The 69,910-nt window shown below is 53.1% G+C and overlaps 2 protein-coding genes and 3 long non-coding RNA genes across 5 annotated transcripts in view; 4 read left to right on the plus strand and 1 right to left on the minus strand.

Annotated features, from left to right (window-relative positions):
- Positions 1 to 2,699: 2,699 nt before the first annotated feature.
- On the minus strand, positions 2,700 to 3,770 carry LOC117092985. Its single transcript, XR_004440989.1, has 3 exons — positions 3,615 to 3,770; positions 3,182 to 3,388; positions 2,700 to 2,958 (listed from the first exon to the last, which is right to left on the minus strand). It is a non-coding gene; the product is annotated as an uncharacterized LOC117092985 (long non-coding RNA).
- A 14,533-nt stretch (positions 3,771 to 18,303) lies between these two features.
- LAPTM5 (lysosomal protein transmembrane 5) lies at positions 18,304 to 44,322 on the plus strand. Its single transcript, XM_033227422.1, has 8 exons — positions 18,304 to 18,476; positions 34,210 to 34,303; positions 35,042 to 35,118; positions 36,821 to 36,949; positions 37,685 to 37,807; positions 39,037 to 39,132; positions 41,467 to 41,559; positions 42,858 to 44,322. Exons 1-8 carry the CDS (start codon positions 18,390 to 18,392, stop codon positions 42,945 to 42,947), a joined length of 789 nt encoding a protein of 262 aa, XP_033083313.1. The 5' UTR covers positions 18,304 to 18,389; the 3' UTR covers positions 42,948 to 44,322.
- A 3,834-nt stretch (positions 44,323 to 48,156) lies between these two features.
- On the plus strand, positions 48,157 to 49,904 carry LOC117092987. The gene is made up of 3 exons (XR_004440991.1): positions 48,157 to 48,437; positions 49,041 to 49,215; positions 49,393 to 49,904. It is a non-coding gene; the product is annotated as an uncharacterized LOC117092987 (long non-coding RNA).
- A 22-nt stretch (positions 49,905 to 49,926) lies between these two features.
- Positions 49,927 to 54,198, plus strand: LOC117092988. Its single transcript, XR_004440992.1, has 3 exons — positions 49,927 to 50,118; positions 52,139 to 52,244; positions 53,328 to 54,198. It is a non-coding gene; the product is annotated as an uncharacterized LOC117092988 (long non-coding RNA).
- A 2,073-nt stretch (positions 54,199 to 56,271) lies between these two features.
- MATN1 (matrilin 1) overlaps positions 56,272 to 69,910 on the plus strand; it is a 16,314-nt gene continuing 2,675 nt past the window's right edge. Inside the window, exons 1-10 of the mRNA XM_033228878.1 lie at positions 56,272 to 56,326; positions 56,812 to 56,947; positions 58,521 to 58,989; positions 61,394 to 61,616; positions 63,397 to 63,522; positions 63,995 to 64,411; positions 65,001 to 65,153; positions 65,987 to 66,108; positions 66,205 to 66,254; positions 68,429 to 68,535. Of these exons, the coding sequence (XP_033084769.1) occupies positions 56,272 to 56,326; positions 56,812 to 56,947; positions 58,521 to 58,989; positions 61,394 to 61,616; positions 63,397 to 63,522; positions 63,995 to 64,411; positions 65,001 to 65,153; positions 65,987 to 66,108; positions 66,205 to 66,254; positions 68,429 to 68,535 (1,858 nt within the window). The remainder of the gene's footprint in view (positions 56,327 to 56,811; positions 56,948 to 58,520; positions 58,990 to 61,393; positions 61,617 to 63,396; positions 63,523 to 63,994; positions 64,412 to 65,000; positions 65,154 to 65,986; positions 66,109 to 66,204; positions 66,255 to 68,428; positions 68,536 to 69,910) is intronic.

A 69,910-nucleotide genomic window follows, 5' to 3' on the forward strand; every position in this document is an offset into this window, starting at 1 on the left:
GTAGGGTGTCACCATTTCTGCCTCTTACCTTGGCCTGTGCTGTTTCTAGGCCTTGATCCCCCTTTCCCAGGTCAAGGCCGGGCTCCTCAGTCCAGCCCTGCTGGCTGCCCCTGGGTCCCTGTGACTTTCCTTTCCTTCCCATTCCCTTTTCCCCTTTCCTTTCCTTGGAGTCTCACTCTGTCATGTTGGAGTGTAGGTGGCATGATCTGGGCTCACTACAACCTCTGCCTCCCAGGTTCAAACGATTCTCGTGCCTCAGCCTCCCACGTAGCTGGGACTACATGCACCACCACGCCAGGCTAATTTTTGTATTTTTAATAGAGATGGGGTGTCACCATGTTGGCCAGGCTGGTCTCGAACTCCTGACCTCAGGTGATCCCCCCACCTCGGCCTCCCAAAGTGCTGGGATTACAGGCATGAACCACTGCGCCAGGCCGAGAGTGCATTTCCTTAACCCTTTGCTGCTGGCCTCATGCTCCTTGGGGTCCATTCTCACTCCTTCCCTCAGACTCCCTCCCTCCCTCCCCACTTCAGCTCCCCTCATCCCTCCCCAGTTGCTCTCCTCACCACGCATCTGCAGCCTGACCCAGTCACTGTGGCTCAGGCACTGGCACGGGAGTGGGATGGCCTGGTGGTCAGCACTGGCTGCTACCTGTCTGTTTCCTCACAGGAGGAGCTGACTGAGCCTTGGTGTCCCCAGATAAGGAGGGGAGGATGCTCCCAGAAGCGCTAAGTGAAACCTGGGCAGCCCTTCCTCCAGAGCCCAATATCCACGAGGACCAGGCTGGCAGGCATGGGCCTTTCTGACACCAGCGTCCTGAGGGGCCGAGCAGTTGGTGACTGGATCATCCTTCTCTGAGTGTATCATGACCTCTGGCTGTGTGAAGAAGACCAGAGACCGACTATGGCTTCCTTGGGCTTCCAGAACATTCTTGGGTTTCTGGAACCATCAGAGCCATGATGTCCAGTGATTCTGGGTGGGCTGTCTGGGGCCTGGGCCTTGCAGCTGTGAAGAATTCATTTAAATTTTCCACGGAGAGATTGGCTCCCGGCCGGCCATGTGAGTTATTTTGAGGCACTCTGGTCGGTGCTCTCTGCCCTCGTCCAAATAAACGAGCCTCACTGAGTGGGCCTGGAAACCCCACCCAGCCTTGTTTATGGCCCTGCTGGGCTCTGTGGCTGGTCAGTGGCCGCAATCCGGCATCTGCCCCCATTCCCTCACCCCAGGCTGGGTGGAGTGGGCACAGGGCTGGGTGGAGTGGGCACAGGACGGTAAAATGTCCTGGCCTATTCTTGGCAGTGTGGTTTCTGGGCCAGGCAGGGGCATCCTGAACTGAAGAAAAATAAAAATAAGATAAACATAGCAATCCCAATGTCACTCCTCTGGGAGGCCTCCCTGCGTGTGACAGGGCATGCGGTGCAGCCGGATGCCGGGAGAAGACCATGTCCCTGACGGCCTACCATGGGCACACAGCCCAGCACGGGCAAAGCTGCCCTGTGGTTTTTCCACTGAGAAGTGCTTCAGCGCATTCAAAGTTGGCTCTGGTTGAGTGTCTGGGGGTCCAGGGGTCCCATCCCCTCTTTCCCACTGCGTTGCCCCCCAACCAGAGGCTCATGCCCAACTGTCTGCTCTCTCCAAGGTCCTCCCAAGAGGCCGGGTTCCCAGCTCGCCTGGGAGGTCCGGAGAAGGTCCCGCTGCCCCCCTGGGGCTGGCCTGGGTCTTTTCCAATCCTCTAGTGGGTGAAACATCCTCAAGTCCAGGTCTGCTCAGGGCATGGGGCAGGGGTGTCCGTCACATGGAACACCTTTGGTGACCCACGGAGCTAAAAGATCCTCCCGCTCCCAGCAGTCCGTGGGGAAGGGACAAGGTTCGCAGCGGGACAGACTCCCCTGTCCCCTGTCTTTCAGTCAGGACGACTGCAGGGGCATCTGCGGAAACCAGCTTTGCAAAAAGTTATACCAGTTACATGCGGGGCCAAGCCCCCATACACCCGCAGTTCATGTCATGGCAACCCTAGCGGATGGATTCCATTCAGGGGTGTGCTGATAAAGAGGCTCTCTGAAAAAACAAAGCAACCAACCAACCCCAAGCACAACAACTACTGGTTTGTAGTATTTATCAATTCTCACACTTCCACAGAGGCCCGTGAGGCCACTGAACGCAGAGTTAAGCCATGGGATGCACCGGTCCTGTTCCCACGCCCACCATAAGCTGGGGAGCGGTCTCCACAGATTCAGATGCGTGGGGAAAGCACCCTGCCTCTGCTTCCTGAACTGACCTTTTTTTCTATTTTAGATCCTCATTCCATTAAGTGATGGAAGCCCCACATCTAGACAGCATGGTTCCCACTGGCCCCTGCCGAGGCTTGTCTAGGGTGTGGGGGTTTAGGTGGCGCTGAGACACTGGTGGGCAGGGACACATTAGATTCTTAGCATTGTCCCTTCTCAGCTTCCCCTGTGATGTTTGCATTCCTTTTCCTTCCTTCCTTCCTTCCTTCCTTCCTTCCTTCCTTCCTTTCTTTCTTTCTTTCTTTCTTTCTTTTTCTTTCTTTCTTGTCTCGCTCTGTCTATCACCCAGCCTGGAATGCAGTGGTGCGAACATGGTTCACTGCAGCCTCAACCTCCTGGGCTCAAGCAATCCTCTCACCTCAGCCTCCCAAGTAGCTGGGACTATAGCCATGCACCACCACGCCTGGCTAATTTTTAAATTTTTTTGTAGAGATGGGCTTTTACCATGTTGCCCAGGCTGGTCTCAAGCAATCTGTCCACCTCGGCCTTCCAAAGTGCTGGGATTCCAGGCATGGGCTCCCATGCCTGGCCTTGTGTTCTTGTCTAGACTTTGCAGGGAACTGCAGAGTCCTTCCTTGTTCCTGACCACAGTGTGTCTTCAGAGCCTCCACATCAACGCCATGTTCATGTCACTGTGAGAGCCACCACGTCAATGCCGGGTCTGTGTCACTGTGGGTAGAGGGGCAGCATCCAGTTTCATCTGTCCCTCTGAGAGAGCTCTCTGGCCCTCTTGCCCTCCAGGCAACACCCCGTGCTCTCCATGGGGTGGCTCTGGCCATGCCCTGAGCTCTGCTCTCACCATATGCTGTCTTTCCCTGGGCCTGGGAGAACTGTCACCTCCGGGGGGGGTGCAGGGACCCCCCCAACCCCAGCTTTCTCCTCTGTTCCTCACCTTTTACCCCGGTCTCAAGGGTGGGGAGGATATTTCTGGTTCATCACGTGAGCTTCTAAATTTTCTGTACTATTCAGAGCGTGGGCTCTTGAAACGTGGAAAAGCAGGTACTCTGACTGCTGTGCCTATGTTCTTCTGTGTCCTGCTCAGCTGCCCAGATGTGGGGACTGGGAGCAGAGGGCAGGGAGGGAGGGGCAACAGCAAATTCTGGAGAGAGAGGCATTGGTGAATATTTCAACAGATTATCCTGATAGAGCAAACACAGAGAGCTTCAGTGACCTGCTCCAGGTCACCCAGCAGCAGGTCAGAGGCAGAACCAGTCAAACCAAATCTGAGTCCTTGGCCTCCAGCTCAGTAGAAAGCAGCTAGTGAGAACATCATGATGTCCCTTTGAACAGATCAGGGCGAGGCCCAGAGCAGGGAAGAAACTTACCCAAGTGGATGCAGCAAGTCGAGGCAGAGCGAGGACTAGAGCTCAGCACGCTGCCTTTGCCTGGTGTTGCAGCCCAGAACCCCCTGGAAGCCTCAGAGAGCCTGAGGGAGGAGGAGAGAAACATCAGAGCAGGGAGCTACTAGGCTGGCTGCTCTGTTCCTGTGTGGCTCAGGAAGGGCTTGTCCCCTGTGAACATCTGTTTGTCATCTCCTTTGCTGGGGTGCTTTGAAAGGGGAAGGACGGGCCAGGTACAGTGGCTCATGCCTGTAATCCCAGCACTTTGGGAGGCTGAGGCAGAAGGATCACTGGAGGCTAGGAGTTTGAGACCAGCCTGGGCAACATTGTGAGACTCCATCTCTACAAAAAATAAAATAATTAGCCAGGCACAGTGGCTCATGCCTATAGTCCCAGCTACTCAGGAGGCTGAGGCAGGAAGACTGCTTGAGCCCAGGAAGCCAAGGTTGCAGTGAGCTGTGATCGCACCACTGCACTCCAGCCTGGGTGACAGAGTGAGACCCTGTCTCCAAAGGAAAGAAAAAAAAAAATGAGGGATGTGTTTCAAGGCAGGCTCCTTCTTCCTGCCTCCTGTCTGACCATCTTGGCTCTGACCTAAGATTTCTGAAGCCCCCATCTCCTTTCTGATGTTTTAACAATCTCAAACATATAAGGACGTCCCAAGTACAGTAGGGAAAGCTATTTTTCTCCCTGGCCATCTGAGACTAAGTTGCTGTCATCGTGCTCTATCCCTGCTGAATACTTGTGTCTATTTCCTACTAACAAGGACGTTCTCCTACACAAACACGATGCCATGTGAAAATCCCAAAGCGATCCTCACACTGTATCCTAGGTCCCCCTGTTGTTCCAGGAATGTCCTAGCCATTGAGTCGTCCTGTCTTTTTAGCCTGGAACAACTCCTCATCGAGTCTTGGTTTTGCGCCCTTGACATTGTTGGAGATTCCAGGCTGGTTTTGGAGAACGTTCCTTATGTTGGGTTTGTCTCCTCTTGGTTATATCAGGCCGGGCATCTTCAGAGGGCTGATCTCAGAGAGATGCTGCTTCTCCTCCTGCATCCCTGCAGGTGGCTCACGGTTCTCATTTGCCCTGGTACCGATTAAATCCACTGGGCTCCCTTGGTTGGCTTCTCCGCTGCAGAGTGACTCTTTTCCCTTCATCATGGAAAAGGATTTTGTTGGGTTGGGACTCTGAGATGCCATGAGTAGCCAACTCCACACCAAACTTTTGTCATGCATTCATTAATTCACATCAGCCTGAACTCACAGTTCCCTATTTTTTTCAGTGGATGATGATGTGTTACTGTGGGTGTTTATTTTGATGCTCAGAAGAACCCGGAGGGACCTCCGTCATGTCCTCAGTGATGGCCATGTCATTCCTTGATTTCTTCCTTCCTTTGTGGCACAAAAGGTGTTTCAGGCTCCTCTTGTTCTTTCCCTGGTGTAACCCTGGAATCAGCCATTTCTTCAATGCAGGAGCTAATTTTAAGCTTTCTACCAGACTCCCAGATGAGGCTGAACATTTAGTTAACATATCGTGTGTGTGTGTGTGTGTATGCATGCATATTAGATGTGTGTTTAAAAAGTGTATTTATGAAATATAACATTAAAAAAGATCAGAGATTCTAAAACTGAGGTTGGGCAGTTCTTTTTTTAAAAAAAATATATAATGCACTAGAAGCTTTAAGGGGGGCCTGGGATGGTGTCCTGGGCCTCTTGTGGTTTCTCTTTCACCCATTAGCCTATGAGGCGCAGGCCCCTGACCTGGCCTCTCCCGCCTAGGCCAGCACATCTGAAGCCCAGAGGGGCGCAGGCGAGGCTGGAGTCCTGCCAGAGCAAACACAGCCCCTGTGCAGGGCCAAGGGAAACAGCATTGGGTCAATATTAGCTCGTGTGAAACAGGCCTGAGGAACGTATGGTTTGTCCCGCTCGGCCTCTGGGAGGGAGAAGTGGACTCAGGCGCTCACAGCAGCGCTTACCATTGTTGGGTCAGCCTCCTTCTGTGTGGATGGGGAAACTGAGGCTCAGATGTGGCAGGGCAGGGACTTGCCTTGGGTCACAGTGCTCAGAACAACACTCTTTTGTATTCTACTTTCTATTCTATTTTTTTTTTTTTTTTGGAGATGGCCTTGCTCTGTCGTCCAGGCTGGAGTGCAGTGGTGCAATTATAGCTCACTGAAAGCTTGATCTCCTGGGCTCCAGGGATCCTCCTGCATCAGCCTTTGGAGTAGGTGGGTCTACAGGTGCACACTTCCATACTGGCTGACCTATTTTTTTTTTTTTTTTTGAGATGGAGTATTGCTATGTTGCCCAGGCTGGTTTTGAACTCGTGGTCTCAAGTGATCCTCTCGCCTCAGCCTCCCAAACTGTGTATTCTCCATTCTTTTCCTTCAGGTGTTTCTGGGAAGCAGCAGAAGTCAGGTCAGTGAGCACTGGACTGGGAGTCGGAAGTTCTAGCCCCATTTCTGTCCAGCTCTGCAGTGGGACTCTGGGAATGTTACTGCTTCATTCTGGGTCCTTTTATCTCAAAGGTTCCTTCTCCCTGAAATTACAAACTTTGACCTTCAGTTCATCTGCTCAACTAATTCAGGTCCTCAAAATCGAAATTCTTTAGAGGCCAGGTAGAGGAGGTAAATGTGGGGTGTGACCGGTTTTGGGACAACAGGGAGAGGCAGGGACAGTGGAGAGCTGGAAAGTGTGCGCCTGTCATGAAGACATTCAAAGTAAAAAAACAAGATGGTAGGACCACGTTGATCCCGAGAAGCCCGGAATGTCTGCAGGCCCGGCTGATTACTTTCAGGTGTAGCAGGGCTGAGGCAGAGCAGAAGGACAGAGCTCTGACTCTCACACCATGTCACACTACCCCTCGCACCTGACCCTGGAGAAGAGGGAGGCCTGGCTGGGGCTGCAGTGTCCAGGCCTAGGAAAATACCCTGATGGCTTCTCCGAGGCTCAGGGGTGAGATGTGGCCTTGAGAAGCAGGGAGTGGTCAGACCTGGGAGTGACATGGTCCCTGGTCCAGCCCTTCTTCCGGGCTCTCTGAGATTTCATCTACACTCCAGCTGCCGGGATGTGCACACCCGCCCCTGTCCACCTCCTGCTTTATCTGTAGGCCCTGTTGCCTCAGCCTCCTATCTCCCAACTCCAGCTGCTTCCCCCACCTCTTCTTCCTGCCACAAGGGAAAGTCACTGACCACCAACTGCTGCCCACACCCTGACCCAACCTCCCCAGCCCCCTCCAACCCTTGGAGAAGCTGAGAACCTGCTTCTGCTCATCCAAGGCCAGCATTTGAGTTCCAGTCTGCCACTTAGGACCCTGGGCTCTAGAATCTTGGGCAAATGGCTCAACGTCTCAGAACCTTGGTTTTCTCATCTGTAAAACGGAAGGTCATCTGGCCTTGCTGGATCGCTGGGTTGTGCTGTTGTGAGGATTGAACCAGGTAAGGTAAGAGAGTGAGGTCCAGAGCTGCTGCTCAACACATATTCCTCCTTGCAGCTTTGGCTCCCAGACTGGATCAGAAACTCAGGTCTCAGCATACCAGGGCCTACCTCCTCCTGGAAGCCTTCCCTGTTTGCCAAAGCCCAGGCTGAATGCCCAAAGAATAAAATAGCTCCAAAGTGGGAGAGAGAGAGAGAGGAGCAGGAAGGGGCTTTAGTGTGCAGCTAGTACATAATTCTCATTTTGAAGTTCGTGAGAGGAGGCTCTCTTATTTTACAAAGGGGTAAACTGAGGCACACAGAGTAAGTCTGTACATGAAGCAAGTAAAACAGCTGACTTCTGGCTCAGTGCTCTTCCTGCCACAACACCTGGCCTTGTGATTCACAGCCCTTCCCTTCCAGCAACTCTGGACAGTGGCCTGTGCCACTTGGTGGACAAACCTTATGGATGCTCACTTCTGTGCCCAGGCTCACCCCTGCCTGCTCGAACCTCCGCTCCAGACTAACACAGACAGGATGAGGATACAGCATGTCAGGGCCTGAAACATGGTGCAAGCCAGGACACACAAGTGACTCAGAAGAGGGACTGATGTAAAAGCAGCAGCATGAAAGTGCTAGCAAAAACCATGGAGGAAAGTTTTCATTTTAACAGATACTATAAATTACATTATCAACACATTCAAGTTCCTTTTAAAAACGGTGAAAGGCCGGGCGCGGTGGCTCACGCCTGTAATCCCAGCACTTTGGGAGGCCGAGGCAGGTGGATCACCTGAGGTCAGGAGTTTGAGACCAGCCTGGCCAACATGGTGAAACCTCTCTCTACTAAAAATACAAAAATTAGCCAGGCATGGTGGCGGGTGCCTGTAGTCCCAGCTACTCGGGAGGCTGAGGCAGGAGAATCGCTTGAACCTGGGAGGTGGAGGTTGTAGTGAGCCGAGATCATGTCACTGCACTCCAGCCTGGTGACAGAGCAAGACTCTGTCTCAAAGAAAAAAAAAAAAAAGGTGAAAAATTCCATAAGCAAATCCAGGGATTCTTGCGACTTACATTACAGGTAAAAGAAGAATTTCCTTAACATCAAAAGAATACCTGCAAGTCAATAAGAACTAGACCAACAACCAGAAAAAAAAAGTGGGCAAAGGAACTGGGCAGTTTCTAAAAAAGGAAATACGAATGGTTCCTAAATATGTGAAAATATTCTCAACCTTCTAAAAAGAATTGAACTGCAATGCAAACCGTTTTTCATCAATCATATTAGCGAAGATTAAGAAGTCTGATTCCTCACTGTGTTGGTGAGGCTATGGGAAGTGGCCACTCTTTCACTTTGCTGGTGGGAGTACGAATTGGTACAACCTCTGCGAAGAGCAATTTGCTGATACTGAAAGACACTGGAATGATGGTACCCTTTAACCTTGTAATTCTGTTTTCAGGAACCTAACTTCCACATGTAAGTATTCACACATGTGAAAATGATATGTGTACAATAGTGCTTATTGCTATAGCGTGTGTAATTGCAAAAGGCTGGAAACAATCTTATGTCTGTGGGTTAAAATTTATTTAATGATGAGATAGTCACCCAAAGGAATAGTATGCAGCCAAAATAAAGACTGGGCACACTCTTCATGTAATTAAATGGAAATGGCTGGGCCTGGTGGCTCATGCCTGTAATCCCAGTACTTTGGGAGGCTGAGGCTGGTGGATCACCTGAGGTTAGGAGTTCGAGACCAGCCCGACCAACATGGTCTCTACTAAAAATGCAAAAATTAGCTGGGCGTGGTGGCAGGTGCCTGTAATCTTAGCTACTTGGGAGGCTGAGGCAGGAGAATTGCTTGAACTCGGGAGGCAGAGGTTGCAGTGAGCTGAGATTGTGCCACTGTGCTCCAGCCTGGCAACAAGAGTGAAACTCTCTCCTTCCTCAAAAAAAAAAAATTAAACGGAACAATCTCCGAACACATTAAGTGTTGAACAGCTGGTTCAGAACATGGTAAGTTATACTACTATTTGTGATGTTGGTGTGTATTTGAATGTGTTTGCATATGCATAGAAATCTCTGGAAGGAAACACCACAAAATAGGTAATCATGTTTGTCCTAGTAAGAATAACAGGGTAGATGGGAGGGGCTAGATGAGTACTTATTTTTCACTGTATATCCTTTTGTATATTTTCAACTTTGTACCATGTACATTTGCTATCTACTAAAACATAAATTTTCAAAAGTGGGCAACAGGGATATTATTTTACCCACAAGGAGAAGGGCTAATGCGAACATCTCACACATCACTGAGGGGCTGATGGAGAGGGAGGGAAGATGAAGAAGATCTATACCTTGTACATATCTCAGAATTCTTTTCAGTCCTAAGCAGCATCAGGAGATCATGTAGGGTGGTGGTAAGTATACAGGATTTCATGCCTGAGCCCGAAGTCCAAATGTACTTCCAGTAAACTGCTTCATTCCACAATCCTCAGTTTCTTAAGTCTGTAAAATGGGTGCAACACAGCACCTCATTCACAGGGTTACACTTGTGCTCTGCGATGCTGCCCCTTCGGCGTTCCCAGACATCACCATGACCCTCTGCCACCCCTGGGAACTCCCTCTGGGGCAGGCTCCCTCTCTGCTCCCCTCCCCAGGCAGGAGACAGAGTCACATTGCTTAGCAAAGCAGCTGAGGGTGGAGTGGAAAATGTCAACATCAGATAGCACCATGGGAAATGGCGTGCTTCTCCAACCACAAACGCCCCCACGTTTCCCTCCAGTATTTAGGGGAGTGGGGTGGGGCTGACGCTGGTGAGGCCTTGTACACCTTCAGTCCTTGTACCCCTAAGCTTTCTTGGCCAAGGCATCCTTGGGTGGTGGAGAGTGCACTAGCAGGGGCCTTAGCCCTCTTGGCTGCCCTGCTCTGTGGGACCCAGGAGAGGTGTTGCATGTGGGCTCTGCTTCCAAGAAGGCCTTGGCTTCTCTGGAAAGCTTCAGACAGAGAGGCAGCACCTGATTAGTGGGAACATTCCAAGGCTCAGTTGTCTGGCTGTGACTCTGCAGGCAACAGGGAGCCATTGAAAGTTCTTGAGCCAGGCAGGCTTGTTCTAAATGAGCCTTTAGGAAGTATAGGTGGCAAAGGGGAAGGTGACAGGTTGGGGACCACCTGTCCAGTCCAAATTCCTCAATGTTATCTTATTCTTTGAAGTAATTCTTCAAGAGGGGCCGACATATTGTTACCTCCATTCTACAGTTGAGAAAACCGGAGCAGCCGAGAGGTGGTGAGATTGGCTCTTGGTCACACAGCGTGCCGGGGGGGAAAGCCGGGATGTGGACCAGGTTTGTCCCTTCGGGGTCTGCGGACTTCCCCTACACCCGATACCTCTCTAAAGAGGGGCTTGCTATTTTTAGCCCACGGGTGTCATCTCGATTGTGCCTTTGACTAAGAGATGGTATTGTTACCCGGCTTGTCTCGTGATGCTGTCACTCACGTTGTGACTATTACTGACCTCTGCCTTCCCCACCTGGAGTCCTTGGGGCTGCCATCTGCGGCCCCAGCCTCACCCAGCCCCCAGGCAGCCCGGACTGGGGAGGAAGTGTGGTGGGAGGGCTTCTGTGAGTGGGGCTGGGATCTGGCGGGCACCCTGAGCAGGTGGCAGCCCCTGCAGCCAGGGTTGTCTTGGTCACTGCTCCAGGTCCTAATGCTGGCACACAGCAGGCATTCAAGACATACGCGACGCTGCTTGGAGAAATGAATGATACAGTCGCCTGCCCAGATTAGCGTATTCACACCGTCCCCTGGAGGATGCCAGAACAGACTCAAGTTCTCTTCATGACAAGGCGGGTGTGTGTGTGGGGCCACATGGTCTCCTCACATGCGTCCTAATGGCGGCATCCTCACAAGCACAGGTTATGGGCTCCAGGAGCCATGGCAGAGCTATTCTGTGGGGAGTGCGACCTTCCAGTTGGATGCATGCCCTAGTTGATCTCCTCGTTTGACAAAAGGTTTTAATTGTTCAAGTATACATATAGCCAGGTGTGGTGGCTCACGCCTGTAATCCCAGAACCTCGGGAGGCTGAGGTAGGGGCATCTCTTAGCCCAGGAGTTCGAGACCAGCCTGATCATCAAAGTGAGACCCCATTTCTACAAAAGATAAAAAAGTTAGCTGGGCATGGTGGTGCATGCCTGTGGTTCCAGCTACTTGGTAGGCTGAGGTGGGAGGATTGCTTAAGCCTGGGAGCTCAAGGCTGCAGTGAGCTGTGGGCAGCATTGCACTTCAGCCTGGGTGACACAGCAGGACCTTGAAAGATTTGGGAGGTGGGAGGGAAGCAGTATCCACAGGGCTTGGCGGTTGGGAGAGGGTGGAAGTGAGGGTGAGGAGAGAGAGGAGGCTGTGCTGTAGTCTCTGGCTGGGCAATGGGGAGACTGGAGGGGCCAGCACTCAGACGGGCCAGTTTGAGATGTATGGAGTGCACGATGGGTGTGGGGGGGGTGTGTGTGTGTGTGCGCGCGCCATACAGGGTGCTGAGACTCAGTGACTGATCTGGGCAGGCACTAGCCACAGCTGGAGTCCCCAGAGTAGGGATGGTGGCTCTAGAACAGCAGGGGTGGCCCCCTCATGGCCAGGCCCTTCAGACTGCTCTGTGCCGGGCACTGGCAGGGGGAGCCTGAGTGGCAGTTGGACTCTTCAGCCTGCAGCTGGCTGAAGATTTGTGGATGTCCCTGAGAAGGATGCAGTCAGGAGGCCTGGCTGGCTGACCAGAGCTGCCCAGCTGTTTACTCAGTGCCGAGGAATTTGAGGGCAGCAACAGCCCAGTCACTTTGGAGGGGGTCCAGCCTCTGGGTACAGCTGATCAGAGTAACCTGCCTGGTGCCAGGGCCTGGCTGAGAGGGGCCAGGCCTCAGAGAGCATGGATTTGGACCCCTCCTTGATGTTGTAGACAGGAAAACAGGCTGGAGTGGGGAAGTGGCCATCCCAAAGCCCCACAGCAATTTGGTGCTCCAATCAAGACCAGAAGCCTGTCTAAGAGGGCACAGGAGGAAGTGATGAAGAGCTGTCACTGGCTGAGATGCTCTTGTTCATGTGTGTCCTTGTTCACCGCCTCTCCTACTAGAATGTTTGCTAGACCAGGGACCTTGTCTGCCTTGTTCACTGCTATGTCCTGAGCACACAAAACAAGGCTCTTGTTGAAGGGATGAAGTCAGAAGGCCTGGTGAGGTTTTTTTCTCTTATATTACACGATGTCCAGAGAAAGGAGGTTCAGGGCTGGTACAGAGGCTTCACGATGGCATCAGGGATCCTGGCTCTTCCTCTCTCTCCTCTCCGCATTAGGGTATGGTTTTTGTCCTCATGATCCCCAAATGGCTGCTGTGCCCCCAGGCATTGCACCTGCCTTTCCAGAAGGTAGAAGGGAGTTGGGACAGTGGGTAGAAGTCATGTGCTTATGAAGTCTGTCCCTTTCAAATCAGGAAAGTTGCAGCTTTCTTAGAAGTGACCAAATCACACACCTTGTGTAGTAGTTCTCTACCTCGCTTCTTTTTTTTTTTTTTTTTTAAACTATCTAGAGCCTGGCCCCAGACTTGGTCCTCAGTGGGACCTATCACTTTTGCTGTTTGCAGGTGGTTGTTGTTTTATTTTTTAAAATAAAAATCCCCTAGCTGGGAGAATCCCTTAATGAGGTAACTCCTACTGTGGTGTTAATGGCAGTTGTGCTATTTTAGCCACCAACTTCTTAAGGTGCCTCGATCTCTGAGGTTTTTCCTAAGGATGGGGTCAGCAGCAGGGAGGAGGGGGCTCTGGCAGAAACCGGTGCTTAGGAGGGAATTACCTAGTCCTTGTGGCACCCTGGATGTGCTATGACAATCCTCACTCTACAACTCAGAGTGAGGCCAAGGCTGGGTGGAGACCAGGGCCAGGAGGGAGCCAGGTTTCCCAGCTTCGCACGGACAGCATTGGCTGCACCATGATCTAAAATGCTCCATCTTGGGGTGTACCCAGAGCTGATATTCAGCTGGAGGGTGCTGGCTTGGCTATGCAGACCTCACAGCCAGTGCCCCTTCTGCCTGCTCTTCCCATCTCCCTGGAGCCTCCTGCCTGCAGAGCCTGTGGCAGCAACAGACTAGGATACGGTGTCATTGTGACCCTGGGTGCAGCCAGGGACCCCTGGACTGCCTGGCTGAGGGGAGGCCTCCTTGGAGTGTCTGGCAGACAGTTGGGGTCCCCTGCCTGCCCACTGGACTGAGTGGCTGGTCTTTGGAAGGTCTGATTGTCCCCAGGCCGCAGGCCTATGGGCTGCCCTTGCCAGGCTGACTCTCCAGGCTGACTTCAAGGCCTGGACCCCTTCCACAGGCAGGGGAGTAGGGGAGGGACCCTGTGGGTTGCACATGCAACCACACGTTGACCCCTGGTGACCGTGCTGGATTCGGGGCAGGAGACAGGAGAGAATACTATGCCGTTTCTCACATTTTTCAGGCCTTTGGGTTTGGCCGTACAGGTTCCAAACCTCAAAGGTAGAAGTGAGGTGGGGCTCGCAGCCAGAAGGGAGTCACAGGCCAGTGGTCTGGCAGGAAGCTGACCTTCAGCCTGGGTGAGCTGCAGGGGGCACCCAGGAGCCCCTCAGGAGAAGACAGCCCTGGAGCTCCCTTGGCTGCCACCACTCACATGCCGCCCACGCAGCTGTCCCCAAGGAGGACCTGTGTCCTGGCTCTGCTCCTGACCAGCTGTGTGTCTTGCAGCAGATCACTGGCCCCTTGGGTCTATGGGAGCTGATCTGTGCCTCTCTGCTATCTTCCTCTGCTGGCCAGGGCTGGGGGAGGCTCAGCTGAGAAAGGGTTTAAAGGACAGGAAGAATCACAGTGATAATCGTGATCAAAATGCCTCCCACTGTGCAGTCCTTACCATGACCCAGCCCCTCCTAAGTGCTTCATCTAGGTTAATGGAAAGGACACAAGACTCCCAAAGTCTTTGTTTAAATATGAAAGCTGGCAGAGTCATGGGTTTTATTTTTACCTCCAGGCATGTGGGTGAAGAGGGAAGTTCCAGTGATGTTCTGACTTAACAAAGAAAGCTTACAAGTAATTCTGCCTTTGAGGAAACAGAGTTGTCTGTTTAAATATTAATATACCATGGCAGCAATTTTTTTTTTTTTTTTTTTGAGACACAGTCTCACTCTGTCGCCCAAGCTGGAGTGCAGTGGCCAGATCTCAGCTCACTGCAAGCTCCGCCTCCCGGGTTCACGCCATTCTCCTGCCTTAGCCTCCCGAGTAGCTGGGACTACAGGCACCCGCCACCTCGCCCGGCTAGTTTTTTGTATTTTTTAGTAGAGACGGGGTTTCACCGTGTTAGCCAGGATGGTCTCAATCTCCTGACCTTGTGATCGCCTGCCTCGGCCTCCCAAAGTGCTGGGATTACAGGCTTGAGCCACCACGCCCGGCCATGGCAGCAAATTATTAAGCAGGATAACCAGCCAGAATTACAGACCTTTCAGGATTAAAGACGACTCTCTAGGATCTGGGAACCATCTCTGAAATCAGGGGATCTTAGAAGATTCCTTTGTCAGAAATAACATTGACAAGGGCAGTTCGACAAGCAGATTTGTATTTGCCCTGCTGCGGCCGTGGCAGCATGGAGCATTTCCTTGTCCTTATCTTGATGAATTCAGAGGGCCTGAAGTTTTCAAGGGTTCCACCTGTCTGCAAAGAAGGTATGAAAAGCAACTTGAAGAAACTCAAAACTTATCATTCGTAACGGAAAACAGCAGAATATAAATAGTGAGCTTATGTAGAGTGTTGCCACCTGCACGTACAGACGACGAGATGGGCATTACCATTATCCACACTTGGTGCAGGAGGAAGCGGAGGCTCAGGGAAGTTCACGACTTGGCCAGGGTCACACAGCAAGGAAGTAAGGGCTGTACTCGTGCAGATGGGGACTGTGGTCTTGGTGGAGTGCGTTGGGCTCCAGCGACAGGGGGCCCAGGCTTGGCTGTGGCCTCTACTGAGCAGCTGTATTTGTTCCTGTGGCCGCTGTAATAAAAGACCAGAAACACAGTGACTACAACAACACACATTTATTGTCTTACAGTTCTGGAGGCCAGAAGTCAGGAATGGGCTTCGCTGAGCTAAAATCAAAGTGATTCCCTTTCCAGCCTCTAGAGAAGCAATTCCCTTGCCTTTTCCAGTTTCCAGATGCAGCCTGCACTCCTTGGCTCATGGCCCTTCCTCCTTCTGCAGAGCCAGGCGCAAGGCATCTTCTAGTCTCTCTCTGATCTTCCTTCACTTATGGGGACCCATTTGATGACCTCAGGGCCATCCAGATAATCCGGGATAATCTCCCCACCCACCTCAAGATCCTGAATTTCCTGGCGCCTGTGAAGTTCCTTTGCCATGCCAGGCCATGTATGCACAGGTTCCAGAGATCAGGGTGGATATTTTTTTTGGTGGGGGAGGGACATTATTCTGCCTATCGCAGTGGCTTTGGCCAAAGGGTCTGACCTTTGGGATAATAGCTATCCTCTCCATAGGGAGTTTGGTGGGAATTAAAATAAGGTGATTCAGACTTGTATTCCACAGGGAGTGACGGAAGCACCTGCCAAGGGGCCAGTGTGTGCTGGAGCCTGGTGATCCGGTGATGGACAAATGATTCCATCAGAACTCCTGCTTCTGCGAGGGAGGCAGTGCCTGAGGGGACTCAGAATCAGACAGATCAGGGGTTCAATCCCAGCTCTGCCTCCTCCTAGCAGCCCGAGTATGAGTGAGATCGGGGAGCAGGGAGGGGCTGGAAGGGAGAAAACAAACAGATGCATTCATGTGACCTCATTTCACCTCCACCGCAGCCCTGCCAGGCAAACTTCTGTTCCCTCCCAACACCCCCCGCCCCCCGCCATTTTGCAGAGGTGGAAACAACAGCTCAGAGAGATCAAGTGCCTTGTCTGAGATCACACAGCTACTAAGTGGGGAGCTGGGATTCCCCATGCCCCAGGATTCCCAAACGGATGCCACCCACTCCACCTCCAGGGCTGTCTGCCACATCTGTTTCCTCCTAGGCTGTGGCTTCCTTAATATGTTCTTTAAATCGACTTACTGCCTTTTTTATTTGAGTGCGTTCTTTTAAAATGAGACTTTATATTACTCCTATAAATGGAAAATCACAGGATTCACGGGCTAGTTATGTATATTTTTATAATGCACATTAAAATGAATTTGTCACCATAAAAATGAGAAATGTTCATCCATAGACCATGTACAATTATTCCACATGCCACCAGCGTGTTTCATCCCTCTCTCTGGGAGTCGGCTTCGCACCTGTCCTGGTTTCACCAAATCACAATGTTATGAATGGCTATCATTTCTTATGATATGAAATCGTCAAATGGCTTCTGTGCACAATCAAATGCAGACTCCCCAGCATGGTCTCAGGGCCCTCCTGGCCCCTGGTTTCCTGATCTCCAGTTCCTCTGGCCTTGCTACTCTTAGACAAAGGAGGACTTCTCTTGTTTTACTGCCTACTCAGCCAGAAGATCCCAGGTGGGCCTGTGGAGCCAAAGTTCTTAACCACTGCACTGTGTCACCTTTCTATGATGTCCGGCCTCAGCAAGGCTTATGAAGGAACAGAAACAGACTTGAAAATGAAGTTGGGGGCTGGGCGCGGTGGCTCAGGCCTGTAATCCCAGCACTTTGGGAGGCTGAGGTGGGCGGATCATGAGGTCAGGAGATGGAGACCACCCTGGCTAACACAGTGAAACCCCATCTCTACTAAAAATACAAAAAATTAGCCAGGTGTGTTGGTGGGCGCCTGTAGCCCCAGCTACTTGGGAGGCTGAACCTGGAAGGCAGAGCTTGCAGTGAACTGAGATCATGCCACTGCACTGCAGCCTGGGTGACAGAGTGAGACTCTGTCTCAAAAAAAAAAAAAAAAAGAAAAGAAAGAAAATGAAGTTGGGAAGGGATAGGCAAGGCCTCACAGGAGCCCCAAGCTTGCAGAGTCCCCTTGGTCTCATTGGCACAAGGAGAATGGTTTGATCAAGTCCACCAACCAAGTTTTGTGGGTCTAACAGTGCAACTTCTGCCAAGTGGGAGGAGCTTAGGGACTTTTTATAACCTCTCCTGGGCCAGACATGATGGGCTGCAGCAGTGTCCAATCCTAACTCCACGATCTCCTGGGAGAGCAGGGCTTCATGGCAGTTCCTGTCTGCTCTCCACTAGAAGCTTGGCATTACAAAGGGGCTCAGTTGTGGGACAAAGCAGGGCTTCTTCTAGAAATGTTGCATCTACTTCCTATTCCCTTTCTTTATTGCAATATGGATAACTTATCATCTGAGGAGGGAGTAGAGATCCCAGAGTAGCTTGCTGAATAGTTGTGCTTATTCATTCCAACTTTTCCCAATATCAAGGGGAAAAGCAATCCCTGATTTTGTGTGTGTATGGGGAGGGAGTCTCAAGGTCCTGAAAATGAGGTTTGGGTCTCGCAGATTGCTATAAAGAGTTATTGACCCAGCTAGAAGAGAAGCCTAGCTCAGGACCTGGCGCACAGTTGATGGGTTTGCTTAGTGGTTATTCTTCCGTCCTTGTCTGGAGCCCTGCATGCCTCTTCATAGCCTAGGAAGAACATGCTTCTCCCTGTGGCTCAGGGTGAGGAAGTGGGAGAGAATGCCAGCTCCAGGGAGGCTTCTAGCACCAGTCAGCCTCAGTTAAAATCCTTGTACCTTCATTGACTAGCTGTGTGACCTTGCACAAATAATTTCCCTTCTGCACCTCAGTTTCTTCATCTGTAAAATGGGGATCATAATAGTACTTCCCTCAAAGGATTGAGGTGAGGATGAAAGGAGTGAATCCAGGAGCATGCCTGGAAGAGGCAGGAAATACCTCCTACACAATAGCTATTTTTGCAGCCAGAGAGATCTGGGTTTGAATCCTGCCACCAGTGCTAACTACTGTGTGATTTGGGGCAAGTGCCTTGACCTCTCTGGACAGCTGTTTCCTCATCTGGAAGTGGGCTTGGTAACAGTCCTAGCTTCCAAAGTTGGTAGTGTGCTTCTAGTAAGCAAGGTGTGTGAAACGGCAGAACCCCGGCCCTGGTGCAGAGCAGGGCCTGATGACGGTGTTAGGGTCTGTCCTCCCTGGAACCCCCTCCTGGGAATGGCAGAGGGCGGTGGGGTGCTCTGAGGCAGGCTGCTGCCCTGCCCCCGCTCCCCCTCCCCAGCTGCCCCACCCCAGCTGTGACGACCTTGTCCCTGCCTGTCTAAGGGGCAGGAAGGAAGTGAGGAGGGCAGCCAGCAGCTTCCCCTTTTCTGCCCTGCTCCGGGCACCAGGCTCTTTCCCCTTCAGTGCCTCAGAGGAGGGGACAGCAGCACCATGGATCCCCGCTTGTCCACCGTCCGCCAGACCTGCTGCTGCTTCAATGTCCGCATCGCCACCACTGCCCTGGCCATCTACCATGTGGTGAGTGTGGGGGCCCCGGGTGTGCGTGTGTGCGTGCTTGCGGGAGTGTGCATGTCTGCGGTGACCCCTCATCTACGGAGCCCTGCAAATGAAAGAGCTCCTGCTCTCCACCTCTCGGGGGGACCCTGGGCAAATCCCTGTCCTGCTCTGGGCCTCAGTTTCCTCCTCTGTCAAATGGCTGGGGGGACCCACAGGAGTGAGGAGTAGGGGAGCAGGAATCCACTCTCCAGGCAAATGTAACTGACGTTCACTCCGAGGCTGGCTCTGTTTCTGCCTCTCTGAGATGGGGCACAGCAGCGGCCGGAAGGTTATTTGTGTGCAAAGCCAACAGCAGATGTGAAAGTGCTTTGGAAGTCAGGGATCTTGGAAGGAACGTGGGCTGGGATTGTTTGACCAGGATGTGAGGTCGGCCACAGACACAGCCCCGATTCTTCCCCTGGGGCCTGAATGGAGCCTGGGCCACTCAAGGGGACAAGAAGTGGGCATCACCCGTTTGTGCTTCCAGTGGGAAGGGAGGGGCCGAGTCCTCTTAGCTTCCAGCTCAGTCAAACCACGGCCTTCTGCCTACCAAAGAGAACTTGCGACCTGTGCTAATAATTAGGGTAACTTGCCCGGCCCAAGCTCCTGTTGGGCAACTTGTGAAGTCACGGCTGTCCCTGGTTCCTCCTTTCCTGGTAACTCACAGTGTGATCTTGGGCAAGTCACAGTGCCTGGGGGCCAAGGCTCCCCCTCTGCCTGGGGTGGCTGAGGGTCAGGGTCCTTGTACTGTCCTGCCTAGACCCACCTCACCTCCAAACTCCTGGCCACACCCATCTCCCCTAGACCCAGGCGACTTCCTCCTGGGGTGACTCAGGGCCTGTGGTTGGTTAACAGTTTTCTCATGAGTCTGGAAGGGCTTCCTCAAAATTAGCCTAGATCCACATGCTGCGGTGGGCTGCTGCACACTCAGACCTGCCTGTATCTGCTTCCTGTCACAGGCAGGGCAGGCAGAGCTGTGGCAAGAGCCCAGCCTTCAGGGGGGTGATGCTGTTCAGTGGTTAGCGCGCGGCCTCTGGATGCGGACTTCTGCATGCAATTTCTGGCTTCCCTGCTTCCCAGCTGTGCAGCCTTGGGTGATTTACTTAACCTCTCTGAGCCTCAGTTTTCTCATTTAAAAAAATGAGGATGTGAGTTATCATACCCATCTGATAGGGTTTGTTGTGAGGCTCAGGGAGTTGATATATACAAAGCTTGCAGAACCGTGCCTGATGCACAGGTGAGTGCTTTATCATCCGTTGTGCATCAGACATGGCACCTGCTGTCAGCATCCTTGGAGTCAAGCTGTCAGATTTAAGGACTCTAATTTTGGGAGCAGGAACTCAGAGGTTGTCCTGCCCAGCTCCTGCCAATGCAAGAGCTGAGAGAAGCATATCACTCTTTGGGTGTCCCTGTACCCTGTCTTTTAGGCCTTCAAGCTCTGAGACTATGTAGCATTCTTGGAAGGACAGTGTGGCATGCAGGGGCATCTCACAGGTGGCAAGTCCCTGGGTCCTCACCCCAGCCCTGCCACTAACTGGCTGTGTGGGCTCTCTCTGGGCCTCAGTTTCCCTTTTATAAAGTCAAGGGTAAGGTGATGTTGACTGGCTCAGAGGTCTCCAAATCTGATGCCTCCAGGGTCTGGGCAGGCCATGGGAGTGACAGCAGGGGGCAGATGGGCCTGCGGTGACCTGGGGAGCCCTTGCTTGTCCCACCGTGAAGCTGCTCTCTGTTTTTGCTGGTTGTTGCCACAAAGGATTGTGGGCCCTGGCGGCCACTCTTCTGATGTTTGGAGAATAGGGAGCAGGCTTTTGTATCACATCTTCTGATGTTTCAATGCTAGTGATTGGTGCACGGCAGAAAAAAAATCTCGGTGCCAGCCAAGTTGAATCCATTTGCAGGCTGTGTGGGCCCAGAGGCTGCCCTGCAAACCCGGGACTGTGGGGCTGTTAAGGTTTCTTGTTGATCGTGCCATCTGATGTCCTCACCTGTAAATGGTGATGTGATATACGGTCCCTGCTCACAGAGCTGAAGAATGTGTGGGCCCAAGCAATCATGGAAGACTTCTTGGAGGTGGTGCCAGTGGCAAGAGGGAGAGTTTGGTTGTGGGCAGTATGGAAGGGGAGGAGAAACGGGTGAGCAATGGCGTATATGTTTGGCTTCTACAGGGACACAATAGAGACCAACCTGGAGTTTGGGGAGGAGGTGATAAAGGTTTTGAGTGACAAGCTAAGACTTTGGATCGTCCCTGCAGTGTACCATTGATATTTTGGGCTGGATAGTTCTTTGTCATGGGGGAGTGAATTGTGCGTTAGAGGAAGTTCAGCAGCATCCTTGATCTCTACCCACTACATACCAGTAGCGCTGCCCCTCTCTCTACCCTGCCTCTTGTGATAACCAAAAGTGTCTCTAGTTATGGGGCCCAGTATCTCCCAGTTGAGAACCAATGCCTATGAGTGATGAGACGTTCTAGAGCAGAGCAGGCATAAGAACAGAGGGGTGTCCTGGAATCTGTGTGCTCGGCCCAGGTTGTCTCCAGGCTGTGGTCCTCAGTTGACTCCAGTGGGGGGTTATCTTCCTGCACCCCGAAAGAGTCTTCTCTCCTTCCCAGAAAGGGCAGGGCGTGGGGGCTTTCCTGTAGGCTAGCAGGTGTGCTGATAGGACCTTGAGCATCTGAATGGAAAAAGAGAAGCTGTGGTCCAGATGTGTCAATAGCCCATGTTGGCTGTCATCTGGACCCAGCCATGGGTGACGACTCTGCACATCATGAGCTATTTGTGGACTTGGCCCCTCTGGGGAGGGTTAAATTGGGCCCTTGCCATCCTGAGACAGTGCCATGCTCTATTGAGTCATGAGGGTGTTATTACATGAGGGAAACCTGGTCCGCAGCTTTGGGCTCGGGCGTCTTCCTCAGGATGTCACTGGGTTTGTGTAGAGGATTCTCTGGGTCACCCAAACTTGCACACTTTGGGAAGCCAGCAAACTTTCTTTCTTTCTTTTTAAAATTTATTCTTTTTTCCAAAGTTCAGTAACTTGCCCATCTTTTGTTGTTTGTTTTGTTTTGTTTTTGTTTTTAAGAGATGGGGTCTTGCTCTGTCACCCAGGCTGGAATGCAGTGGTGCCATCATAGCTCACCGCGGCCTTGAACTCCTGGATTCAAGTGATCTTCCCGCTTCAGTTTCCTGAGTAGCTAGGATCACAGGTGCATGCCACCATGCCCAGCTAATTTTTACTATATATCTATTTGTAGATACAGTGTCCCACTGTGTTGCCCAGGCTGGTCTCAAACTCTTGGCCTCAAGTGATTTTCCTGCCTTAGCCTCCCAACACTCTGGGATAGCAGGCATGAGCCACTGAGCCCAGCCTAGATAAATTTCTTAAATTGATCTCTTGGGTCCTGGCTTTTTGTCAACCTGAAGCATGTCCTAAGTCAGTGGGAGAAAGTGGGCACCCCCAGAAGACACATTTGCCCAGAAATCTCTTCCTTTCCTGACCCCTCTTCCCCAGGGTGCCCTGAATTCCACTCTTAGAAATGCATTGTTTAGGTTAAAAAACTTAACACCTGCTATGATTTCAACAGTATTGAAACAGGATACGTCAAAACAGGGCGAGGAGGAAATGTGTCTGGGTTCTAGGATGGTGGAAGCTCTATTTTTTCTACTTTTCTGTATTTTCCATATTTGGTACAATGAGCACGTACTCAGAACGGTTTTAGATTTACGAAAAAATTGCAAACACAGTACAGATAGTTCATGCGTCCCCTGTGCCTAGTTCTGCTATTGCTAACATCTCAATATTAGCGATAGAGCACAGTGTGGTGTGTTTGTTGCAATGGGTGAATGAATATTCGTGGGCTGTTATTAACTAAAATCCACGCTTTGCCCCTATTTCCCCAGCTTTCCTCTTACATCCTTTTTCTGTTCCAAGGTTGCATCCAGGATGCCACGTTCCATTTAGTCTTCATGCTTCCTTAGATTCCTCTTGGTATGATGGTTTCTCAGATTTTTCTTGTTTTTGAAAACCTTGACAGTTTGAGGAGTATTTGTCAGGCATTTTGTCAAATGTTCTTCAGCTGGGGTCTCTGGTGATTTTCTCATGATTAGACTGGGAATGTGCTTTTGGGAGGAAGACCACGGAGGTGACATGCCAGTCTCAGAACATCATACTAAGAAAAGGTTCTGCCAACTTGACTCACCACTGTTGCTGGTGACGTTGAGCCCCCGGCTGAGGTCGCTCCCTTGTAAAGTTACTCTTTTTTCTCTCCTTTCCATGCTGTATGTTTTAGAAGGAAGTCACTGTGCTGTTCCAAGTTTGATGAATGGGGAGTTCCGCCCCACCTCCTTGAGGGCAGAGTAGCTACATAAATTACTTAGAATTTCTCAAGGAGATTTGTCTGTACTCCTAGTTTATTATATAAATAAATGATGTATTTGTATCACAGGGACCCAGGGATCTTTACTGTATGCTTTGGGTTATAACTCAATGCTACTTTACTTTGTGGCTCAAGTATACTACTTTTAAATCGGGAAAAATTAAAAAAAATAAATAAATAAGGCTGGGTGTGGTGGCTCATGCCTGTAATCCCAGCATTTTGGGAAGTTGAGGTGGGTGGATCACTTGACGTCAGCACAAAACCCCGTCTTTACTAAAAATACAAATATTAGCTATGCATGATGGCGGGAGCCTGTAATCCAAGCTACTCGGGAGGCTGAAGCAGGAGAATTGCTTGAACCTGGGAGGCGGAGGTTGCAGTGAGCCGAGATCGCACCACTGCACTCTAGCCTGACAGAGTAAGACTCTGTTTAAAAAAAAAAAAAAGGGCTGGCCATAGTGGCTCACGCCTTTAATCTCAGCACTCTGGGAGGCCGAGGCGGGTGAATCACGAGGTGAGGAGATAGAGACCATCCTGGCTAACACAGTGAAATCCTGTCTCTACTAAAAATACAAAAAAATTAGCCAGGCATGGTGGCGGCGCCTGTAGCCCCAGCTACTAGGGAGGCTGAGGCAGGAGAATGGTGTGAACCCGGAAGACAGAGCTTTCAGTGAGCCAAGATCACGCCACCGCACTCCAGCCTGGGTGACAGAGTGAGACTCCATCTCCACAAAACAAACAAACAAACAAACAAACAAAAAACGTAAAGCATTCAAATCATAGTATTTGAAGAAGGAGTCGCTATTGCCCTGACCTTGTGCAGGTAAGTCCCCCCATGTCTTTCTGTGCCCAGTCCCAGGCTGGGATACAGCCCTGACTCATTCATGGCCTCTGCCCTAGAGGGGCCAGTCTGCCAAGGAAAAACTGTGATAAGGACAACAGATGACATTGCTGGCTATGATGGGGGCACAGATGCAGGGCTGGAGGTTGGGATTCTGGAATAGTTTCTTGGAGGACGTCTGAGTCCTAAGGATGAGTAGGGCTTTGCTTGGGCACCTTGGAGAAGAGGCCATGCTGGGCGGGGGGAGTAACATGAACACAGGCTTGAAGGGCAAGGACCCTGTGGTGCTTCAGAGACCTAGGAGGTTTGTCAAACTGGGTTAGTGGGGGTGGCCACGAGGTGTGTGGGGGAGCAGGGTGGAGAGGTCCCCAGGGGTGGGACCTGCCCGAGTCCTTTGCTTTTACAAGCTTCAGAGCTAAGAGGATGGATCTCTGCTCGGTCTGTCAGCTCATTTTGCAGATGGGAAAACAGGTCCAGCAGAGCCCCTTACTTGCTCCAGGACACATGGAGAGGTGGGGCAGGAGCTTCCTTCAGGCCCCACTGCTGGCACACAGGTGTGTGGAATGATCCAGAAAGTGGGCAAATGAGTTCCTTCCCTGGCCCATGGCTGGGGTGGTGTGTCTGTCTGGGAGGCCCTGCCCTCATCCAGCCTCCCACCATTCTTCTTTATGGTCCATTCATTTCTTCTTTATGGTCCAGTTCACAGGAAGCTTCCTCCTCCAGGAAGCTCCCCTGATTTGACCTCCTTAGAACTCCTGGGGCTTTTTTCTCTGCTCCACTTCGGGGACAGTGATTTGTGACTGAAAGGAACACAGGCCTGTCTCCATTACTCACCGGCAATGTGACTTGAGCAGGCAGGCACCTTTGTTATCTGAGGCTTGCTTTCCTTATCTGTAAATGGGGCCAGTGGTCCCTGCCTCAAAAGTGATCATTTGGAGGAGGCCCTAGCGAAGCCGGGTCGGAGCTAGCAGGCAAGTGCCTGAAGTGGGCTATGGAAGAAGAACACAAGGCCCCCGCTTTTTTTTGAGACTGAATCTCACTCTGTCATACAGACTGGAGTGCAGTGGCGTGATCTTGGCTCACTGCAACCTCTGCCTCCCGGGTTCAAGTGATTCTTATGCCTCAGCCTCCCAAGTAGCTGGAATCACAGGTGTGTGCCACCACGCCTGGCTAAGTTTTGTATTGTTAGGAGAGACGGGGTTTCACCATGTTGGCCAGGCTGGTCTCAAACTTCTGACCTCAAGTGATCCACCTGCCTCAGCCTCCCAAAGTGCTGAGATTACAGGCGTGGGCCATCGTGACTGGCCCCACTCCCCTCTTGAAAGTTCATCTTTTTGGGGTTGAAAAATGGGTCCAAACTGCCAGGTGGGGAAAACCCTGGGTGAGAATCTGTTAGAACTTGCCACCTTTACCCCCGATGCCCCTGGGCTGGACAGAGAGGCTGCGTTCTCTGCCACTGCAGCTCTGTGCCCTTTATGGAGGGGTGAGGAGGCTGGTGGGGGCAGGGTGGGAGGTGTAGCCCCTCCTCAGTGTCAGAACTGAGTTGTTCTCCTCACCTCAGGGGTGTGAACCCCAGCTTCTAAAAGCAGGAGGGCCCCATGGCCCATCCCATCGAGTGGGTGGCTGAAGGGCCTAGCCTGGCCTGGCCGAAACTTCTCTGTTTCCAACCTGGCCCCGAGGCCTCCAGGAAATGAGGCTTTTATTTTGGGCCTAGAGCACCCGGCTGAAACCAGGACTTCACTCTGAGCTCACTGTGAGGCGAGCGTTGGTCTCCCAGGGGACCCCACCCTGCCAGGGGAAGTGGCGCAAAGCACCTCCTAATGAGGCGGGAAGCAGAGCCATGAGCTGCACCGCCTCAGCCCTGCGCAGGGGCTGCTTGGGACAAGGCACTCCTCCCCCAGCCTCAATTTCCTCCCCAGTCAAATGGGGATCAGTAACTCCCATTTGTGGCACCGGACAAATGGCAGCTGCCACTGGGGCCGCCATTTTACAGATGAGGAAACTGAGGCTCAGGAGGGCAAGTGACTCTGAAGCCTGTGTTAGATAAAGAATCCGAGTCCAAGTGTCTGCTCCAGGCGGAGGCAGGGAGGGCAGGCTTCCTGGCAGCCATGGGATTGGGTGGGAGGGTCAGTTCTGCCATCCCCAGAGCCTTGTTCTGAGAAGCATAGAGCCCATGTGTAAACAGCTGATTTCAATTCTACCTGCAAAATCAGAAAAGCGTGAGACTCATGTTAGAACCTGTCTCTCAAGACTGGCGCAAGGATGACATGAGAGAGCATGTGGTTGGTCGGCCCTCCCTACCCGCAGGTTCCGCGTCTTGGATTGCAAATTGAAAATACTCAGATGCAGAGCCCGTGATACAGAGGGCCGACTGTGTATGTTCAGAAGAGAACCTGGCATGTAATAAATGCACAATAATAATAGTATCAATACTTATTATCACTGTTGTGGGTCTTTGTTCTGAAGATAAAGGGAGAAGTGATGGTTTGAGAGAATCGTTGGGGGAGTGGAGGAGGCTTCCCCAGATATCTAGGAAGTGGAGGATGACAGGGCCTTGCGTCATACCTGGAGGCCAACTCTGAGCCCCCAACTGGCTGCTCCTAAAGGGAGATTTGATAAGCTACCACCAGCCAGCATACCTCTGCTGCTGGGATTCACTGGCACTGTTTGTTTTTGGGGCAAAGTTAGCCCAGTCACAGCACTTCCTGTGCTGCCCATGACAGCCTCCTCCAGGGCCCTCTGAGCCATCTGAGTCTAGGTTCGCTAGGCTTTTGCATGAGCCATCACGTCTCCTGCATGCTCTTTCCCCTTTCTCTCTAACCCCAGAGGCCCCACCCCTGCCAAACCAGTGGATCCATGTGTTCTCCCAGCCAACTGCTGCCATTTACTGAGGCCTGCTGCGTATTCAGCACATGGATGACGCCAAATCACAGTTCACTAAGAGGAACGTCTTGCGGCTTCCTGAATGCAACTCACACACACTGGCCTCTGCCCATGCCCTTTCCTCTGCCTGGAACACTTTTCCCATTGCTCTTTGGGGGAATCTTCTTCAATATTCACCTCCTCTGAGAAGCCCTCCTTGACCCCCACCGTTGGACCCTGAGCTTTGGGTGTTGACCCAGAGCCCTGTGTGCTGGGTCCCTGGGAGTCGTACCCTCTGGCCTGGATGCTCATTTGGGTCTTGACCCAGCCTGATTCATCTTCATGATCCTGTGGAACCTGGCACAGTAGGTGTCAGCCAATCTCTATGTTATTTTATTTTATTTTTGCAAACCTTTTCTTGATGTGTAATTTACCTATAGAAAAGCACAGTTATCATAAGTGCACATCTTGGTGAGCTTCTACAAGGTGAACACATCCATGTGACCTCCACCCAAACTAAGAAATCAGACAGGACCAGCACCCAGAGGCCCCTAGAGCCCCCTCCTCGCCACTGCCCCGCCCCCACTGACTTCTACCCATCTATGTAGTTCTATATCACATACATCTGTAGAACTACGTAGAAATGAAAATCTGTAGCGCGTGTTCTTTTGCGAGCACTTCTTTCTCCCAACGCTATGTTTGGGAGTGTCATCTGTGTGGTTGCGGGTAGCTAACTCATTTTTTCCATTGCTGTGTATACTCCATTGTATAAATCTACCACAATGCGTTTGCCTGTTTTCCTGCAAAAGAACATTTGGATTGATTCCAGCTTGGGGCTGTTACAAAGAAGGCAGCCACGGCCACCAGGCTCCGTGCTGGGTGTCCACACACAGCCACCGCTGCAGCTCCACTGATGTTTCTGAATCACTGTCTTCAGTGATTTACTTCTCACACCCACTCCGGGAGGTGCATGGATTCTTCTCTCCCTTCTACAGCTGAGGAAATGTTACAGATGAAGTAGCGTGGCCAGGCCAGGATCCCACAGGGGTCGGCGACTGCACTGGGGTTCTCACTGAGGTCTGTGAGCCCCAGAGCCCAGTGGAGGGAGGAGGGGATGAGGTGGAGGTGGGAGGGAGGACGAGGACTGCAGAAGAGTGAAGAAGAGAGAGAAGCAAGGCTCTGGGGAGCTGTAGGCAACCAGGCAGGGCTGCTGCGGAGTGCATGGCCCCAGGAATGGGGGCGTCTAGTGGTATCTGGGCTGGCTAGAGAGGTGGTTGGGGAGATAGAGCTCTTGGGGAGCTGGCCCTTACTGAGCCCCCCATAAGCTCTGACCAGAAGCACAGGGTGGGGGAGGGGAGCTTCCTCTTGACAGTGACACATCTGACTCCCTTCTGACATCCTCCTCCCAGACAACCCGGGGAAATCAGGGTGGGCAGGTGAGGTTGAGGGGACTGAGCTTCAGGGAGGGGCCATAATGATAATGATGATGGCAGAAGTGTGAGGCCATAGGACACAGGGTCAGGGTGAAGCAGCCCTAAGCAGGAGGGGCAAGGGAAGGCTGTGGAACTTGGGACCCATTTGGCAAACTGCATTGTCTGTTGGGAAGGGTTGAGGACAAGCCTGGGCGTGTCTTCTTGTGCAGCTCGCACATTTGGTAGGAGGAGCCAATGAAGTAAACGGACAGGAAAGTGTCCACACTCCAGCTGGCACGATGGGTGCTCACTGAAGGCTGGGTTCTTTCCCTGTAACCTTTACCTCCCTGAAAATCTCAGAGGGTGGGTCTCTGCCTGCCTGCTTCTGAGACGGTGGGTCCTGGGCATCAGAGAGTGTGAGAGAGTGGGCCTGTTCTTCTGCAGAAGGGACCGGTCTTTGAACCCCAGAATTGGGGGTTCTGGTGTCATCACCACCATGCCCATGATCTTCCTTATCACCATCCTATCCTAATGTCCCCACTGCCATCACCTCCATCACTGTCACCAGCATCACCAGCAGCATCTCTGATCATCACTGTCATCACCATGCCAACTCCAACAACATCCCAATAGCCACTCCCTGTCTCACATGGTCACCATGGCCAGTGCCTCCCGGGTGACATCTGGTGCACTGTTTACACGGCATCCCCTCTGGCACCGCCATCCTTATTGCCCAGCCATGTTCGGCACTGACCCCATTGTCCCCACCTTCCCTGATTTCCCTCCTCCAGCCCCTGCCCCCATTCTTTTAGCTCAACCTGTTGCTTGCTCCTCAGAGCCACCAGAAAAAGAAACAAAGCCCCCTGCCCCCTGGCCACTTCCCCACTGGCCAGCTTGGGGAAGCTGTGTTTGTCATTAAGAAAGAAGTGCTGCATGCAGACGGGAATAAGAACTGAAACCAAAGAGGGGCAGAAGGAAGAGGTGAAAAGCGGGAAAGGAGAGTGGGGGTGGGAAGGGCGGCTGAGCATGGCGGGGACCGCAGCCTGAGCCCGGCTTGGAGGCAGGAGGACAGAGCTGATTTTGACCCTGCAACAGTTTTGGTGTGTGACCTTGGGCTGGTCGCTGTCTCTCTCTGGGCCATACTTCCCCACTGGTAACATCCTCCTCTCAGGGAAGAGACACTCCTGCACCTTCTGAGTTTCCCTGGAGAGACTGAAACACACCTGCATTGCCAAGGCCTGTAGCCTTGCACATGACGTCCCCTCTTTTGGAATGCTTTCTTCTCTTCTGTGTTGGAAAACTCCTACTTATCCTTCAAAACCATGCTCGTGGGTTTCCTGTTGGTGAAACTCTTCTTAAGTTTTTTAGATAGCAATGCATTATCCCTCATCCAGGACCCCCAAGCCCCATGCGTGTCCTTTGTCATGACTCAGCACACCATTCACGCATTGAGTTCCCTGGAGACTGAGACACCGGCACGTCACAGTCAGTGGCTTGTCTAGACAGAGTTGGAGGTGGTGGGTGCTCAGAGGGTGTTTACTGAGAGGTAAACATGCCCAGAGGTACCAAAAACCACCACCCAACTGTGCTTGCTTGTGGTGCACCTGCTGTGTGCCCGGCTCTGTGCACCGCATGATGCCATTTGACCTCAGCAATCCTGTGAGGCAGGTCAGTGATTAACCCCATTCCTCAGATGAGGAGCCGAGGCCCAGAGAGGTCAGTGGCTGGCTCAAGGGTGCAGAGCTCAGCTGGGGCCTGGGGCCGTCTGACTCCAGCACCCCAGCTCTTATCTTCATGATCTCACCAGCATAGAATGAAGGGACAGTGGGTTAAAAGATGCTGTAATAGGGGAACAGGTGGGTGAGGGCATGCTGTCTGCCTGGGCATTGTTGGAGGAGAGAAGCCTTGTGCCTGTCGTGGGAAGGCTTGGGTTCCAAGGTCACAGCCCAGCTGGGCTCTCAGAGCTTAGGGAGAAGGCAGTGCTGTGTCCAGGTGGAAACCAGGGGCATGAAGGGAAAGCAAGGGCTGGGGGCTTGGAAATTTTTTTTTTTTTTTTGAGATGGAGTCTCGCTCTGTCGCCCAGGCTGGAGTGCAGTGGCCGGATCTCAGCTCACTGCAAGCTCCGCCTCCCGGGTTTACGCCATTCTCCTGCCTCAGCCTCCCGAGTAGCTGGGACTACAGGCGCCCGCCACCTCGCCCGGCTAGTATTTTGTATTTTTTAGTAGAGACGGGGTTTCACCGTGTTAGCCAGGATGGTCTCAATCTCCTGACCTCATGATCTGCCCGTCTCAGCCTCCCAAAGTGCTGGGGTTACAGGCTTGAGCCACCGCGCCCGGCCAGCTTGGAAATTTTGGCTCTCTGCATACTCTGTAGGTCATCCAGGTACTTTCCAGGAATTACCAATAGCTGTTGGTTAGGGACATGGGTGGGGCAGTGAGGGCCTTCTGAGGGGTAGGGTGCTGGCCCTGGGGTGGCTGGGGGTGGAGGACTGTGGGCAGCCTGGGTGAGATGTCCTGCAGTGTGTAGGAGCTCCACCCCACTGACCCTCCTGCGGTCTGTCATCCCAATGGCCCCAGGGGAAAATGAGGGTCTCTTCTCATTGACCAAAGGCAAAAACTGAGGCCAGGGAGAAGCCAGAACCTGACCAGGGCCACACAGCAGTGAGGCAGTGGAGGAGGCCTCCTGCTCCTCAGCTCTGGTCTCCTGAGCTCTGAGGGGCTGGGGCTTGGCTGCCAGGGAAGAGTGGGCAGATGGCTGGAGAGATTCTGGAGTCCCAGGGCAGCCAGCCCAGCCTTGTGGGAAGCCCCGGACCCCAGGAGAGAGGCAACAGGGTTCACACCCCAGCCGGGCCACGTGACACAGGACATGTGAGTTCTGTCTCAGCCTCCATTTCCTCATCTGTAAAACAGGAAAATGTTGCCTCTTTTGTAAAGTTTTGGGAGATTGAAGTGCAAGCCTGTGTGTGCAGGTCTGAGCACACAGTAGCTGCTGAATAAATATGAGTTCCTCTCCATTCTGTGTCCTAGAGAGCAGCATGGGTGCCTGGAGCTGAGCTTCCTTCCTTTCTCCTGGGTCAAGGACTGGCATCTTCGTGGAAGGTCGGGGCCCTGCAGAGTCTGAGTCAGGCTCTGAGGTTGCCTCGCTCTGTGACCGTGGGCCGGTCCCTGCTCTCTATGAGCCTCGTGGGCCACCCGGCAATGGGGACAAAGTCCTCCCCCGTCCCCTGCCTCAGGGTTGTTGAGAAGGTGAAATAGGGGGAGAGTGAGCTGGGTTTTAAGTGCAGGTGGTTTTCACAAAAGTAGAAATACCTCTGGTGTCTGGTGCTCAGGCTGAGGGGAGGGAGGGGGGACTGCAGAGGGAGAGGGGATGGGGGCACCTCTCTGCCTCCACTGAGGCACTGAGGGAAGGGTCAGGCCTCAGGCAGAGCTGGGTGGCTGGGAGATTCTGGGCAGTGGAGGGAATTGGCCAAGAATTGAACCTTAGCCCTACTTATGACCAGCTGGGAGACCTTGGGCAAGGCCCTGGACCTCCCTGAGCTGCACTTTCTTCATCTGTGAAATGGGAGTGAAAGTATTAAGAATAGTCCCTTTGCTGAGTAGAGGGAAGATCACGTGGCATGGAGTTAGGCTATACAAATGTCCCCTTCTTCCCCTGGGGTGGTTGGAGGGGTTGCAGGGCAGTGAGGCATGCTTGGAGGAGAACAGAGGAGTTGAGAGGGGAGTTGAGGATTAGTAGAGGTCTCTAAAGTCAGGTAATGTTCAGGGTGACCTCATGGCCTCAGGATGACAATATCAAAATTCTAAATTTTTCAATCATACAATTTTTTAATTTCTGGAAATTTTTTAGTAGCTGTTTTATGATGTTCATGATAAACTAGGACAGTAACACATTCCTGTAATTTAGAAAGAAAGGAAAATAGAGGCGTGTGTTCAAAAGGTTTTACTGACATAGGTGCATGATCAAAATATCTAAGTCCTCCCCGGGGTTCAGGCTAGCAGGGCTCTGAGGCATTTTGGGGGTCAGGGGAATGGGAAGGCATCAGAACAGCACTGGGAGACTTGGGCTCCCCCCTCAACTTGCTGTGTGTCTTTGGGCAAGCCACCTAATCTCTCTGAGTTTATAAAACAAGCAGAGGGAGCTTATAAAACAAGTAGATGTAGGCTCCTTCTAGCAAGGAGAGGTTGAGATGATCTGATTCTAGGCTTCGTTCCAGATCTCAGATACTCCTGGAATCTTGAGACTTTGAAAGTCTTCTCGTTTCACAGCTGGCTGATGCTCATGGTCCTTCTCTAAGCCCAGCTGTGACTCATCTGTGATCTGCTTACATACTCCCAGGAACAGGGAGCTCACCACTTCACAGGACACCCCGTTCTGTGCTGGACGGAGCTGTCATCTGGCTCCCTTTCTCTTTCTCTCGTTCAAGGTGAAACTGAGAGGAGAGGGGCTGCGGCTTGGCCTTTGGGGACTGAGGAAGGAGTTTTTCTTTCAGGGCTGTTTCCTCTGAGTGTTAGCCACAGCCCTCACCACACCTGCCTTCTGCTCAGGGTGCTCTCGACTTTCATGATGAGACAAAGCCTTTCCAGCTCACTCTCCAGCAGGTAGAGGGGGCAGTTAGAGCATGCACCATGCTCCTGGTACTACTGCCCAACCACGTAAGCTTGTCCCAGCCAAAAGCAGATTCTGTTTGCTGGGCACCCCCTGCCAGTCTCTGAGCTCAGTGTTTTGTAAATATAATGCAATTTAATCCTCACTGAATCCAGTGATTGCAATTTTCCAGATGAGGCAACTCAGAGAGGTTAAGAGACTTGCCCAAGGTCACACAGTGATCTGGATTCAAATCCCTCTTGATCTGGAGCCCAGCTCTTCATCACTCTTCTGTTCAGTCGCTTTCCACGCCCCTAAACAGGATGTAATGTGGCAGGAAGACAAGTTGAGACCTGTGTCTGAGCTAAAAAAAAAAAAAAAAAAAAAAAACAACCCACACAGTCAGCAAGGGGGAAACAGATGGTGGGTAGCTGGTTGCCTGTCAGCTGAGCATAAGTTACCAGTGCAGGGCTGCCTAGAAAGCCAATGTAAACTTAGGGCCATATTAATAGAGATAGGGCACCCACTAGAAGGGAGGGGACAGTCTTCTTGTTCTTTATATGGGCAGAGGGTACCTGGAGAACTGCGTGTGTGTCGTAGGGCAAGGGTGGAGGGCTTGTTGCAAGGACATGGACACACATAAGGCTGTGAGTTCCCCATGGCTGGAAGCACTTCAGTAGAGGCTGCATGGCACAGGATTCCTGCACTGGTTGGTGGGAGGCGTGGACAAGGTGATCTCCAAGGTTCTTTCAAACTGCAGTTTTGTGGCTGAATTTTGGTGGTTTCTAGGTCCACCCCAACACTCTGGCCTATCAGATTCGCCCCTTCCCCATCATTCTTAGCAACGGTCCTCTGAGAGTGTGGGGTTCATTCATTCATTCATTCATTCATTCAACAAATACAACAGGTAGGGGAATGAACAAAGAGACACACAGGCTTTCCCTGCCTGGAACCTACAGTCGAGTGGGGATAACAGTAATAATAATAGCACAGACTGAGTGCTTACTATCTGCCAGGTACTTTAAGTGAATTATCCCATCTGGCTCCACCACAATCCTATGAGGAAGATGTTATTATTCCCTGAGGGGCCATGGGAGACGGGGATTGAGGGTTAGATGCTCTCCAGGGCCCTCCCGGGCCTGTGTTGATGATTCCGGGAACCTGAAGCTCTATGATGCTCTCTGATCCCCAGAGCCTGTTGTTACAGAAAGGGGTGCAGCGGAGGGGCCTTCGGCTTCTACCCCCTACCCCACCCCTTTAAGCCTGACCTTCAATAGTAACAGTTACCAGTCTTACTGAGAGCCGGACCTAAGGGCTCTCCTGGGATAGTCTCATTTACTCCTCACGGTAGCCTCCTAAGGAAGTTACTAGTATTATCCCCATCTTGCAGATGGGCAAACCAAGGCATATAGAAGTCAAGTAGCTTGCCCAGGGTCACACAGCTGGAGAGAGGAAGATCCAGGATTCTGAGCATGGGCTGTCTATGTAAAGGCCACTCTTTTGTCTGGGATACCCTACTGACCTAGCATGCCATCCACTCCAGGATCCTCACTACTGGCTTCCCTGCTGTACACCACTAAGGTGGGAAGAGCTGGTCAGGGGGCCGTGATGCAGGCTCAGCTGACTGAAGCTTTGCTTTGCCTCCAGATCATGAGCGTCTTGTTGTTCATCGAGCACTCCGTAGAGGTGGCCCATGGCAAGGCATCCTGCAGGCTCTCGAAGATGGGCTACCTCAGGATCGGTAGGTCCAGGGGACGCCGGTGGAGTGGCGGGGGGAGGAGGACAGGGAGGGCCCTGGCCAGGGATAGCCAGGCTGGGGTTGGAGGCCCTGTCACCTCTCCATGGACGATGGATGACCTCTGGCAAGTGTCTTCCTTTCTTGGGGCCTCGGCTGTTTCATCTGCAAATGGGGATGTTCCACCTGACGCCACCCACATATGCAGGTGGTGAGAGCAGATGGAATGGCACTTTGCAAACCCCCACCAGCTGGTAAAGGTGACAGCCTCACTCTTCTGCTTAAAGCTGTCAGTGGCTGCTCATCACACTAGAATAAAATGGAAACTCCTCACCATAGGATCCAGCCCCTGCCCACTTCTCTGACAGCATCTCTCTGTGATTCTTCGCCCCACACCTTGCTTCAGCCACACTGACCTCAGCAACCTTGTCCCTGTCTCAGGCCAACTCCTCATTGCTCTCAGGCCACTCCCCAGGGATGCCTTCCTCAGCCTCACCCTGGCTGAAGTGGACCCCAACCTGCACCTCCAGCCCAACACCCTCTGTCGCATCCTCTTGTGCTACGCGGAATGTTCTGCTTTTGTCTTTGTATCTACACCAGACTGAGGACTGCGTGAGGGCAGGGCCTGGGCTTTCCTGTGCACCCTCATGTCCCCAAACCAGTGGTTCCTCAAGTGTCTTCCTGGGAGCCTGGCTGGGGTACTGGGGGTACCCCGAGCGCCTCACTGCTCTCCTTGCCTTTCAGCCGACCTGATCTCCAGCTTCATGCTCATCGCCATGCTCTTCGTCATCAGCCTGAGCCTGCTGATCGGTGTGGTCAAGGTGAGGGCTCAGGAGCCCCGCTGCCCCCGCCCCTTCCTGTTATTCACACCCACTGATGGGCAGTGCGGGGTGATGAGAGGGTGGGAGGCGGGTGTGTTCGGAGGTCCTACCTACATGCTGGAGATCTTCACACTTACCTTTTGGAGAACCATGTTTCTCCCTGAGATTCTCTGGGCTGGTGACCTTGGTTCCCTGGTAACATGAGCCTCCACAGGGCCGGGCATGGTGGGCTATGCTGGTCACCGACACTTCGGTGAGAATTAGCTGATGACTCACATCCTTTTAAATGGCAGGTGGAAGCAGGGAATTTGGAGAGTGAAAAGAGGAAGTGTTTTTTCTGGGGGTGAGGGAGGGGAGAAAGCACTGGATTTTGTAAGGGATGAGAGGAGCCGAAGCAGGAGGAAAGTAGGATGCATGCAGCTCTATCCATGCAGTGACAGGTGCCAGCACCCTGAGGGGGACCTATGCCCTGGAAGGCCCCCAGAGAGCTCATAATCTAACTGGGGAAGATGGGCCCTCAGAGAGACAGGGACAGTCTAGTGTGACAACGAGGGGCTCCTGGGCCCAAGGCAAATCTGGTGGGAGAATTGAGATGGGCTGCAGCTCAACCCCCTGCAGAAGAGGAAGCCGCTGTCCCTTGGTCCCCAGAAAGGCAGGAAGCCAGGGCCTCATCACATGGCCATGAGAGTAGGATCCAGAAAGAGGGTCCTTCCTGTGCAGACAGGGGCCTGGCACTTGCAGGGCCAGAGGAGTGGGGTGATGATTTGGTGCTGGTTTGGAATGCATACAACCTGCCTAAAATGCCAACACCCACTTCCCTTGCTAACACCCACTGTGTCTTGGAACCCATGCTCCCCGGGGAGGCCGTTTGCATTGTGCAGGGTGGCTCTGGGTGCTTGTGCAGAAACTCAAATGGTTCAGCGAGGGAAGTGGAGAAATGGAGCAAGTGGTCCCTGAAGACTCTGAGATCAGTCAAGGTTGTTCTGGTTGCCTCCTGGGTGATTTTAAATGACCACATGAGACACCAGGAAACCCCTGTTTCCGTGATTTTGTCCCCAGCTGTGAGAACATATGAATGAATACTGGTAACGGTGATCACTTGCTTTCAATTGAAGGAGAGGGATTTCAGCCTCTTCCTGGCAGGGCCTCTTACTGTGACTTTGGATCCCTGGGAGTGGCCCGCAGAGGGAGGTCCAACTGTATGTGGGGTGGTGGTGGGGGAGATGGGGGCGTGGGGGGCCGGGGTTCTCTGCTGCCTCTGGGCCTTCGCTCATGTCGGTCCTTCTGCCTCCAGTGCCCCACCCCTCCCTCCTGCTCGCTCCTAGTCTCCTTCCCCGATCTAGCCCTGGTGTCCCCAACTCCAGCAAGTCCTCTCTGATCCCCTCTCCTCTGTAAAAAGTGCACAAAGCCCTTCCTTGCTGGGTTCTTGTGAGCAAATTGAGTCAAATCCTGCTCTTTGAGCCCTGATAGATGGGGACAGTTCCCTTATGTCTCCTGGGACACCAAGACTCCTCTCATCCAGCACCTGGGTCTTATCCACTCCCTGTCCCCAGAGTGTCACTCAGAGGAAGGTGACCTCAACTGAAGAGGGCAGGGAAGATTTGGGAGAGGGTGGGAAGGGGATGCATGAGGCTATCAGGCTGGGTGGGGGAGTGTTGGCTGCATGCAGGGGACACTTGATGGTGTTGGGCCTACCTTTCAGAACCGGGAGAAGTACCTGCTGCCCTTCCTGTCCCTGCAAATCATGGACTATCTCCTGTGCCTGCTCACCCTGCTGGGCTCCTACATTGAGCTGCCCGCCTACCTCAAGTTGGCCTCCCGGAGCCGTGCTGTGAGTACCCAGCCCCCACCTCTCACCGGACAGCAGACCCCAGGCCTGGCATGGGAGATGGGTGGGGGCCAGACAAGGGCCCTGGGCTCAGGCTGGGGAGGGTAGGAGCCCTCTTCCTGGCTGGGGTCTTGACCCAGTCTCTGAGTCCCTCCACATTGCCCCAAGTTTCTTCCTCTGTGGAATGCACCTGCAATCACATCTCACCAGTCTGCCTTATGAAGGTTAAATGAGGAACACGCACATTGGGGGGTGCAGCCCATGGTCAGCACTTGGTCAGTGCCGCTAGGAGTGAACTGACACCTGAGGAAAGGGCACATGTGCTTTTAGGCCCCCAGCCCCCAGTGTTATTCCAAGTTGAAGAAAGGAAGAGAAGGATGATTCATGCCAGTGAGTGTCCACTGTGGAGTGGCTTGAGGGCTGCTACCAGTCAAGGACACAGTCCCCCAAAGTTGCTTTTCTCACTTTCCCCAACTGTTGTCCTTGAAGAGACTGAGGGACTACATCGTGGAAGGGCCCTGGTCCGGGAGTCTGGAGACCCTGGTTCTAGTCCCCGGTCTGCCACCAGCTCTTGGTATGAACATTTGTGTGTTCACGTCTCTCTGTGTACAGGGGATGAGAGTCGATGATGTCTGTAGCTGAGATGCTCTCTCAAGTGAGGGCCTACTATGTGCTGCTCAGTAACTGGGACTTTAATTGCTGCTTCTTATTCCTCCTCCTTGTATTTGTCCTCCCCAGAGCCCCTCCAAGTTCCCCCTGATGACGCTGCAGCTACTGGACTTCTGCCTGAGCATCCTGACCCTCTGCAGCTCCTACATGGAAGTGCCCACCTATCTCAACTTCAAGTCCATGAACCACATGGTGAGTCTGGGGCAGGGGTCCATGCCCATTTGCTGGCTGTGTGGCCTTGAGCAAGTTACTTCATGTCTCTGTGTGCCTGTGGTTTAGGCCGGGTTCCCTGGAGCTGGAACCTGGGAGGAAGATTCTTGTGCTGGTGATGTATTGAGGGAGCCCTCTCAGGAAGAAACTTGTGAGGAATGAGGGAAGCAGGTTTGAGAAAAGGAGGAAACCAAGCAAAGACGTGGCTGTAGGAGCAGCCCTGCATGATCCCAGAGAGGGCCTTGGTGTGTGAATTGCAACACAGACATAATATCCGTTTTTATTGCTATCTAATGAATTATCTCTAAACCATGGCTTAAAGCAATAAACATTTATTATTGCACACAGTTTCTGAGGATAAGGAGCTTGGGAGTGGCTTAGCTGAGTTCTTCTGACTCAGGGACTCTGGTGGGCTGCACCCAAGATGGTCCCTGGGCCTGTGGACAACTGAGGGCTTGATTGGATCTGAAGGATGCACTCCCGGTGGCTCACTCACAGGGTGTGGGCTCTTTGTCTAATTCCTCGTCGTGTGGACTTGTAGTAGTGATGCTTGAGTGCTCTCCTGACATGGCTGCTGGCTTCCCCTGCGGGAACGATGTAAGAGATAAGCAAGGAGGAAAGGCAGTGTCTTTTACGACTTCCATCACTTCTGCCACACTCTGTTAGTTAGAAGTGAGTTGCTAAGTCCAGCCCACACTCAAGGGGACAGGAAATAAGCACAACCTTTAGAAGGGAGGAGTCTCAAAGAATGTGTGGTAATATTTGCAAATGACCACAGAGGCAGTCTCACCTAAGGCGAGTTCCTCCGCATCAGTCATTGGTTTCAAGCTGCCCCTAGAGGAGGGAATGTAACCTCCCAGGTACTAGTGGATTAGGTGGTCCCTAGCAGCCAAAATGATCTTCTAGAGAAGGGCATAGGTGTGGCCCATGGGCAGCTGACACCTGCCAGCTGGGGATGGGTGGGTGCACCAGCCTGGGAAGCAGATCTGGAGGTAGTAGCCACTTGGCTTTTCTTGGTTCGCCCGTCAGTGGGATGGGGCTGAGGGTAGCACCTGCTTCCCAAGGCTGCTGTGGCAGTCGACCAAGGTGACGGCTGTGCCACACTGTGCTCCTGTGTGTGTGGAGAGTGGGATCATTATTCCTGGATGTGTGGGTGCTGTTGGAATTCCTTATGTCCAGAGACATTGATGTGGCTCCCAAATCTGTTGCAGAATTACCTCCCCAGCCAGGAGGATATGCCTTATCACCAGTTCATCAAGATGATGATCATCTTTTCCATCGCCTTCATCACCGTCCTTATCTTCAAGGTGAGTGGACCCCTGCCCTGCGGCTCTGGGAGGAGTAGTGAGGCGTGCTGGGCCCAGGCCCACCCATGCCAAGCTATTAGAAGGCAGGGACACATATCCTCCATGCCTCCTCTCCTGCTTTTAGCTCCTTTCTCTTGCTATCCCATGCCAGCTCCTTTTACTTTACTTGGGATCCTCCGAGACAGCCCATTTAGGGGATGTGAATCCATGAAGGCCACCTGTGTTCAGATGTCTAATTCCAGCTGTCCGGAATTAGATTTGGACTGGCCTGAGTTTGAATCCTAGCCCCACTGTCACTAGCTGTGTGCTTGGTCTTCAGCAAGTCACTTCTCTCTGGGCCTCAGGGGCATGAGTCTTACTTTGCCTATGTTATAGTTTTATGTAATTTAGGCATCAAAATGTGCCTAAGATCATGTTAATAGAGGTTTGGTGATGAGAAGGAGGGAGGGGAATGGTCTCATTCTTCTCTGGGGTGGTCAGGCCCAGGGATAGAGTCCAGTTTCAGGTCCCAGGTCTGAGTGATGGTGAAGCACCAGAGTGTGTTCACAGCAGTGCAACAATGTGAAGAGACAGGAAAATGTACCATCTTAGGAAGTCAAAACCCCCCCACAAAACCCAACAAAGACCTGAGTGCTATTCAGCATGGAAAATAGAGGACTCAAGGGGGACATGACTGCTGTTTCGTAACACCTGAAGAACTCTCGTGGGGAATTTTGTGGGATCCTAGAGGCCACAATGGGGGCCTGTGGCCTGAAGCCACAGGGATGCTGATGACCACAGAACAGAAGAAAGGGCTTTTAAAGTGTTCTTTTCTGATTATAAAAGTAACATAGGTCATTGTAGAAATTAAAAAACTATAGATGAGCTGGGTGTGATGGCTCACACCTGTAATCCCAGTGCTGTGGGAGGCCAAGTTGGGAGGATTGCTTGAGGCCAGGAGTTCAAAACCAACCTGGGCAACATAGCAAGATTCTGTCTCTACAAAACATAAAAAAAAAAAAAAAAAAAAATTAGATGGATGTGGTGGCACGTGCCTGTAGTCCCAGCTACTAGGGAGGCTGAGGCAGAAGGATTGCTTGAGCCTAGGAAGTTGAGGCTGCAGTGGGCCATAATCGTGCCACTGTACTCCAGCCTGGGCGACAGAGTGAGAATCTCTCTCTCAAACAAAAACCAAAAAACTACAGATAAGTAGAAAGAAGACAAGCACTCCCCCATCCCCACCCCACACAGAGAACATCACTGCTAACTTGGGGCATTTCCCCCCAGCCTTTCTGTGCTGGTGGGTGGGCGTCTGCGGACTCCAGCTCCTGCTTCCATCTGAGGCCCTGGGCAGTCTCTGCTGTCACCTAATGCCAACCTAGAAACAGAACCTTGCCCCTTTTAACATCTTCTCCAAGGACTGACCTAGCACAAAAGCACTAGTGAGTGTGCAGTGAGAACACTCCGAAGGCTTCATGGGGAAGCCAGTGTGGGGTTTCCATGGCCCTCTCTACTGCAGGACCCCTCCCCAGATCCCACCACACAGCTCTGTCCCCCAGCTCCCCTTCTGTTTTTTATCTTCCAGAATGAGGGGCTTCCCTCTTTGACCCTCATTCTGCCTTGCTGGCCCTCTCCACTGACTTGATTTTCCCTGGGCCTTCATGCCTCATTCTTTGTCACTCAGTACCTCCATATGTCTCCTTGCCCCACCTATGTGCCCAATCAGGGAATCCATCAAACAAGACCTTCCAGTACAGGACCCTCTCCTCCTATTCAGGGGGCATCCTGGGGGTTTTCTGTTGTTTCTTGAGCTCGCCCCTTGGGATTGTACACCCCATTCTGGAAAGCTTCTGCCCAATTCTTACATCAACTTGCATCAGCTGATGGATATGTACCAATTGTTCCTCCTTTATAAACATGGACCAATACTGCACATGCTGTTTTGTAATCTGCTTTAGAAAACAATGTATCAGAAGCAATTTTGAAGAAAATGTGTCCCACCATCAGCTCTGTTTCCAGATGGCCAGGGCTGTCTCGGGAGGTAGTGAGCTCCCGGTCAGTGTGGGCAGTCAAGCAGGAGCTGTGGGACTATTGCCGGGGAAATTGGAGGGAGGGCCAGAAGCCGCCAAAATCCCCTTGCTATGTGGTGTCTATGGGACAATGAAAAGGGCAGTACCCGGAATATTCTGGACTGGCTGGTGAGGAACTCCCACCCAGAATGAGAGGTCTGAGCAGGAGCGGCTGGATGCTGGCTTCTGGAGAGAGTGGTGGCTCCTGCCTGGCATACGTCCTAGGCCTGCTGGAGTGTGAGAAGGACGCTCAGCAAAGCACAGCCTGACCTGGGCCTTTTTCCAGGTCTACATGTTCAAGTGTGTGTGGCGGTGCTACAGATTCATCAAGTGCTTGAACTCGATCGAGGAGAGGAGCAACTCCAAGATGCTCCAGAAGGTGAGTTTGGCTGCAGGTGGGTGCCAGCCTTGCCATTCACTGCCTGTGCCATTTGGGTCGAGTCTCCTTCCCTCGCTGGACCTTGGTTTCTCTACTTGTAAGATGAGGGTTGGAACAGAAGAAATGTGATCTCTTTCAGTTCTGGTAGTCTAAGATTCATTCACTTACTCATTCACTCATTCATTTATTCAGTATTTACTACCTCTCACTCTTTGCTAGTCTCATATCGATTCCAGGGGGCGCAGAGAAAACTAAGATGCCACCTCTGCCTTAGAGGAGTGCATAGTTCAGACACACAGATACAATTACAACTTGGTGTGAAGCACAGGGACAGTAAGCACAGAGGAAAGACCTGGCCTCTTTTCGGGTATCAGGGAAGGCTTCCTGGAGGAGGTGACAGTTGACTGGTCTTGGAGGGACAATGGATATGAGATAGATGGGAAAGGAGAAGGAGGCTTTCTGGGAGGAGAGGATGGGGTGTGCTTAGAAGTAGCTTATTGGAAAGTGATGGTTTAAATTCCTGGTAACTTACTTTCCTCACCGGTAAGGTGGAGATTGTATTAGTTAAGACACTTTTGGTTGCAAGTGGCAAAACCCCAACTCAATCTGACTTAAGGAATTTACTAGCTCATAGAACTTAGCAGCCAAATGTAGGTCTGGCTTGGGCCTGGCTGAATTATGACATCAGGATATGATCTCATCCTCTCCATCTCTTGACTCTACTTTCCTTGATGTTGGCTTCATTTTCAGGAAGCCCGTCCCTTGTGGTGGCAAAATGACTGCCAAAACCCCTAGGCGATATCCCACCCTCTCAGTAATCCCAACAGAAAAAGAAGGTCCCAGGAGTATGTCTGATTGGACCAACTTGGGCCACGTGCCTATCCCCAAACCAAGGACTATAGCCAGGGGGATGGAATTCTACTTTGAGTGGCCAAGTCCAGCCACCCCGCTGGATCTGAGGGATGGGACCAGTTCTTCTGGAGGTATATGGACGGAGAATGTTTTCCCAAGGAAAATGGTGCACTGTTTTCAAAATAAGGGGGACTTGATGCTGAATAGGCAAAGGCAAGTATGTCCACTATAGGGCTGGGAACTGCACCTATCTCATGCAGGCAGTGTCTAGCACATAGCAAACATCCAAGACCTGCCATTCATTATCATCATCATCATCATCATCAGCAGCAGCAGCACCACCAGCATCATTTTGCCAGAGGTGGGGGTTTGGGTCCCATGACCCTGGGTTGGAATTGCAGGTCCTTTTTGACCATACTCAACCCTCATCTCTGTGTCTCTCCCAGGTGGTCCTGCCGTCCTACGAGGAAGCCCTGTCTTTGCCATCGAAGACCCCAGAGGGCGACCCAGCACCACCCCCATACTCAGAAGTGTGACTCTCGCCAGGCCCCAGCCCCAGTGCTGGGAGGGGTGGAACTGCCTCGTAATCTGCTTTTTTGCTTTGGTGGCCCCTGCGGCCTGGGTGGACCCTCCCGCCCCTCCCTGGCAGGACAATCTGCTTGTGTCTCCCTCGCTGGCCTGCTCCTCCTGCAGGGCCTGTGAGCTGCTCACAATTGGGTCAACGCTTTAGGCTGAATCACTCCTCAGGTCTCTCAAAAATTCAGCCCAACAATGCTTGGTTTATGTCAATCAGCTCCGACGCTTGTTTAGACCATCGGTCACTCTAAAGTTGGTGAGTTTGTTAAGCAACTATCGACTTGATCAGTTCAGCCAAGCAACTGACACATCAAAAACCCACTTGTCAGTTCAGTAAAATAATTTGGTCACAACAACAGTCTATTGCATTGATTTATAAATAGTTGTCAGTTCACATAGCAATTTAATCAAGTAATCATCAATTAGCTACCCCATATATAAATATATATGTAATCAATTTCTTCAACTAGCTTGCTTAAATGATAATCAGTTAGCCAACTATGAGTCGTTTAGAATAGTGATAAATAGAATACATAGAATAGTGACGAAATTCAATTTAAAAAACCAAGTTAGCCTCCAAACCATTTCATTCAAATGAACCCATCAACTGGATGCCAACTCTGGTGAATGTAGGACCTCTGAGTGACTGTATAATTGTTAATTCAAATGAGATTCATTTAAACAGTTGACAGACTGTCATTCAATAATTAGCTCCAGGAAATAACAGTTATTTCATCATAAAACAGTCTCTTCAAACACACAATTGTTCTGCGGAAGAGTTGTCATCAACAGTCCAATGCTCACCTATTCAGTTGCTCTGTGGTCAGTGTGGCTGCATAGTGGTTGATTCCATGAAAGGAGTCAGCTCAATCACAGTCATTTTAGTGACGAGCTGCCAGTCCATTCCCCGGCCAGGCTGTCGCTGGCCATCCATTCAGTCGATTCAGTCATAGGTGAGTCAGTTCTGCCTAAGGCTTGTGATCAAGCAAAAATTCAGCCCTGAAGTTGGGCACATCTGTTTGTTGGACTAAACGCACCGGTTAGTTCAGTCAAAGCAGGCAACCCCCTTGTGGGCACAGACCCTGCCACTGGGGTCATGGTGGTGGTAGCAGCCAGGGAGGTTTGGCCCCCACAGCCCTCCTGTGCCTGCTTCCCTGTGTGTCGGGGTCCTCCAGGGAGCGGACCCAGAGGTGGAGACCACAGAGGTAGGGTCTCTGGGGACTGTCGGGGGGTACAGAGGGAGAAGGCTCTGCAAAAGCTTCCTGGCAATACCGCCTTGTGTAATTGCTTTGTGTGCGACAGGGAGGAAGTTTCAATAAAGCAGCAACAAGCTTCTCTCTGGCTGATGTGTTTCTGGAAATACAGTGTAGGGAGGGTGGAGACCAGCCTTCTACCTCCAGCACCCCCAGGACTCACCCACAGCCCCCACACCCACATACACACCCCCCACAACCACACCCACCAACGTACACACCCACACCCCCACACTCACACCAACACCCACCCCCTCACCTAAGCCCCACACCTACACCTACATACATACCCCTCACACACTCCCAACCACACCCACCAAAGTACACCCCCACACCCCCACACTCACACCCCCAACACCCACTCCATCACCCCCACCCCACCTACACCTACATACACACCCACATAGACACCTGTCACACACTCAGCCCCCACAACCACACCCACCAACATATACACCCAACCTACCCACACTCACACCACCCCCACCCCCTCACCTCCAATCCCCTACACTCACACTCCCAACACCCACACTAACCAACATACACACCCACCAACATACCCACAACCCCCACACACAACCACACCCATCCCCTCACCCCCACCCCCCACACACCCACACTCCTACACCTACATACACAACCATATACACACCCCTCACACTCACACCCCCCACAATCACACCCACCAACTTACACACCCAACATACCCACACTCACACCCACACCCACCCCCTCCCCCCACCCCCACACCTACACCTACATACACACCCCTCACACACACTCCCCACAACCACACCCAACATACACACCAACATACCCACACTCACATCCACCCTCACCCCCTCACTCCCACCCCCACACCTACACCTACATACACACCCCTCACACACACTCCCCACAACCACACCCAACATACACACCCAACATACCCACACTCACACCCACCCCCACCCCCTCACCCCCACCCCCACACCTGCACCTACATACACACCCCTCACACACCCCACAACCACACCCACTAACGTACACACCCACACTCCCACACTCACACCCACCCTCACCCCCTCACCCCCACCCCCACACCTACACACACATCCCTCACACACACTCACACCCCCCACAACCACACCCACCAATGTACACATCCAACATACCCACACTCACACCCACCCCCACCCCCCCCCTCATCCCCAACGCCCCACACCTACACCTACATACATACCCCTTACACACATCCCCCACAACCACACTGACCAACGTACACACCCACAGCCCCCACACTCACACCAACACCCACCCCCTCACCCCCACCCCCACACATACACACCCCCACACTCACAATCCCAACACCGAGCATGCACACCCACCAACATACCCACAACCCCCACACACAACCACACCCACCCCTCACCCCCACCCCCACACACCCACACACCTACACCTACATCCACATCCACATATGCACCCCTCACATACACCCACAACCACATCCACCCCCTCACCCCACCCCCACCCCCCACACCCACATACCTACACCTACATACACACCCACATATGCACCCCTCACACTCACCCCCAACAATCGCACCAACATACACACCCAACGTACCCACACTCACATCCACCCCCACCCTCACCCCCAACCTCCCACACGTACACACCCCCACACTCACACTCCCAATACCCACAACTCACCAACATACACACCCACCAACATACCCGCAACCACACCCTCGCCCTCACCCCTACCCTCACATACACCCACAACCACACCACCCCCTCACTCCCACCCCCACACACCCACACACCTACACCTACATACACATCCACATATGCACCCCTCACACTCACCCCCAACAATCGCACCCAACATACACACCCAACGTACCCACACTCACATCCACCCCCACCCTCGCCCCCAACCTCCCACACATACACACCCCCACACTCACACTCCCAATACCCACACTCACCAACATACACACCCACCAACATACCCACAACCACACCCTCGCCCTCACCCCTACCCTCTCACACACCCACATACACGCCCCCCACACTCACACCTCCCACACCCACACTCACCAACATACACACCCCACCCCCTCACACACCCACACACCTACACTCACACACCCACCTACACCCACATACACATCCATGCACACTCCTACCCCCACCCCATACCCCCACACCAACACCTGCACACCCATATACATACCAACACCCCATACCCACACACACATCCACACATATTCACACCCCTCACACCCACACACACATATTCACACAAACTCACATACACGCCAACACCCTCCGCACACCCACACACACTCACATCTACACACACCCCCATGCACTCACATCTACAGTCACACACACCCCTACCCCCTCACACTCCCCCATACAGCTACACATCCAAACACCCACACACCCACACAGCCACACGCACACCAACACCCCCCACTCCCCCACACACAGCCACACCCACACCCACACACTCCCACCCCACACCCCCACGCATATACCCCCACACCCACACTTACATACACACCAACCTCCCACACACCCACACACCCAGCCAAACCTACACCCACACACACCCACACACATTAACACCCCCCACACCCACACACCCATATGCCCACAAACACCCACATACACACCAACAATTCCCACACACCTACACACACATCCACACCCAAACACTCACATCCACACACACCCATGCACTCACACTCCTCCCACACACTCACACATACCCCCCATACCCACACTCACATACACAGCAACCTCCACACACCCAGACACATCCACACACACTAACACTCTCCAGAGCCACACACACCCACACACACATATTCACACAAACTCACATACACGCCAACACCCTCCGCACACCCACACACACTCACATCTACACACACCCCCATGCACTCACATCTACAGTCACACACACCCCTACCCCCTCACACTCCCCCATACAGCTACACATCCAAACACCCACACACCCACACAGCCACACGCACACCAACACCCCCACACACCCACACACACCCACACCCACACACCCACACACACCCACACACCCACACACCTACAAACACCCCCCACATACCCACACACACCCCCCACATACCCACACACACCCCTCCCCAACCCTCCACATACACCCACCCCCACACACCCACACAGCCACACCTACACGCAATCACATCCACACACACCCACACACATTAACACCCCCCACACCCACACACCCATATGCCCACAAACACCCACATACACACCAACAATTCCCACACCCTACACACACATCCACACCCAAACACTCACATCCACACACACCCATGCACTCACACTCCTCCCACACACTCACACATACCCCCCATACCCACACTCACATACACAGCAACCCTCCACACACCCAGACACATCCACACACACTAACACTCTCCAGAGCCACACACACCCACACACACCAACATACACACCAACACCCCCACACACATCCAACACAGCCACACCTACACGCAATCACATCCACACACACCCACACATTCCCACCCCCCACTCCCTCACACACCCACATACACACCCCCACCCCACACCCAGAAACACACCCCACATCCCTCCACACACTCACACCTACCCCCACACACCCACAAATACACCCACAAACCCCCCACATACCCACACACACCCCTCCCCAACCCTCCACATACACCCACCCCCACACACCTACAAACATCCCCCACATGCCCACACACTGACATCCCCCACACCCCTCCACACGCTCACACCCACCTCCACACACCCACAAATACAGCCACACATCCACAAATACACCCACACCCCCACACACCCCCCACATACCCACACATTCACACCCCCCCATGCCCCTCCACACACACACCCACACACCTACAAACACCCCCCACATACCCACACACAACCCCCACATCCCTCCACACAATCACACCCACCCCCACACACCCACATAAACACACACACACCTGGTTGTTCCATCCAGAAACTCCTCCCATGAGCCATGCTGAGCAAGAGGTGGTCCTGACCCAATGCTGACTGATCATGAACCACAGCCCAAGATGAAGCACTCTGACGTCTCCCTAATCGGGCGTGCACTCCACTTCCCTGGGGCCGGGTCCTGCTCTGGACACGGGATGACCTCAACAGGTAGAACTCGCCTCCAGTTCCCCCCAGTCGGGGGTAGGAGGGACAGATCCACAAAAGGGCTGCCACAATAGGGAAAGCCTAGGGGACCTCAGATGTGGCCTGAGGGCCAGAGAAAGCCTCTTGAAGGGTATCACAAAGTGGAGTCTGAAGGATAAGAAGGCAGCAATAAGCAGAGTGGGAAGGGTGCTCTAGATCTAGGTAGCAGAATGTGCAAGGACTCTGTGGCATTGGGGAGAGGAGCCGGGGCGAGACGCTCAGTGTGGCTGCAAGTTGGGTGGGGAGGGAGTGGAGGCCAGCCAGCTGTGGGGGTCTGGGTGAGAAAGAGTGTTTGCAGACAGTGGGGCTCTGTGGGTGCAAGCTCACCCTGGCTAAGTTCAGCCAAGAAGGGATTTTACAGGAGGGACATGGTTGCAAGTAACAGAAGCCTTATGAACCAAGTTTATTATGAAAAACCAGAAGGTGGTTCACGATGTTTCTTGGCTCTCATACAAATAAAAAATCCAGGGATTTTCGGCTTCAGGTATGGCAGGATCCAGGACTCCAACTCTTTATTCAATGTCTCTTTCTCTTTCTCCATCTCTTATCTTTTCTCCCCTGGTGTAGCTGAGCTGTTGAGGGCTCACCTGAGAGTAAAGTTAATAAAGAGACCAGGGTTGTTTGAATTGGAATCTGTCACCAATACCAAAAGAGCCCTCAGAGAGCCTTGAATGTCACACCGAGGAACATGGACTAACCTGAGACAAGTGTCTTTGAAGGATTTGGGCCAAGGACTTACAAGGTTTGGGTTTTAGGAAGGAAGAGCCCAAATGCAGGGACCCCTACAAAGGCTGGGGAAGTCATCCTATGGGGAGGCAGGGACGGGGATGAGTTTGAGAGGCATTGTCAACCTTCTGGTGGTGTCAGTTTTTTGGGGGAATGGCAGATTTCTTCATGGATGTTATCTGCTCCTTATCAGACCCCCAAGCAATCAGTGCAGTGTAACTCACAGAAATGGAAAGCGAGCTCCTGTTCACACTTGAGGGCAGAGGCCCAGAGACATCAAGTGACTTTCCTGAGGCCACACAGTGGTCAGAGATGAGACCAAGCACCTTTTTTTTCTACTCCGAGTGGAGGCTTTTAGAGGGGCTGGAGCCCCAGTCTGCGTGAGTTGTTGCTTCTTGCAAAGACCCATGGGAAGAGGGCCTGCTGGGAAGCCCCAGGAAGTGTGGATTGAGAGCAGAGGTCACAGGAGGAGAGACATTGGCCCAGTCTTGCATCCTTTCACAAGGAGACCGAAGGGCCATGGCTGCCTGTATCACAAGGACCAGGAGGCCCTGAACTTGCCAGCGTGACTCTCCTGTCCTTCCCGCCTTCCCCGACTCCCACCTCTGGCCTGGAGCCGAGGAACAGGCTGAGCTGTGTAGTGGGATTGTACCCTGTGGCCAGGCAGCTGGGAGGGGGCCACCCGAGGGACAGGAAATAGCTGGGTTTGGGGAAGTCCGCATGGCCAGCCAAGCCAAGCGAGCCCATGATCGCCCGGGCAGCCCTCACCCAGGCCCTATCAATGCCCCGTTTGAGGCTCACACAGGGGTCCTTTGACGGGGCTGCGATGGTTTGGACCCACTGAGGGCGCCTGTTTGAGCTTCATGCCTGGAAAGGAGCCGGTCCCAGGATAGAGGGAGCTGCTCCCAGGCCTGGGCAGGTGAGGGCAGCCTGGAGTGGCTGTCTCTTGGAGGGAAAAAAGAGCTGGTAAAATTAAACCTGGGGTGCTAAGCGGGGCAACCTCAGGTTTCTCGGGGGCTGTGACGGTAGGAGGGAGGATCCCCATAATTGAGCAGGCCCTTCAGTGTGCTGGCTCCATGAAGCTCCCAGTGGCTTCATGCAGCAGGTGTTGGGTGGTGATCATTCCTGAGGTTCAGGGAGGGGCTGCCTCCGCCCACAATCATGCATCGGGCCAAGGGGCAGAGCTGGTTGTACTTCAGTCCACCTAAATGGACCTGAGCTTGTCTCTCTAGACCTTTCTGGGTAACCTCACCCTTCCTCTGGGAACTTCCACCTCACAAGGCCCTCATTTAATTCCTATTCCAGGCTCTGAGCCTTCTTGGGAGGGCCCTGGCATAAGAGGGAGGCCTCGGAGGCAGCAGGGAGCTTTTGGATGTTGCAGGCCCCTGGATAGTGATGCCCAGCTCTGAGCAGAGGACACAGAGTAGGGGATGGCAAAGGACGCATCGAGTTTCGGTGGTGCTGGATTTGCATTACCTTGGGGGATATACACTGGGAGGTGCTCAGGAGGCAGCTGGGCCTCTAGGTCTGGAGTTCAGGAGAGCGAGGAAGGAGGCAGGCTGAGATGTGAGCACTACTTGTGGACGTGTGGGTGGGATGTCAGGTTGGGTGGGTGTCACCCAAGTTCACAGAGGTGTTAACCCATCAGCAGGGCATGCTGCTGCACGGTAGCCTCCCCAGATAGGCCCGCGGATGAAAGCACGTGCCTCCTCACCCTGGATTCCAGTTTGGCTGACCAGGCGTGGGGCCTGAGACCAAGACAGCACATGGGAGGTGTCATGAACCACATGTGACACCTCAGATCATGGGGGCTGTGGTCCGAATGAGGCCTGGGCAGGAGGAGCAGCCCAGCTGCACTACAGGCTCCTGGATGCCGGGATGAGCATGGTCACCTTGCAGATGAGGAACCTGCCCTGTGACTGTGGGTCCTGCCACGTCTCTGCCTGACTTTTGGGAAGACCAGAGATTCATGCCCAATCCGGTACTCTGGCAGTGTCTTCAATTTGCAATGAAACTGTTTAAGTGTCAAGAAAAGCAGTTGCAGGTTAAAGGAAGTCAGGGGCAGGACCCATCCTTGGGTTCTCCTTGGGTCTTTGGGTGGCAGCAGGGCCTCCGCGGAGGGTGTAAGAAGCAGCCACTGTGTGTCTCTGCAGCCACAGGCCTTGCCCATTGCCCTCCCGGATGGGATCTCTGGGAACCAGTGCTCACATTCCAGTCTGTCTCCTGGGTCTCCAGGAGGAAGTCTCCCTAATTAGCCACCAAGAGCGCTCCGATGGTCAGTGGGCACAGCAGAGAGCTGCTGGCACGAGGGAGCCGCAGTTCTAAATAAATAAACAACATCCACCTGAGAAACAATTTTGCTGCCATCTCAGTGGCCCAGATGGTCAAACAGGACACTCACCTGCTGCTTCCTCTGCTCTACCTGCTGGGGGGACATGCCAGGCTGGAAAACAGCTGGGCCAAGGCCTGGAGATGTGACCAGGTATCCTGAGAAAAGGACTTGGGTGCAGGTAGCTTATTTGGGAGGTGATCCCAGGAAATACAGTGAGGGGAAGTGAGGTGGGGACAGGATAAAAGCCAATACAATGTGCATGAATAAGCTGGTCACCTCTGTGGGCAACTGGAGCTCACTCCTGCTGGGGACCTTCTGAGGAACGGTGAGGAGCGTGTCTCAGAACTGTCTAGTGGAGGATGGGGACGCTGGGGTCTTCTGATCCCCATAGGTCGTGGGTTACCCCTGCGGATGTTAAATCCCAGGCTGCCTGGCCCACTGCCCGCGTCCCTGGGAACTGCCTGCTGCAGTTGTAGGTGAGCTGGACCCACAGTGGGCTGAAGGGCCATGGGTCGGGGCATTGACTGGGCCAGCTAGAGTTTCCAGTGCTAAACCTGAGCCCGCTCCTCCAGATGCTCATTTCTTCTTCCATTGTGATTGACTGCAGGGGCCATTTGCCGTGGGAAGCTCTCACAGCCGCTCCTGGGGTGAAGGCTGACCCTTTGGCCCCGAGAAGGCAGGTAGCGGGGTGGACCTTGTAGTTTTAATAACAGGTGAGTAGCATGGGTGGCCAGGTGGAGATGACCTTTGAGTTTCCTTCACAGCCTGAGCTTCAGGGTTTGACATTTTCCCACAAATAAAATGGGTCACCATGGATTGAGTGCAAACTCTGATAGGGAGTTAGTGTGAGGGCTGGAGTCTCTCTGGAAGGCTCTGAAAACAGGAGTGACTCATTCTGTGCTAGAGAAGAGAGGGAGATGGCGGGAGGGAAGGAGAGGGGGAGAAAGAGAAAGACTGACAATGGCCTGGAAGGTGGAAGGAAGCTGAGAATGAAGAGCTTTAAATGCCAGCTAAGTCTGAATTTCCATCTAGAGGTGATACAGGGCTAACAAAGCCTTACCCCTCCGGCAATGGTGACAGAGACTGCCATTGCTAACTAAATGCCATATCCTGGCCCTGGGCATCCAGGTAGAGTCAGGTAATGTGTACTCCTTGTCTGAGGCAGTTAAGAGAGATGCTTGCTGTCTCTCTCTTGTCCACATGGCCAGAGACAAGGACTTGGAAATGGTGGAGGCAACTTTGGAGAGGGCCTATGTGGGGGGCACCTGCTTGGCCCTGGATGGTGCTAGGAGAGAGAAGCAAACTCTGTATTAAGCCATTGTGATTTGGGGGGCGTGTTTGTTATTGCAACATAGCCTGTCCTAGCCTGACTGATACAAGAAGGCGTTGTAAGAACAATAAGCATTGGCCCATCATGGTGGCTCACACCTGTAATCCCAGCATTTGGGAGGCTGATGTGGGCAGATCACTTGAGCTCAAGAGTTCAAGACTAGCCTGGGCAACACAGTGAAACCCTGTCTCTACCAAAAATAAAAAAAAAAAAATTCGCTGGGCATGGTGGTGGACACCTATAGTCGCCTACCTAGGAGGCTGAGGTGGGAAGATCACCTGAAGCAGGGAGGTGGAGGCTGCAGTGAGCTGTGATTGTGCCACTGCACTCCAGTTTGGGTGACAGAGTGAGACCCCATCTTAAAAAAAAAAGAAAAAAAAAAACCCAAAAACTAAAACAAAAAGTTCAATATGCATTGATGTAGCATTCACTGCATTTCTTCCTTACAACCTTCCCGTGGCATTAGCATTAAGATTCCAATGCTACAGACATGAAACAGGAAGAAAATGGAGGGATTTACCGGAAATCACCACAACTGGCCTGTGACAGAGGGGGGGGACTCAAGCCCAGCTCTCTTTGATTCTGAAGCCGTTTCACTTCACAGCATTCCTCAAAGTCTGTCGTGTATGCCACCGGCAGAAAACAAGAAAATCTTCAGTGATATGTGGATGAAAAAGCTAAATTTAATTAGTTTTGAATTTATTTAAATTTTATATTGAATGAATGTTTATTGGAATAAATAAATAAACCGTACATCAAACCAGTGATTTCATGGCTATTATTTCTTAGAAGGCAGAGAAATTTTTAAGAAGTGAGTTGGTTTAGAGTGAATTATACAAAAAGATTAAATAAATACTGGTAAAGGCGTATGTGGATACTGCCAAACTGATGATGGTGAGCGAAGAGTGAAGGGGGCAGCCTGCCCCGGCTGAGGTTGCATCTGGTTAGCTAAGTTATTGCAAGTTAACCCAGGTTTGCTCTTTAGGGAAAGAGTTGATCCTGGGAGCACTGGAGAGGGAGTCCTGGGTGCCTCCCACTGAACTACACTGCCCAGGGGCCTCTCCGTGGATCACAAATGCTCTCTCTTGCATTAAACACTAACGGCTTTAAGTTTCTGGAAGCCCGAGGGATGTGAACACAGGAGGAGGGAACAGCAGAGCCCTTCACTGTTTGCCTTGTGAGCAACCACACAGAAGGCCCCTCCGTGCATTTTTTTTTTTCTTCTGGCTCATACCAGACACACTGTTTTCAATTTTGAGTCCTGGGGAAAAATGTTTCACATTAAAGAAAACACAAATATTGATTTTCTTTCCTTAATGTATATGTTGAACTTCCAGATCTCCTCTTCACCACCCCCCGCAGGCCTTGCCCCTGCTACAGAATGCCAAAGCTGCCCTTATTTTTTTTTGGTGGTGGTCGGTGGGGGACCCATCTCTCTTCCTGAAGACTTACCTGTAGTGTGTTTCTACAGCTCTGCTAATGAGCGCAGAAGTGACACAGAGAAGGCGCCTGTGTTCCTCCGAGGAGCCCATAGAACTGCCATTCAGAGGTGGAGTTGAAAGGGCTGTTTCATGGACCAGCTGCTGCCCAGCTAATGGAGCCTTGTGCCCTGAGCCCCGGACACAGCCCTGGCCGTCAGGGGAGTTGTGTGGGGGGAGTGTGCACAGTTGGCGAGGAGACCCCAGTTCACGTTCTCCTCGTTCACCTCCAGCATGGCACGAGGACAGCACTGTACATTTCTCAGCCCTGGTCACCATCGATGGCCCTTGTGTGACCCTGGGTGGTTTATAGGGAAATGGAACCGGTTCGTAGTTAGTTCTTTTCATTCTTTCCTTCATTTGCTCACCAGAGATCCTGTGCCAGGCATCATGCTGGATCCCAGGGATTCACGGGTGACTGAGACAGGCAAGTCTCCTGCTCAGTCTCTCCTCCCTCCTGTGAGGGAGACAGGTTACATCTTTATTACACCAGTTTGGGAAGGGAGAGGTACCACCATTGTCACACCCTGCAGCACCTCCGGAGGAGAATTTGACTTCAAAGTTGTGGCAGAAAAAGGAATCAGCAGCTTCACGTGGTTTTTGGAATTGGGGAGGGCTGTGAATCAGGCACACATAAAATGTAAGAGGAGAAAGTCAGAAGGCGATGCTCTTAACATCCTCCTTCCCTAACACTGGTGCAAAGGCGAGTGAGGCCTGAGCTTTAGGCTTGGCTCTGCCCCTAAACTGGCTGGGTGGCTTCAAGTAAGTCAGTGAACCTCTCTGGGCCTCAGTTTCTCCATCTGACAAATGGGCCAACACACTCAGATCTGCTGACCTCACAGGTTTGTTGGGAGAGCAAAGGAGATAGAGTGATACAGTGAGTAACTGTGCCATGTCAAGGGTGGGCGGGATCATTATAATTATTGCTAAAGAGTGTGGTAGGTGTGAGTTACCTCGGGCAATTGCTGCACCCGGCAATCACTTTTTGTCTGTACATTTCCTTTTATTAAGGACAATTTACACAGAGTGAAGGGCATAGGTCCCAAGTCTTAGGATTCTGCCTCCTGGAGCAATGACAATCCTTTAACCCCATCTCCACTTCTGTCCCCCTCTTGCCCCTTACATGGGGCAGGGAGATCAAGAACGACCATTCCCACTGCACCATGGCAAGCTGAGGCTCAGAGAGGTTAAGTCACCAGCTCCAGGTCACATAGCCAGATAGGAACAGAAGTGGCTTTGAACCTGGATCTCTCAGGTAGCCAAGCCCATGCTCTTTCCGCTCTATCTCATGAGCTACTGGACCCAAATGCAATGAAAGGGATTGTTCCTGGTGATGTCACTTTATTTAGAAAGCTTTATCTTTGCGTTCTCTGTGCTGGGCCTGATGTAGAGTTGAATCCCCTGGCTCACAGGTGAGGTGGGACAAGCAGGGACCCACAGCAGGAAGAGATGGGTATGGAGAAGGCACCTCCATCATGCTGCACTGAGACAGCAGCATGGCTGAGAGCCGGGCCTGGGGCTCTATCCTGGCAATAACGCTTCTTAGCTGTGTTACTTCAGATAAGTTACTTCACCTCTCTGTTCTTTAACAGTAGCTGCTTTACAAAGTTGTCATGAGGATTAACTGAGAAACCACACCTAACTCCTTTGCTCCTTGAATCAACCCTAGGAGGTAGGCACTCTTACCATCCCTAGTTTCCAGATGAGGAATCTGAGACACGAGAGGTGAAGTCACTGGCCCATGGTCACACAGGTGGTTTGCTGGTATAGCAAACCCAGGTAACCTGGCTCCCAAGTCTGTGCTCTTAACCATGGTCTCTACTGCCCTGCCCATACTGAGTGAAGGTACATGTTAGCCCTGACTATGACCTCGAAAGATACTGCAAGGCAGAGAGTTAGCGAGAGGAAAGGATTCTGGGCAGATGGCCCTGCATGTGCGACGGCCTGGAGGCCTTCGAGGAGAATCCAGGGGTAGCTGGAGAGCAGGGTGTGTGCAGAGAGCAGGGCACAGTGAGGCTAGGGAAGGGGAAGTGCATTTAATGAGAAACTTGGGGTTGTGGGTGGGGGGAGGATTTGGGTGTGGGATGAAGGTGCAGGGCAGGGCTGGGCTCAGCTGTGGGACTCAGGTATGCCTGGGCTTGGGGTGGAGCTTCAAGGCAGTGCGGGCTCCAGCCCCCGGAGGAGCCACCCCCCACCCACCTGAGATTTCCCAAATTCCAGCTGCGGCTCTGGTTGCTTCTGCAGGCAAAGGAGCCCTTGTGGTCAGAGGGGCCTCTGGAGCCCAGGCCAGGCACTCCCGCCCTCTCAGGGCACACACACCTCCATTCAGCCCGAGCCCCGCCCCTGGGGGCCTAGGAGCCAGGGCGGGCTGCCCCCACGTCAGTCGTCAGTTGGGGGCCACCTGACCCAGAGGCTGGGCGGGCAGCGAGGTTGATAAGACCTGGACCCCACTGGCCCCCACAACCGTGCCAGCTGCTGCCCGTGCTGCCAGAACTATGAGGGTCCTCTCTGGCACTAGCCTCGTGCTCTGCAGCCTGCTGCTGCTGCTCCAGGCCCCGTGCAGCCCCGGCCTTGCCCCCCAGTCCAGAGGTGAGGGGGCCTGTGTGAGGTGGGGGATACTGAGCGAGTGGGCCCTGACCGTCAGCATTGGGGGTTGGGTACTGATATGGCAGGGAGCAAATGGGATCCAGGATGGGGAAGGGAGCAGGGTGGCAGCAGTGGGCAGTGGGCTGGTGTAGGAGCAGACAGGGACCATGGTGCTGATAAGGGTCAGGCAGGGGTGCTCCTCAGCCCTCAGGGACCATGCATGTGGCAAGGACCTTGGTCTTCCAGGTCTCTGGAGAGCAGAAGCTACTCAGAGCTGGCTGACATCTGGAGCTGCATCAAGCCTAGGGCTGAGTCCATGGCTCTTTGATGAGAGCACACCTGGGATGCCAAGAGCTCTTTCCCCCTTTGTGGGTCCTACCAGCCTTGGGCTCCCTGGGGGCAACACCACCCCCCAGAGTTTCAGGCTTGGGCACTGAGTCCTGGAATGCCCATTCTTCCTGTACAGAGGGAGAAACTGAGGTCAGTGAGGGCCTAAGACCACACAGTGAGACAGCCGCAGAGCCTCTAGCTACTGATCTACTGCTGTACGTTGTGGTCAACTCCCTTTCCCTCTCTGGGTCTCAGTTCACCCATTTGTAGCCTTAGCTCGTAGAGAGCAGGGAGCCAGCTGCATGGTGATGTCTAAGGTCTCCTGAGGAACTCCGATGTCCAGAGCTCCAGTCTAGGGCACTGTGAGTTACTGTGACTTGGGGGTTGGGACGGCCCTGCACGTTTCTCCTTTCCTCTTTGGGATCGGCTCTGCTCAGTTCAGACTCCACATGGGATGAGGAGGGAAGGGCCTTTGTAGTGAGTCCTTCCTGACTGCAGGCCCAGGCCAGTGACAGTGTCATGCAGTAGCCTTATTCTCTCCACTGGACATGTGAGATTACTGAGTCTCAGAAAGGTGCAATGATCTGCCCAGGGCCTGACAGAGTGGCTGAGCCAGGATTTGAACCCAGGCCTGAACTCACTCCGACCCTGCATGCTTCCCAGCACATAGTGCTGCCTTCTTGGGTCTCTGGAGGACACTGCTCCTTGGGGGTGTGTCTTGGGGATGCACCTGATTAGGCTGCTGAAGTGGCCACCCGAAATTCCTGCTCCTTTTCCCTGTCTTCGGCAACCCGCCAGCAGGTGCTGCCAGGCTGAGGGAAACTGGTTTCACTTTGGTGATTTGCTTTGGTGCTCAGATGAAAAAGGCCACGTTGACGGGCACGGCTTTGGCTCTCAAGGCTGCGCCCATGCCCAGAGGGCCCATCCTTGGTGTCCTCCTGCCCAGCTAGAAGAAATAGCTGCCCTTGTTTCTGGCGGCAAGTCTAGGCTGAAACCTAAGTGTGTTTTCAAGGCCACGGGATCCTTTGCCACCCCTGGAATACTCACTGCATGCCCAGCCCTCTGCTGGCTCCTCAGAACATCCCGTAAGGAAGGATTGCCAGCTCACTGCTCAGATGAGGAAACTGAGGCTCAGAGAAGTGAAGCGAATGGCCCAAGGCCAGGCTTGGCCCTCTGTGTTCTCCATGGGCTGAGCCAGGGGCCTTTAACAAGTTGCTTGCTGGTGTCTGCACGTTGACAAAAGGATTCAGCCAGCCCAGCTGAAGTCTGCAGCCTACCGGGCCTGAGGCCTCGCACCTGGATCTAGGAAGCCACATTCTGTGTCTTCAGGCCCAGTCCCTGACCTGTGTCCCCGCTCTCTGCCTTACCCCTCCTGCCCCACCCCCAGGCCATCTCTGCCGGACGCGGCCCACGGACCTGGTGTTTGTTGTCGACAGCTCTCGCAGTGTGCGGCCTGTAGAATTTGAGAAGGTGAAGGTATTCCTGTCCCAGGTTATTGAGTCGCTGGACGTGGGGCCCAATGCCACCCGGGTGGGCATGGTCAACTATGCCAGCACCGTGAAGCAGGAGTTCTCTCTGCGGGCTCACGTTTCCAAGGCTGCCCTGCTGCAGGCTGTGCGCCGCATCCAGCCGCTGTCCACAGGCACCATGACTGGCCTGGCCATCCAGTTCGCCATCACCAAAGCCTTCAGCGATGCAGAGGGTGGTCGTCCCAGGTCCCCTGATATCAGCAAGGTACGTGCACACTGCCCTGCTAGGATGCTGTTGTTTGGAGGCTCCCGCTCAGAGTTACGAGCTTTGCCTGCAGACACTTAATTCCCACGATGCCCCATGAGGTGGCCATTTCATAGCTGGGGAAACAGGGTCAGAGAGGGGTGGTCATTAGACAGAAGTCACCAGCTGCAAGTGACAGAGGTGGGATATGAAGCCACCTTTACCCAACCTTTCCATCCTAGGAGCTCACAATCATTTCAGTTTAGTTGACCTTGGCTCCCCGACCAGTCTGAGCCCCTTGAAGATATTGCAGACAGGCCAGATGCTTACAGGAGGAGTGAAGGTGTGGACTCCGCCACCAGCCTGTCTGGCTTCACGCCCTGCTTCACCATACAAGCTGTGCCACCCTGAGCTAGTGATGTCATCTCACTGGTCCTCAGTTTCCTCACCTGTAAAATGGGAGTAATGATAACACCTTCTCCACGTGCTGCTATAAGGCCTGAGTTCATAAGCATAAGGCACTCAGAACGGTGCCTGGCACCACATAAGCCTCATCATGGCATTTGCTAATTTTAATTTCATAATCCTCTGAGGGCAGGGGCTCGGAAATGGAAAGGTTGTGCGGCCACCTGCGCTGTCAGCGAGGGTTCCAGGCAGAGAGCTGAGCGTTTCCCAGGCCTTGTATCCTCACTGTCATGTTCAGGGCTCAGCACAGAACCTGAGGTTAAGCCAGGTGTCCTCTGTTCCTGCGGCACTTCCCCACCGCAGCCCTCGTTAGCACCAGCCACCACTTCCCTGCCCAGGACCCCAGCCAAGGGGAGGTTTCTCTTTCTTATCCCCCCTTCATACCCCACTCTGTAGCACGCAGTGAATAAATGAGCATGATCCTGTTCAGAGGTGGTATCCCCATTTTACAGATGGTGAAACTGAGGCATAGGGAGCTTAAACAACTTGCTTAGCCAATAAGTGGGAAAAGTGTTCACAGAGACAACAGCATATCATTCCAGACATTACCACCCTTCAAAGAAATGACATATCAGGCAGCCTGTCAGTCTTGAGGCCAACTGCAAGTTTCAGCATGGGGTGCTGCAGACGAAGCTGATGGATGAGGTGGTGGAGAGGGTGACGGAGATGGGGGTGGTGAACTGGGGTGGCGAGGTCCTCCAGCAGGTGACACAGAGGCATTGGGGGAGCTGGTGCCAGACTCCAGGTGTTCAGCCTGGAGTTCGTCTGTGGGAGGACCCAACAAGGTGGACAATCTGAAAGCTGGGTTGTAGGGAGAGTAGGGACTCGAGGAGGCAGTGGGCCTCTGGATGGCAGCTAATAGTCACAGCTAGATTTTCAAAGCCAGGAGCCCAGGCCCCTGGAGAGGAAGAGATTGTGCAAGATCACTCCCCAGGGAGCCCAGGGTAATGACGGTAAAAATAATAGTCGCTCTTTCTGGCTTCTAACCACGAGTCATCTCACTCAACCTCACCACAACCCCTTTCTACAGATGAAGAAACTGAGGCTCAGGAAGGTGACCTGTAGCCTGTGGAGCTGCATTTCTAACCACGGCCTGTCTAAACTGCCTGTCATCAGGACAGGGAGTCAGGGCCTGGGGCTAAGGATGGGACTCAGGAATCAGATGCCGATCCAAGTCAGAAGCAGAGAAGCAGCAAGGGGGCCTGGACGCCTAATCCAGACTGGGCAGAGCTGGGAGCGCCCTAGCCTCAGGGCGGGTGCAGGCAGGGGGTCACGAAGCCGAGTCTCAGAATCCGCCGCCTCTCTTTCCAGGGTACAGACCAGAGGAGCCTAGTGGGAGGGGAGCGGGCAGATTCTTTCCCTCTCTGGAAGGGGCATGTATCATACTGGGGAGTGGAGGAAGAAAAGGGAGGCATCTTCCTTGGGTTGAGTGGCCCTCCCTTCGTTCCCTGGTCCAGGGTCCCGGGGCTTAGAGGCACAAGGACAGCGGGACGGGAAGCGGCGGCCCCATCCCTTAGCCTCGGCTGCCATCTGGTGGCCAAAGTCCAGAACAGCACCATGTGGAGCCACTGGACCCCCGGCCCGGCCTCACGGGGGCACGAGGGGCGTGGCACGGCTCCCACAGCCATCAGTCTGAGGATCCTGCCCTCAGCCACCTCAGTCTGAGGGGAAGGCATGGCCCTGACCTTAGAGGCCCCAGTTTGGCGATGGGGCATCACATCCCTCCGGGCATCTCAGAGCTGCCTGCCCGAGGGAGGCGACGCAGATGGGAAGCCCCTCCGCTACGTCTTTCAGTCAGAGGAAACGGGTCTCCTCTTTGGCCAGCTAGGTCCTCTTCCCCCGGGTGCCTCCTGGCTGTGCGACCCCGGCAGTCTCCCCGCCTCTCCGGGCCTCAGCCTCCTCTCCTAACAGTCCCGTGGGCTTCCCGGAGCCCGCTGTCACACCGCCCCGCGTGTCGCAGGTGGTCATCGTGGTGACAGACGGGAGGCCCCAGGACAGCGTGCAGGACGTGTCTGCGCGGGCCCGGGCCAGCGGCGTCGAGCTGTTCGCCATCGGAGTGGGCCGCGTGGACAAGGCCACGCTGCGGCAGATCGCCAGCGAGCCGCAGGACGAGCACGTCGACTACGTGGAGAGCTACAGCGTCATCGAGAAGCTCTCCAGGAAGTTCCAGGAGGCCTTCTGCGGTGCGCTGGCAGGCTGGGGCGGAGCCAGGGCAGGGCGGAGAAGGGGAGAGCTGCGGGGCGGGGCCAGGGCTGGAGGCGGGACCGAGGGCGAGGCGGGGACGGAGACGGAGTCAGCGCCGGGGCGGGGAAGGGGCGGGGGCAAGGGGGCAGGGGCTGAGGCGGAGAGAGATAGACGGAGAGTGTCAATGTCCGGGTGGGGCGGGGGAAGAGCCGGGGAGGAGGCGGAGGCGGAGGCGGAGAGAGTCAGCGCCAGGGCGGGGAAAGGGTGGGGCCAGGGCAGGGCGGAGACGGAGAGCGCGGCGGGGCGCGGCCAGGGCTGTGGGCAGGGCCAGGGCAGGGGCGGAGACGGAGAGAGTGCCGGGGCGGGGCCGGGGCGGAGGCGGAGGCGGAGACGGAGAGAGTCAGAGTCAGGGGCGGGGCCGGGGCTAAGCGAAACGAGGCCTTGGCAGGCGCGGAGACTGAGCGTCAGCTTTGAGGCGGGCCAAGGCTAGGGGCGGGGCCAGGGAGGAGGAGAAGACAGAAAACTCAGAGTCGGGGGCGGGGCCACATCAGAGGGCGGGGCCTGGCTGGGGCGGTAGCCTATAAAAGGGCGGGGACTGAGTTACACGGGAACATCAGGGCGGGGTCAGGGCTAGGGACAGGGCCTAAGTGGATTGGGGGTGGAACCTGGATTAGACTGAGGTGGTGCCAGCACCAGGGGTGGGGCCGTAGCTGGGGCGAAGCCTGATAACGGAGGAGGGTCTCCAGATCCAGGTGAAGGGAGTTGGGGAGAGGCGATGTTAAGAGCCCTTTTATGGCCGGGCGCGGTGACTCACGCCTGTAATCCCAGCACTTTGAGAGGCCAAGGCAGGCTGATCACGAGGTCAGGAGATCGAGACCATCCTGGCCAACATGGGGAAACCCCGTCTCTACTAAAAATACAAAAAATTAGCCGAGCGTGGTGGCGGACGCCTGTAATCCCAGCTGCTCAGGAGGCTGAGGCAGGAGAATGGCGTGAATCCGGGAGGTGGAGATGGCACCGCTGCACTCCAGCCTGGGTGACAGAGCGAGACTCCATCTCAAAAAAAAATAAAAAAGAAAAGCCCTTTTATGTGGTAGAATCCTGGCAGGGACCAAGGAGGGCCCGGAGCTCAGGAAGGAGAGCTCCCAGAAAACCTACAGATGTTTCTGTGTCGTGAGTTTTGGGTGCCAGAGTTTTCTGTGATGCGGGAGACTCTGAGGGGGTCTGGGCACTGGCAGGAGAAGGTTCAGAGCCCTTCTTGGAGGGGAAGTGTGTGTGGGGGTCTTTGGGATGTGACCTACAGGGGCGGGGTGTCCAGTAGGACTGGATCAGGGTTAGGGCAGGGGCTTTACCCATTTGCAAAATGGATCTAGGAGCATGCACGTTATTCCGAGGATCCAGTGAGATAATGCAAGGTATAACTCTCATTTTATGGTATTTAACAGATATGTGCTGTGTTCATTGTATGCTGTTCTAGGCACTTGGGTGTCTTGATACGGCAGTGAACTAAACAGACTAAAGGCCCTAACCCTTGGCCTTTACCTTTTTAGTGGAACTTTTCATTCTTATCAGCATTATAACCTTCTTCAGATATCTAAGCACTGGTGCAGTGATTCCAGACCTGGGCTGAGAGTCAGGGACCTGGGCCACAGTATGTTGGAGGCCTTAGTTTCCCTGAGTCTGGATGGGGCCTGGTATCCACAGTTAGGGAGGGACAACCTGTCTGTAGTGCCCAAGGCATTGTGATTGTGAGATCTGAGCTACCTCTTGTCCCCGCAGTGGTGTCAGACCTGTGCGCCACAGGGGACCATGACTGTGAGCAGGTGTGCATCAGCTCCCCGGGTTCCTATACCTGTGCCTGCCGTGAGGGCTTCACTCTGAACAGCGACGGCAAGACCTGCAATGGTCAGTGGGGTGGACACAGGCTCGCCCTGGAGAGGGTGTGGAGGGGCGGTGATGGGGCCTCAGCAACTCCCCAGGAAACCCATTCGAGCCTCCCTGCACCTTACCTCTGAACCAATCTTCAAAGCAGACAGACGCCTTTTAGAATTTGGTATCTGCAGAAGTTCTCGCCTGACTTCTGTCCCTGTTTTCAACACAATAGGTGGTGGGTTTAGTGTGGTAGAAGGACTCACATAGTCTCAAAATCAAATCCTGGTGCTACCACTTCTGAGCTGTGTGATCTCACAGCTGTTGGAGTTTCAGTTTCCAATACTGTACAGTGGGACCCGTCATCTTGGCTTTATAGAGGCAGTTCTGAGGGCACAATGGAATGATCCTCAGCACAGAGCTTGGTGTGTGATGGGTACCCAGCCAGGGATCAGGATGGATGACTATGTCCCTCAGCTTCATCCCCTTGCCTTCCTGCTCTCCCCAGTCTGCAGTGGTGGTGGTGGCAGCTCGGCCACTGACCTGGTCTTCCTCATTGATGGATCCAAGAGTGTGAGGCCAGAGAACTTTGAGCTGGTAAAGAAGTTCATCAATCAGATCGTGGATACGCTGGATGTGTCAGACAAGCTGGCCCAAGTGGGGCTGGTGCAGTACTCAAGTTCTGTGCGCCAGGAGTTCCCCCTGGGTCGCTTCCACACCAAGAAGGACATCAAGGCGGCTGTACGGAATATGTCCTACATGGAGAAGGGCACAATGACTGGGGCTGCTCTCAAGTACCTCATTGACAATTCCTTCACTGTGTCCAGTGGGGCTAGGCCTGGGGCCCAGAAGGTGGGCATTGTCTTCACTGATGGCCGGAGCCAGGACTACATTAATGATGCTGCCAAGAAGGCCAAAGACCTCGGTAGGTGTTGCCTGCCTGGACCTTGGACACCACTGATATCCAGGGGTACACACGGGTACAGCCCAACTGTAGTTTATCTTGTTGTCTTCTGTTTAGTGCCTTAAACCCAGGTGGGTTTGAATGAGTAGGATTGGTTAGTCCAATTCTCTCTTATACCAATGACAAAACTGAGGCCCCAGAAAAGTAAGATGGTCCTTTTGTAAGTGAAGCTGGGAACTTTTCCAGCTGGATATTCCCAAAAACACATCAAATGTTGGAAGGCAACTGTACTTTGGAACAAGCCCGAATCTCAGTTTTGCAACCTATTAAATGAGGAAAAAATAACCACCAGATGGATGATTATTAGGGTTAAATGAAGCTTGCTGTACAAAGCTTCCAGTATGGGAAGTCACTATAGGGTCTGACGCAGAGTAGAACCTCAGGAAATGCTGATTTGCTCATTGTCCTCGTTCCAGGCATTGTGCTTGCAATTCCAGCAGCTGCCAGCAGGAGGTGTCTGGTGTTGGCTGTCTAAGCCTTCCCCAGGAGGCTCAGCCATATGGTTGCCCGTCCCCATGTCCAGCCTTACTTCTCTTGTTTCTCCTGGCAGGCTTTAAGATGTTTGCTGTGGGTGTGGGCAATGCTGTGGAGGATGAGCTGAGGGAAATAGCCTCGGAGCCTGTGGCAGAGCACTACTTCTACACGGCTGACTTCAAGACCATCAACCAGATAGGCAAGAAGTTGCAGAAGAAGATCTGTGTGGGTGAGTGAGGCCGGGGCTGGCATTGATGGAATGTGCAGGTGGGGCACTGTGGGAGTGGAGCCATCCTGGAACTCAGTGTGGGTGGGGAAAAGCAGGGGCTGAGGTGGCACCAGGAATTGGCAAAACCAGAAGGTGGGCTGGTGAGTACAGCTCTTACTACCAGCAAACGTGTTGAATGCTCATTACGTGGCTGGCACTGTTCTCAGTGCTCTCCGGATATTAAATCATCAGATCCTATCTGGTAAGAATGTCATTACCCCCATTTTATAGATGGGATAAACAAGGCCAAAGGGGCGGAACAACTGTTAATAGCTGGGAGAGCCAGGATTTGAACATTACTGCCTCTCTGGTCCTCCCTGGTGACCTCACCAGCTGGTTCTTAGTGGTAAGGCGTGTGGGCTTCAGAGCCAGGCATGCCTGGGCCTTTGTCTTTGCTCTGACACTGTTGGCCATGGACAAGTTGTTTCACTTCTTGAATTCTTCACTTGTAAGATGGGATTAATGATTTCAAACCGAAAGGGCTGGGGTGAACTCACTGAGGTGACATAGAGATCCCTAATAGTGTTCTTCATGCAGCAGGTACAGGGATGCTGTTGTAGTTCACTCTTAGGGCTCCAAGGGACCAGGAAGACATTCAGGGGTCACCCCTCCATCACTCCTAAGGGTGCTGTCTCAAGGACTGTCTATGTCTTTCTGCCTCCTCAGGTGCCCTGAGCCCCTCACTCCCCCAAGACTCGTGAGTCCTGGCCCTGGGCAGTGACCGTCCCCCCTCCCCCTGGGCAGTCACTCAACAGTGATTTTCTTTCTCTTTTCCTCCTCCCTGTCCCCTACAGAGGAAGACCCATGTGCCTGTGAGTCCCTGGTGAAATTCCAGGCCAAAGTGGAGGGGCTGCTGCAGGCCCTGACCAGGAAACATATCCCTTCCCAGAGGTGGCTGGGGCCGGGGAGGGGTGCAGGGCAGTGTTGGGGGAGGCAGGGGCATGGTCCAAGTGTAGTCGATTGGGAAGCCTTCTCTTGGCCTACTTTCTGCTGATGGGCTGCATTCTGGCAGAATAGGCTGAAGATAGTGCAGACCCTGTCGAAAGCGGAGACTCCTAGAGGGTAAATAGAGAAATTGAAGCAGAAACCAGGATCTAGGGACTGGACACACACCAAAGTCCTGGACATGCTCTGAAGAACATGCAGCTCGTGGACACCCCATTTCTCAGGCTCATGGTGACGTGCCTGACCCCAGTACCCACTCAGAGGTGGGGCTGGGCCCCAGACAGTTCCCCTGGCTCAGCCAGGACTAGGTGGGGGACCCAGCAGGGCTAAACCTGCAACTGAGCAGGGCTGGGCACTCAGGGCTCACAGTAACTGGCTGTGTTTTTTGGAAAGCACCATTACAAGGACAGTGGATGGATAAGTTCTGACAGAAGGGAGAATGCATGCTGTAGTGGGGTGTTGCAGGGGCCTGAGTACAGGGCCACACCTATCCCTGCCCTGCTCTGGCCAACCTGCTCGTCTCCTTAACTCTGAGTCCACTGGAAGCTGTGAGTAAGCGACTGGCCATCCTGGAGAACACAGTCGTCTAAGGCTGCCTGTCACCACTGTGGCCTCTCCAAGCATCCTGCGCGTGTCCCCTGTAGCTTTGCCATTTTAGTGAGGGAAGCCAGCCTGGGAGTAGGAGGGGGCGTGTCTGGGTATGCCTGTTGGGAGTGTGTAACAGCGTTTGGGAGCTTGTGTGTGTATGTGTGCGTGTGTGTGTGCGTGTACACGTGTCCCTGAGGGTGGGCATGAGTGTGGAAGCCAGAATGCGAGTGTGAGGGTGATAATACAGGGGTGAGTGTGAGAGAGACTGCGTTTGCATTTTTATAATCAAAAGCTTAATATATTCCCATTTTTTTTTTAGTTAACCCTTTCTTGATTCTGAGTGATGTGAATTTCTTTACTGATTTCTCTATTCTCCGGTGAGAAACAATTAAATGTGATTTAACTTAAGCACTGGATGGGGCTGGAGGCAGTGTGGTTATTTGGGGACCAGGGCAAAGGATGGATGAAGATGTGGTGGGAGGCGATGGTTGGAAGGATGGTAACAGTGGTGGTGACAGTGATGACAGTGACCACACCAAAACCAGCTGGTGTGTGTCCTGCCTTTTCAGTTACATATTCATTTACTTGACCTCATTTCACTTCCAGTAACCCTACCCAGAAAAGACTCAAATTATCCCCATTACAAATGGGAAAGCTGAGAGTCTAAATGATAAAATGACTTGCTCAGCAGTGGGTTGATTGGAGAGACAGGACTTGAATCTAGGACTGAAGAACATCAAAAGAAAAAGACGTCAGAGAAAAAGGGAAATGACACCAGATAGGACTCATTTGTTCATTCATTCATTCGTTCACTCATTCGTTCAGGTATCACGTACTTACAGGGCAGTTGGGCGGGGGATGGTGGCATATGAGACAGACGTAGTTCCTGCCCTAAGGGACTTACAGGTGAGCAGGGTGCTCATGTCACCCCCACCCCAGCTAGAGGAAAAGAGAGTGGGTTTAGGTTGTACCAGGGGTTTGTGCCTCCTCTTGATACCTGGGAGCCCACGGGATGAGTGTGTGCGTGAGATGATGGGAAGGGCTCCAGCCTGGGCCTGGGCTGCCCTAGGTGCTTCTCCACTCCAGCCCCCGACACGCCCTGTTGGAGTTGTTTGTTTCCTGTGCACAGGCGGCATCACCCCCAACCGAAAATCCCCAACACAGATGGCAGCAGCTCCGCCTCAGAGACTGCATAAGAGAAAGACTCCTGGCCCTGTGTTCCCCTTCCTCCAGCCCTACGCGGGGTCTGCAGGCCACACCCGGAGATCTTGGCCACTTCCCCCAGGCCCCTATTGGACCGACCCCTCTGGAATCTCCATCTCTATCCTCTCAGAGGGGCAACTTTGGTGATTTTCTGAACCTATTCTTGTTTAATGGGGCATTTTTAGTGTTACTACTAGATTCACACTTAAGAGCATGTCTAAAAGGCTTTTACAAGAAGCTCAGACCACACCGAAAGATCTTCCTCAGAGGCTATTCATAGAGGCAGAATAACCACACGAACAGTACCCAAGAGCCACATCAGTACAACAGCACAACTACACAAGAGCGATTTCACCGGAACACAGCCACCCTCGCCCCTGTGACCTGACTCCACCTCCTACACGGTTCACCAAGCCCTTTCTCTCTGCCTGTCCCTGGGGTAGGAGTGACTGCCCATTCTTCCTTTCTTCTGAGATTATCCACTCCCTCTCCCCACACAGGTGGGGTGGGGGAAAGGCAACCATGTTGATACGGACTGAGAAGGCTCAGCAGTGTGTCCCCAAGGACGAGGAGGGGGTCATTAGCAGACACCATGGCCTGGGAGCTGGTGAGCAGAAGCAACAGATGTCCCTGATGAGTGGAGGCAGAGATGGGGTGGAAGCCCTGCCTGGGAACAGGACCTCGTTCTTCCCTGCCCGGCGGGTGGAGTAGTGGCAGGACCTTGTCACCAGGCTCTGAGGAAGGCAGGGACCAGCTTCTTGGGGTCTTTCAATCCCAAACTCTTGCCCGTAACTCGTCGCAGTTCTCCCCACGGCCACTCCAGGTCCTCTTGAAATCCGTCCTCTCCATGGATTTCCTACACCCCTCTCTGCTCTAGGTTTGATTAACAGAAGGTTGTAAACGAAAACCAGCATCTCCCTCGGGCAGCCTGGTCTACTGACAGATGGCAAGTTACTTTGTAACCTGTAATTTTGTTTTTTTGAATTTTGTATAAATAAACAGGACTAAACTAATTAGGATTGTTCTTTTCTTTCTTTCCTCAGGCCTTGGGCTATAATGGGAGTCTCTTGGCCCTGTAGTGCATTGGTTACCAGGTTTCAATAAGGGGTTTGTCTTTGCAATTACAGTTCATTAATGGATTTACAAGGGAGAGAAGATGGCACAGTCCGCTAAGGGGATTGTTTTGCATTTCTCCTCTTTTAATTACATGGTTTTCTCCTGGACCAGTGCTCTTTGAAAAAAGGGGGCGGGGGTGAAGAGTCCCAGTGCTCCATCTGTTCCAGATGTGAATGCAATTAATCCAGGAATAGACAGGAGCTGCTCAGGGCCTTCCTGATACCTTCAGCTGGGCCTGCATCCTCTTCAGAGCCGTCTGTGAGCCCGGGGGTTGGGGCATCCTCCTACTCAACCCTGGTTGGCATCAAAGTATGTTGACAAGGGGAGGGGACTACTCTGCTCTTGGGGGCGTGGCAACTTTGGAGTATTTGGGGTCAGAATCAAGTTTGGGTCACCTATTGAGTTACCATTTTTGGATGATTATGTGCCGGGTGATATATATATATACACAATTTCCAATTCGTACTTCTCAGTGATCCTTTTAATAAACTTGTTTCACAGATGGGGACACCAGGGCTGCCCGATGTAAAGTGTCACGTGGACAGGAAGTGGCTGGGCTGAGATTTAAACCCTGAAGTCTCTGCCTTCCAGATCAGGGCTCTTTCCAGAACATGACCTCTCCGAGGTTCAGGCTTACTATGGTGAAAGGGGGCCCTATTCCTTTCTCCACAGGTTGGGGCCATCACTGGTTAACTGGCCTTCCTGCCTTTGGGCTCTTGTTCTTTAGTCCACTCTGCACACTGATACCAGAGTGATGATCTTACCGTGCCCATCTGATCAGAACCTCTGCTCAGGAACCTTCTTTGGCTCCCTACTGCCTCCTGAATAAAATTCAAACATAGCCTGACACCTTAAGTGCTGTATGG

This window comes from Trachypithecus francoisi, unplaced genomic scaffold, assembly GCF_009764315.1.
Source record: "Trachypithecus francoisi isolate TF-2019V2 unplaced genomic scaffold, Tfra_2.0 Lachesis_group12, whole genome shotgun sequence".
NCBI lineage: Eukaryota > Metazoa > Chordata > Mammalia > Primates > Cercopithecidae > Trachypithecus > Trachypithecus francoisi.

What these genes read in the sequence shown, in the direction of transcription:
- LAPTM5 (XM_033227422.1), top strand. Translation starts at nt 18,390, where the DNA reads ATGGATCCCCGCTTGTCCACCGTCCGCCAGACCTGCTGCTGCTTCAAT. An exon ending in TGGCCTCCCGGAGCCGTGCT is followed by an intron (nt 36,950 to 37,684) that starts GTGAGTACCCAG and finishes TGTCCTCCCCAG; the next exon opens with AGCCCCTCCAAGTTCCCCCT. An exon ending in TCAAGTCCATGAACCACATG is followed by an intron (nt 37,808 to 39,036) that starts GTGAGTCTGGGG and finishes AATCTGTTGCAG; the next exon opens with AATTACCTCCCCAGCCAGGA.